This window comes from Miscanthus floridulus, chromosome 8, assembly GCF_019320115.1.
Source record: "Miscanthus floridulus cultivar M001 chromosome 8, ASM1932011v1, whole genome shotgun sequence".
NCBI lineage: Eukaryota > Viridiplantae > Streptophyta > Magnoliopsida > Poales > Poaceae > Miscanthus > Miscanthus floridulus.
Window position 1 is genome coordinate 94643077 of NC_089587.1, and position 71305 is coordinate 94714381.

The following is a 71305-nucleotide window of genomic DNA, read 5'->3' on the forward strand; positions in this document are numbered from 1 at the left end:
TAAGCTCTCGATCCTTGGGAACCACAAGACGGTCGTCAAACCACAACACATCCTGTTCATCCACTTTAAAGTGTTGAGACGGCTTTTCTTTTATTTTCTCTTTGATGTGGAATATCCCCTTGTCAGTTTTCTGGCCTTCTATTATCTTACTCTCCAAAGAGCAACTAATCTGAATACTATGTAACACAGCAGGATGCATTAGATCGAACCCATCTTCAAGTAATGGCTGCACATTCAAGTAATGTGACTTTCTGCTCAAAGCATCTGCCACTACATTGGCTTTACCAGGATGATATTGCACAATCAAGTTGTAATCCTTGATCAATTCCAACCATCTATGCTGTCTCATGTTTAGCTCTGGTTGGGTAAAGATATACTTAAGACTCTTGTGATCGGTGAAGATGTTGCACACATTACCAAGTAGATAATGTCTCCAAATTTTTAGGGCGTGCACAACTGCAGCAAGTTCCAGATCATGTGTTGGATAGTTGACCTCGTGCTTTCTCAATTGACGTGATGCATAAGCTATGACTCTCCTTTCTTGCATAAGAACACAACCCAATCCAGTCTTCGATGCATCGCAAAACACATCAAATGGTTTCTCAATATCTGGTTGTGCTAGAACAGGAGCAGTGGTCAACAGTTTCCGCAAAGTGTGGAAAGCTGCTTCACACTCTTCTGTCCATACAAACTTGTGATCCTTCTGAAGGAGGCTTGTCATCGATTTGGCGATCTTCGAGAAATCTGGTATAAAGCGACGGTAATAACCCGCTAGTCCTAAGAAACTTCTAATCTCAGGAACTGTGGTCGGTGCTTTCCAATTCATAACTTCTTGCACCTTACTTGGATCGACTGAAACTCCATTCTCTGACAGAATGTGACCAAGGAAAGGAACTTCCTTCAACCAGAATTCGCATTTGCTAAACTTAGCATACAATTGATGATCTCTAAGTCGGGTCAAGACAGTTCTCAGATGCTCTTCGTGGTCTTTCTCATTCTCAGAGTACACCAGAATGTCATCGATGAACACTACCACAAACTTATCCAATTCTGGCATGAAAACTGTATTCATCAAAAACATAAAGTATGCGGGAGCATTTGTCAAGCCAAAAGACATGACAAGATACTCATACAACCCGTATCTGGTGGAAAATGTAGTTTTTGGTATATCCTGTGGCCTAATCTTGATTTGATGATAACCGGATCTCAAATCTATTTTTGAGAACACCTTGGCCTTAGATAATTGGTCAAACAGAACATCAATATGAGGCAAGGGATATTTATTCTTGATGGTCACAGCATTGAGTGGCCTATAATCTACGCACATTCTCAACGTGCCCTCTTTCTTTTTCTTCACAAACAAAGCGGGACATCCCCACTCAGACTTGCTTGGCCGAATAAACCCCTTTTTTGACAAATCTTCTAATTGCTTCTTTAGCTCAGCTAACTCATCTAGAGGCATCCGATAGGGTCTCCTTGAAATCGGAGCCATCCCGGGGACTAACTCAATTCCAAACTCAATCTTCCTATCTGGCGGAAGACCAGGTAGCTCATCCGGGAATACGTCCGGGAATTCACACACTACCGGAATCTGATGAATAGGAATGACTGCCGTAGCACATGTAACACTTATAAGGTCTGTTCTTCGAGGCAATGGTACTTGGAAAGTACCCTCACCTAGTGGATCCTTAAGGGTAAGTACTCGACTTCCAGTATCTATGACTGCTCCCCAATCCTTCATCCAATTCATCCCTATAATGACATCCAAAACTAACCCAGGCATAACTATCAAGTTCACTCGGAACTTCCTGCTACCTAATTCAAGGGTTGCCCCTCGAACCATCCGGTTGGTCAAAACATCAGCCCCTGCTGAACTTATACGGTAACCATAACCCAATTCTGTGCATAGTTGTTCATGTTTCTGTGCAAATGCTTGACTCATAAAAGAATGCGATGATCTAGAATCAAATAGAACAACTACAGGGTTTTCATTGACAGTAAACTTACCAGCAGTGACGGGCTCTCCCTCTGGAATTTCATCCACTGTTGTACTGTGCACTCTAGCATTATAAGTCTGCTGCTTCTTCTTGGGCGGGTACGGACAAAACTTCGAGAAATGACCGGGTTGATCACAGTTATAGCAGGGTCCTCTTACTGTCCCGGCAGATCCCACAGCTCCCTTGGAACTGCCTTGCACCGCAGTTGCGGCTGCTCTGTTGGGCTGTACTGCCATCTTGTATGGCTTTTGAGGTCCATGAAAATTTTGGCTTCTTGGCTGAGGTGGCCTGAATCTAGCGCCAGGTGCTGATGGGCGATATGGAGGACGACCTCCCATAGGTGCTCTAGCTTGCGACGGCCCACCTTCAAAGGCTCTCTTGCGTGTCTTGGCTGCGGTACTGGCGTTGTTATTCTTCTCCTGCTTCAGACAGTCGCTGATGAAGTCGTTGAATCTGACACGGTTGTTGGTACCAACATGCTTCATCATTTTTGGATTGAGACCCCTCTTAAAACTGGCTATCCTTTTAGCATCTGTGTCAACCATGTCGGGAGCATAGCGACATAAGTTGTTGAAGGCATGCAGATATTGCGTCACGGTTTTGGTGCCCTGGTTCAATGCCAGAAACTCTCCCAACTTCATTTCGGTCAGCCCTGGTGGAATATAGACTCCACAGAAGGCCTCAGCAAACTCTCTCCAAGAAATCTGAGCATTTGGAGGAAAGGTGGTGCGATGGTGCTTCCACCACATTTCCGCCGGTCCTTGCAATTGAAGTGCAGCATATTCCGTTTTCAGCACCTCAGTCATCCTCAACACACGGAATTTATCTTCCATCGTGTTGATCCATTCCTCAGCATCAAGTGGCTCTGTTGCTTCCTTGAATACGGGTGGCCTGGTGTCCATGAAATCTTTGAAGCTGCTATATTGGTTTACTCCCATGCCACCGCCTTGATTGTTACCACGTTGAACGTTGTTGGCGATGGTGCGCAGAAAATCCTCCATGTTCTTCTAGGATTGTTCCGTGTTGCGCTGACTCCCGAGCAGCTGTGCGAGAAACATCTCGGGGGTAAACGGGGGAGGAGGTGGCAAATGTGGTTCATGGGGAGGTTCATTGTTGTTGCCATGGTTTCCACCACCACCACCACCACCGGTCCCCGTACCGTTAGCACCGGGCTCAGTGGCTTCATACGTGGTTCGGCGAGTGTTTGTCATCTGCATATTTCAGCAACAAGTAACGATTGAGTGAAGCTGTAATAATTGCGAGTGAAGGAAAACTTATGCCGTACTGAATTTACTGGAGAGAATAAATTCATACAATAAAACAGAGGCACAACAATCGCATTCCAATTAAAACAACAGCACTTAATCGAATTACTTAAACGGCAAACATCGCGTCCATACAATCACATTGCCAGCATACATACACTGGACTTTTTATGCGTTCAGATATCGCATTCGAGAATCAAGTTCCAACCACATACCAAGTCTCATACGTTCGAAACAACATACGATGGATTACATGCCAACAAAAGAAAGGTCATCGCGACAGGACCTAGATACTAGCGTAAAGCAACTAGCCTACTCCTCGGGGCCATCGTCGGGATCGGAGACGTCACCATCGCCTCCCGGTGAAACTACAGGCTCGTTCTGGTTGTCGTCGTCGATGTCCATGCCAACGGCGTTCGGTGGAGCATATGGGCCAACCCCATTGTAGAGCGCGTGAAACTCCTCGTGCAGGTTGCCGTTGTATTCCTCTAGCTCATCGACTCTCTGCAACAGAAGGTTTCTTGCGTTCCAGGCTTCATTCCTTTCCTAAACCAACTGTCCAATCATGCGGTCTGCATTGTTGTTGGCTTGAGTCAACATATGCACTCGCTGCATAACTCTATCACCTCTCTCAACCGCCTGATCTCGCTGTAAGTTCATATCAGCCAACTGCTCCTGCAAGCTAGCTATGGCTCGTGCCTGTCTCTTCTTCTGCTTCTTCCCTTTGAGCTTATCCTCACTACGCAAGCCAGTCAAAGTCCAGTAGGTACTCTCGAGACCCTCATATGCTCTAATGGCGGCGAACATAGCACTCATTGCCTGGTTGTCACTAGCCTGTCCTTCAGCTGGACCTCTGACTAATGCACTTCCTTGAGGCTGAACCCAAATGGCATCGCGAGGATCATCCCTAGGAAAAGTACCAGCTAGAGCTGCTGCAAGCTCACTAGGAAATCTGCTCATAATGTCCCTGATGACACGGAAGGCTGCTCCCTCTGCACCCTCAGCTGGAGTGCGACCCTCAAACTCCAAATGCCAACCATCCCAATCTGGAGCATCACCGAGAGCAGGAACCGTGATCTCCACCATTGCAAGTCCATCATCTGCTAACTGGCTCTCATTCCAAGAGTACACCGGCTCTTGACCCTCTGGGTACCCCACATCATGGAGCACTCTCCAAAGCAAGGTCGGCATGCCAAACTCGCTCAAGAAGGTGTCCATGGTGCGGTGCTCCCTCAGGGCCAACGGACGTCGAGGTGCTCTTCCTCCGGTGGACTTACGGGCGGTCTGCTTCGTGCGGGCCATCTGTAGCAAAAGTTCTTTTATTACTTCGGGGAAACATATTTTTGGTGATACATCTTTTATCAAAATGAGATAATCAATTTATAAGGGGAGGAATGCATGAGATGAATGAAATGCACAAGTAACATGATGTATGTACGTGCCGTACGTTCTCACAAACTTAGGAATAATAATTTCTAACGACTAATTCGGTGGCATACAACGATCTCTCAATACGTAGCTAATACGTTCTACACAATAACGTTGTTATGTACCTGCAGAAGATTCATTTCAGCCCAATTCCCAATGAATGCATAAAAGCAGTAAAGTTTTATCTACACGCTCTACACGAATCCCCAGATACGTGTACAACGGTAGTAACTACCCGAACCATCGTCCTATTGACGGCATCGCCTCCACAGACGGAAGACCCATACATAGGATACCTTTGTAAAACATGCGTAGAACATGTAATTACTCCGGCATCATATAAGCATTTACCCTAGATCGGCGGTGTATCCGATCATGCTCTCACAACTCACACTTACCGATGCGTAGAGGCAAACGATCCATTCATTACCACTCAAACAAGTGGCACTCATACAATAGCACGCCGTATGAGCGACGAAAAAGAAATATGATGCAAGAACCCCAAGTCAGTACTTAATTAAGCCACCTAAAGTCCTTAACTAGGCATAACGGATATGATCACTGGCACACTTTATAGTTTTAAAATCACGTTTTTCAAATGCCTTTTTGTTTTAAATACACTTGTGAACAGTAACACGCTAAACCATGCTCTGATGCCAGCTGTAACAGAACCGACCAATTATACAAAATTAAGTAAGAAAATCATCCACCAGAGCAGACGATTAAGCAAACTTAAGCCCGTATAACCCGGTAGTCCGTGAAATCACGAAGGATTTCAAACCAACTCGTGTCCCAGCCATGATCGTAATAAGTTTAGCGGTCACCATCACATATTACATAAAAGTTTGCATCACGGATACATCAGAGTTTCAACATAATTATTACAGAACCAGTTCGAATAAAAGTAGCAGAAGTCATTTGTTCAAACCACACACACACTCACGCGGAGTTTAAATATAGTGCTAGCGAATGATCATTTCCAACAAAAGCATCAGATGAGACGTAAGGAATGACCATGCCCATGGTCCTAAGCATCACCCATCGTAGGATATAGGCAGTTGATACAGTAGCCGTAGTACATCTGCCCATCTGCAACAAGTGGGAATAAAACCCTGAGTACGAGAAGGTACTCAGCCAGACTTACCCGACATAACCGAAAATAAATGACACCAAGGATTATGAAGGGCTTTATAGTAGGGTAGCTGACTCATTTGCAAAAAGAAGCATTTTAGCATTTCAAGAACCTTTCTAAAAGCATTATTGCCAAGTTAATTATTATTAACCTGTCAACTAGGTTTGCACCTATTCTAGAGTAAACATGTGATTAAGCAGATAATGATAACTAATGATCATTAAACAACTTCCATACTGTCATATTCACTATAACTATCCAAGTGTTCCATAACATTTACTACGATGAAGTAACTCAAGTCAAGTGCTCACTATCCAGGAGCGATGGCGATTCGAATCGATTCCTAACCAGCTGGTGATTTATTCCTTACACAAGCCTCACTCACCCGCTAAAGTGAGATATTGATCACCGAGTCAACTTTCTAGGAATCTCGAGTTTGCTAGGAACCACATGTATCCGGGGGCCGACCGACTACACTTTGGCCTTATCATCCTGCCCCCGTGTCCTACCACACCTGCTCCGGCACAGTGCGTTGCGGGCAATCTGCTCAGCCCGAAAAATCTCCCAGCTTCGCGGTCGGAAGGTACTTTATCCGGCCAGCTAAATGTAAGGCATGCGTTCAACATGACTCGAGGCCCAACAACGGTCGGTCCTTAATCGACACAGACGGAAACACTACAGTCCAAAACTCTGCAAGTCTCCGTCCGGTCTCAACTTCATTTAACACTTAGTTATACCATGACTTCATAGTCATCCAAGCAGATCCAGGTAACCACCTATAGCTCGTAGGTGACAGGAAATCACCTGACTTCTACCGGTCTAAGCCAGCTAAGCATTGACTCGACTACGGATACCAGGGTAACAAGGATATAGTATAACAAAGGTAAGTAAGGTATAATGCAGCAACGGTTGCAAACAACTCCTGAACGTAATGCATCAATTAAAGTAAAGCATTTAATTAAATCATTGCAAACCAGGAGAAAAATGCTCCGGGGCTTGCCTCTCTCGAAGGAGCTCGGACGGTGATCGGGGCACTCCGGAAGTTCCTCAACGTCCTCCTCGTCGGCTTCTGGCACTTCCTGCTGCCGCACCTCGAGCTGCTCCTCTGGCTCCTTGGGTATGATGACTGGGTTCTCGGTTTGCGATCCTGTATGATGCAATGCGTGTAAGTGATTATGCAAACGGTGCATCGAAGGAGATGAATGCAATGGATATGTTGAAATGCAAGGTAGTCAACATCATCTAAGAACTATACTACAAGCACATGTCATCTACTGCATTCTCTTCTACTACTAATATGTTAAGTTAACCTATCTTATGAAATGCTTCAAAGATACACCAAAGCTTTACTAATTTCTTAATCACACTTAAAGCAACACTTGCTTAAACCCTAATTAATAATAGGTTTGAATAGCAACCTATATTTCTGATGCTCCTAAAAATCTGAGAAAATTACAGTAGCATACTACTACCCTAAACAGACTAGCATAAAAATTTCATGGCATTTGGATAAGTAAACTATCCTACACAAAAATGACAAGCTATAGCATAAAAATGAGCATGAAATTACTTTGTACTATGAAAAGTGTCAAACAACAGAATTAATATTTTTCCTAGGTTCTTCATAGCCTATAATGACTGTACAAAAATTACCACATGCATGTTTTGTACAAAGTTTGCTCTCTAGCAAAAATAACAAAATTCAGCCATTAAAGGCACTTGAACTACACCTCCAAAGTTTTCCACAGCACATACATGAAACATATTTTTCCTAGGAAGTACATGACCTAAGAAGATTAACAAACTTGAAATTATATTTTTCTGCAGATTATGGATTTTTCTACATATTTTTCAAGTTATCAGCAATATCCATGATTAAATAAAATCCTACAGAAAAGTATCCCAAACATGACATGCAATAATTTTCCCAAGTAGATCTGGTGATAAGGAACCTAGAAAATTTTGTTTCAACAAATTTGGAACAAGTTTGACCATCCAAATATTTTTCAAACCATTTCAGATTTCAAATAATAAAGAATAATGAAAATCAATTCACTTAAGCGTTACTGGGCCGGCCCGAAGGGACCCGACGGCCCACGACACAGCGCAGCCCAAGCCTGGCTCCCCCTTCGGCTCAGTGACTGACGCGCGGGACCCCCGTGTCAATGACACAAAACAGGGGAGACGGCACACGTCGGCGCGGCGATGATCGAGCTCGCCGACGGTGATCTCCCCGGCGAAACCGATGGCACCAACGTGCCCTACGTGAAGAACCACGTCTATTGGTACTCTAACCATGCTCCCTACTGACCCCTAAGCACCCCAGCCATGGAGCTCGGCGGCTCGGCCATGGCGCACGGCGGTGCGCGGCCGCGTCCCGGCCAGACGGGGCCGGCGAGGACGGTGACACCATCACCCGAGTAACAGTGCGCGACGGAGAAGACAAAACGGGAGGTAGGGAAGGAAGAGAGGAGCTGTGACGTGCTAGCCACGGTGAGCTCCAACTCCAGCGAGTTGCGGTGGCGGCGGAAACTCAATTGGGCCACTACCTTGGGTTATCCGGCTCGACGGTGAGATGGAGTAGCTAGGGGAGGTGAAGACGGAGCTGAGCGCTAACTGGAGGTGGCGATTTCGCGGCGGTGAGCGTGCTGGGCGACGGCGCTTGCTCGGCGTCGATGGAGGAGCCGGCGCGCTGTTGCTGCGAGAGAGCGCTGCGGCGAAGGAAATGAAAATGGGCGGGCGAGTTGGTCAGGCAGGCGCGCGGGGTGCTCAAGACTCGGCCAGCAGCGTCAGGAAGCCCGTGGAGCGTGGCCAGCTCGAGCAGAAGGCCGGCGACGCGCGGCATCCACGCGGCGGTGATCTTCTGAACCGGTCGGGCACTGTAGCAGCGATTCAGAGAACGAAAGGCTGACTGACAGCGCCAAAAGACGAGACTCGATCTCCTAATCCGTTGAGTGTTAGCGAAAGAAATCAAAACGAAAGTTGTACACCTACATGCCAGCTACAAAACTCATTTAAAGATCACTGTCTAATTCGCAAAGGATAGAGAGAAAAATCATGCCAAAGTCGTGTTCAAGAAACTGAAAACTTGGAATTTATACTTAGAAATTTTTAAGTGTTGAAATCAACCAAAATTCTGACTTGTGGGACCATTTAGAGCATGTTGTGCACATTTTCATGACTTGGTCACAAAATACTTTTTGTTCCTCATATAATTTGCTACAACTTTGTTTTAGGTTGCTCAGACATGCAAACATGCTAAGTGGCACTTTTTGAACAGTCAAACCAAAAAGTCCTAGGGTCAAAACAAGTCAAACCATGATTTGAAATCTTAATCAGGCAAAATGATCAACATGAACATTGTTCCTAATGACTTTCTAAGCATAGCTAAGATGTTTAACAATATATTTAGCTATACCACACCTTGGTCATACAATAATCAAACACTAAAGGTACTGAAACGATGAAAAACACTTGAAATGGTACTCTTGTTTCAAAGTCATGTTTCCCATGTTTCAAGTGATATATGCTCATGAATATGAAATGCAAGTGCAATTAGGCAAGAATAACACCAGGGGTGTTACAACGCCCCAAAGGGTTTGTTTCTCCCAGGCCAGTCTCGCTCGAGCGCTCACGCACGGCGTGAAGTTACCTCCCGGCTTAGGGTGAAGCGCTCACCGACGCAAGGCGACCCTCTTCTTCTTGGACGCCGGGGCGAGGGCCTAACGCCCGTGGCTCTCCGCCAGGCCAGGCTCCACCTTGCAGAACCCGAGGCCCACGGCGGCGGCGGCGTCACCGACGCCGACGCCGTCCACCAGCGCCGGCCTCCTCCTCCGTCGTCGACCGCCGCGCGGCTCGCCCCGTGCCGCCACTGCGCGACACGGCAGGACGGCGACGCCGACGACGCGGTGGTGTCGCAGCCCGCGGAGGGCTGGGTGCTATGCCGCGTGTTCCGGAAGAAGAAGGGCTCCGCCGCCGCGAGGCCGGGTGACTAGAGCGCGGGCGCGGGCGGGCTGGGGTTCATCGACTTCTTCGCGCGCGTGGACGCGGCGGGGCGGCGGCGTGCATGCGAGGCAGGGTAGCGGCGCTCGCCGTGGCGGCCTACACTCGCCCACGGCGCGCACAAGAATGAGGAGCAGCTGCTCTGCTCTTCCTCTCTCTCACTCGCGCGCTCTCATTCTTCCTCTTTGCATCCCGTCGAACTTGCCTCTGCTCGTCCTGCTCGTGTTCCTCACCGCCGCCTAGCAAGTGCTCGATAGAATGCCAAAAAGAGAAACATGAGGGTAACTTCACCGTATCCAGATGCAAGGTCATCCTATCCCTCTGTACACCAAATCAAACACAAATCCAACCTAACTCACTAGGAACATGAAAATCAAACAAAAGGTGTTGCACGATAGCAGCCAGGCTTTGGCTGGCCACAGCCAGGCCAGCCGGCCGAGCCACCCAGGGGCTCCATATCAGACTGTCTCCAACGACATGACCCAAACGCAAAATGCGCCATGCATAGTATCTTGGGTACCCAAAACCACCCTCCAACGGAAGACCGAAACCAGATACCCATTCTGGGTACTCGGCGAGTCGGAAGGCAATTCTGCGTCTTCGAAGAGAGACGACGCAAACATGTAGTGGTGGGCCCGTAGGAGCCGTCGGGCCAGGGCGCGGCCGGCTCGGCGAGGCGAGGCGGGTCCGCGGCGGAGCGTGGCTGGCGGGGCGAGGCCGGCTCGAAGCGAGGAGCGCCCAGAGCGGCGCGGCGTGGCGAGGCGGATTCAGGGAGGAGTGGAGTGGAGGAGGCGGGCCGTCGCTTGGATCCGGGGGGCCACCGCCGCACGCCCCTGGATCTCGCCGGCCGCGGGTCAAGAGCTCGCCGGCGGGGCCTCTGCTCGGCGGGGAGGGAGGGAGAGGCTCGGCACTTGGCGGGGAAGGAGGCGGGCGGGCGGCGGCGCATGCAGGGAGGCGCGGGATCTGCGGGCGGCGGGATTTGGGGCTTGCTGCTCGGGGCCTCTGTTGGAGAAGTCAAGTTATGAGTATGTAATTTTTTTTACTGTGTGTTATCTAAACTATGAAATTGATCTCAGGTTTGGGTTCACGCTGTTATAGTTGGTCTCAAACAGACCCCAAGAAGCTCCGCGGCCTGCTCTCAAGGGACCTGCTTTCCAGCATGCTCGCACGCACTCGAGTCTTCATCGATCCCCAACTAACCGGCACCAAAACAGCAACGGAAATGAGTTGAGAGCCAGTGAAAGATAAATAAGGAGAGAGAGAGAGAGAGAGAGACAGTCAGTCTTCGTCATTGATTGACTTCAACTACTACTCTCAAGAAAGCAGGGCAAACCTTTGTGTCGTGGCCTTGTGGAGGAGAGAGAGAGAAGACTGGAGAAAGGGAGAGAGGGAGGGGGAGGGGAGCGGAGCAGCGGCGGCGGCCATGGCGAGGAAGAACGGATGGCAGCTCCCCGCGCACACGCTCCAGGTGCGGTCTCGATGGCTTTCCTCCCCGCTTCCGATCCTCGCGAATCATTCACGGTGCCACCACTCCTACTTGGAATTTTACCTGCGGATTAGTTTCGCGAACTCATCTGCGTAGTTTATCACGGTTTCATTCCGTACGTGCTACTGTGCACAGGAAGAGATATGTGCTTCAATAACGTGGAGTTATTACAAAACTAAATAATATTTGGTGCAATACCCGCGACGGTGGTCCTCCTGCTGACTCTTGTTTCCTTTCTTCACCCCTATACAAAAACCTGCTGTCTATCTCTAGGACTTGGTTTTCTCCTCAAAGTCTGAAACACCTGCAAACTCATTCAGTAAGCATGGCTTGATGATCATGTTGTTAGTTTGATGATTAAACCTGCTCTCTGATGGCCCAGGTCCTGTTTTACTTTACCCTGTTGACAGTGAATCTTTTTTATATATTCCACAAATACAAAACCGTGGTGCTCTAATGGATATTGATTGATTCCTAAAAGTTTATCCTGTTAATATAACTATTTCTCAATACTTACTTGGGTCAAACGAAAGAGTTCTCAATACTGCATTTGGGCTATAGTACCGTTGACAAAATTTCAGACTACTAATGAATTACCAATTTAGACTCCAAAGGCATTGTAATCAAGGTAGAAAGTTATAGGTATGCACCTTGTTTTTCAACATTACATATTAATATAATTATATTGTCAGCCAGCCATTTGCTTCAGATCATCATTCTCTGATAATAAAACACAGACTTATCCAAGCCATTCTGTTTTTTTCATTTTTGTGAACAGTGGAATAACAAATTTCTTAATGTCTCATGGAACAGATCATTGCGATTACGGTTTTCTTCCTTCTGGTGATTGCTTTTTATGCATTCTTCACACCATTTCTAGGGAAGCAAGTCCTACAATACGTTGTAATTGGTATCTACACTACTGTGGTAAGCCTGCCAAACTGCACCTGCATTGTATTTCTCTGTCATTATTTGAAGGAATTTATGTCTTCGTCATAATTTCTACTTGTGTGAACTCTGTCAGGTGTTTTCTGTCTTCATCCTTTATACCCGGTGCACTAGTATAAACCCTGCAGATCCTGGAATCATGTCAAAGTTCAACAGTGGCTTCATCAATGCACCTGGAAGTACTGCCAACATACAGGGCACGAATTTGCCAACAAAAGCTGATATTGGTGCTGGAACAACCTCCCCAACGGCAACATCTACTTGTAGGAACTCTCTAGATGGGCGTTCTAACACTGGTGGTTTAGCTGTCGGAGACACAAATCTGGATTTAAGGTCGCAGCTGCCAAGAAGTTCAAGGAGCTGCTTACTTGGAGGGCTTGTTTGTGCTTTGTTTGTGAAGGAGGATTGTAGGAAATTTGATGGTTCAGGGAATCAAGTTGATGGGGAAGACGTCTTGTTCTGCACGTTATGTGACGCCGAGGTATGTTCATATGTGGAACAGTTCAACATTGCAACCATGTAGTATATATATTTTTTTCATATCCTTAGTCAGCAGGTTCTATCTGTCTTAGCTGCCACACAACTTGGGTCAAAAGTGAAAACTTGTGTTGTCAACTCTTGCTGATTTAGAAAGATGGTTTTTCAGGTTCGCAAATTCAGTAAACATTGCAGAAGTTGTGACAAGTGTGTGGATGGATTTGATCATCACTGTCGGGTATTTCTTACATAGGAACTGTACTTGCCGTCAGTTTTTAAATTATCCATATCTTATGTTTGCATCTTCGGCAGTGGTTAAATAACTGTGTTGGACGGAAGAACTATTTCACGTTTCTTGCTCTGATGACTACTAGTCTCCTTTGGGTCTGTTAAGTGACCTTACACAATCCCCATTCTACATGCACCATGTTTTTTTAATTGAACTATCTGCTAAACTATTTATGATTTTCTGTATCACAGCTTGCTATTGAAATTGGAGTAGGCATCGCTGTTCTTGTTATATGCTTTGCCAACAAGAATTCAGAGAGAATTATTCAAGACAGGCTTGGGAATGGTTTGCCTCGGCCTGCCTTTGCTACCATTGTAGTAAGTTGTAGCAGAAATTGTCACTACTTTATAGCACAATTTTGATTTTACTACAAAATTATCACATGTGATGACTGGATTTCTAGAACTGTCTACTACTATAAAGATATGACAATGTCACACTGTTTCCTGTTTGCATGTCTTCATTAGAGCAAGGCTTTGTGATTAAGTGGATGAATATAATTTTTTTATGTGCAGGCCTTTTTTACTCTTCTTTCTCTAGTCGCTTGCATACCTTTAGGGGAACTTTTCTTCTTCCACATGATCTTAATCAGAAAGGTTTGTCTCACAGTTTTCACCAAGTACAATATGTATGATAAGGCATGTTGTTTTTACTATATTGCTTTAATTTGTTCTTCTTAGGGGATCACAACTTATGAATATGTCGTTGCAATGAGAGCTATGAGTGAAGCACCTCAAGAGGAAGAGGACGAGGAGGGGGTAAACATTGTTTATTCCCCAACAAATTCAGCTACCACTGCGTTCAGTGGTGCTAGTGCACTTAGTCTGCACTACAAGGATTCATGGTGCACACCTCCAAGGATTTTTGTTGATCAGGTAATCTGAATAGTTAGCAGCCCACTTTGAAACTTTGGGGCCTGCTACTATATCTTTGAAAGTTCAGTAACAAGCTGCAAAGTAGAAATGGTATGTACCACTATAGGGATTCTCTGTTAATGTTTCTGCACTTCCAACCTTGAAACAGGATGAAGTGATCCCACATTTGGAGCCAGGGATGGTACCTTCAACCATTGATCCTGATACTGCTGGACATGCTGAAAGAGCCAACAAAGCCAAGAAGCAAGTCAAAATCAGTGCCTGGAAGCTTGCAAAGCTGGACAGCAATGAGGCGATGAAGGCTGCTGCTAAAGCCCGGGCATCATCGTCTGTCCTCCGACCTATTGATACCCGTCGGGTTCCAGGTGCTAGCCCTAGCTCTAGTGGCCATGCCAGCATGAGTGCTGATTACAGCGCCAGTGGCACCAAGGAAAGGGGGGCTGGTATGAAGTTGTCTCTTCAGAGTTCCTCGTATCCTCAGAGCCTTGCAAGCCAGGACGACTATGAGTCGGGCACGCAGAGTGCTAGCAGCAGAAGCAGCCCGATCCGCATTCACAAACCCGCACCTCACACTCAGATCAACGTGCCACCTTGTGTGCCTCCAGCACCTCCAAGCCCTGCGCCGGCGGTACCGAGGCCGCCTGTTCCAACTACGCAGATATCCAAGCCAATGTTCCAGTCAGCAACGTCTTATGTCCGTGAGAACCGAAAAGCCTCGGTTGTTTGGGATCAAGAGTCTGGTCGGTACGTGTCGGTGGCACCCGCGCCCACAAGGCCAGTAGCTGGTAGTGGTCTTGATCAACCAGCAAGAGAACCACATTACTTGACAAACCCAGATAGCGAGCCAAGCAATCACAGGAGAACTCTCTCACCCATGAATGCTCCTTCCTCAGCATTGCCATCTGGACAACCGTCCGAGAGGTTGACATACACTGGGCAGTCGATATTCTTTGGTGGACCACTTCTAGGTGCTGCTGCTGCTGCTAACCCTCGGAGGAATGATGCCGCCGCAGGAGTGCCACCGGAGACAAGGAGGGATGGCACTGGGGAAGAGAGGAGACGAACTGCAGAGTCCTTCCCAGTGTTTGCTCCAGGTTCCTTTCAGAAGAACCCGCCGTTCAACAGGTGAGCTCATGGCAGTATGGCACACGTTTGCTGACCATCATGACCGCGACAATGGGATGATCATTACTCAACAAGGGGCCCTGAAGAGTCCAAGGGTGATTACCGTGATTTTATCGGTGATCGTCACTGGTTCCTCAAGCAGAAAAGGTGTCACAAGAACATTCTACAAGTCTGAGATGGGGACATCCCTACTGTTGAGCTTGAATCCGAGCTTGAGGGCTGAGCGTCTGAGTGACAAATGAACCGTGCAGGTGTCAACAAACCTGAAACAGGAAGCACAAGTACAAGGCGTGACTGATTGGGGTGTAAATTTTATGCTCGTTTCGTTAGAGTAACCTTTGCGTCCTCTTTGTAGTGCTTGATAGTTCTGCAAAATCGTTTCAAAAGGAGAAGATTGAGATTTGATAGAGCTTGAACTTGTTTCCGTTCATCCGAAAGGCATCTCATTCTGTGAAAACCCACAGCTCATGGCAGAAGAACGTTACATGTTTGTAGTCACAGTAATAGTGAAATTCATAATATCATACAGCCTGCACAAAGTTTTTCAATTGGCATTGAACATTTGAACCCCAGGCTTCGTGGTCCAAAATTTTCTACCGGGACTGGGCAGCAGTTTGAAAACCAGTATTTGGTTAGGGTGACTGAAGTTTCAAGACGCTTTACCACATCAATACATGTGAAAATCGATTGGTGTGATTCGAAGCGTTTTTACTGTATCTATCTAGTAAATCGTAATCATCTGAGAAGTGCTGTTCCAGAAATTCTCTCATTTGTCAAGATTAAATTTTGATAGATTATATATCACTCACCACTGGGGTATAATCCAACAACAAATGTCGGAGCTTGATCTACAATATCGTCTAATCAAACTATAAAAAAATAGAGGATCTACTGCACCTGTTTCAGTCAGATCATAACCCCGTACCGTTTATTTTCTAGGATCATTAGTAGACAATTTTACCTTGATAGTTAATTAGAGCTAGTGAAGTTGTTCATATTATGATTGGAGCTTAATTACGGACATCATGTTTCTTACCCTAAATTAATCTTCACACCATACAAATCACATGAACTGTTTTTATTCACCTCAAGTCTAGTTGACTTTTGTTTGACCGAATAGAGAGGCAGAGAGCATCAATCAGGGAGAGAAGCGAAGCGAAGGGAGAGCGAGAGGCAGAACAACAGCTACTTCTATAACGAAGGAAGGGCGGGGGCGGGGAGGCGTCAGGCAGGCAGTTAGCAGCCATGAGCGGCGGCGGGCTGGAGGTGGAGGTTCACGTGGTGGGCGGCGCCCGGAGCTGCTTCACCGCGCTCCCGCTCCACCTCATCCACGCCCTGGAGCGCACCTCCGCCACCGCGACCTCCCGCCCGTCCTCGCGCTCGAACTTCGCGGCCCCGCCGGCGCGCGCTGGTCCCTCGCCTGGTCCGGCGCCGCGTCCCGATCCCGCGCCATCGAGGTGAGTGGACTCAACCACACCCGCTGTACCTTTTGTCACTCGGAGTCCCTGTGTGCGGGAGTTTCCAGAATCATTCGTCAATCGATGCTGCTGTCGGAAATTGGGAATTAAGCTTGTGACTTGCTCGATACAGCGATGAGCCGATGTCGCGTGGAGTGAATTTGGTAGTGGAGTGTCGACAGGGTGACGCTGTGGTCTTCACAGTTTGACGTGAGAATTTGGCCTTGCACGGGATCAAAACCCTCAAGCTCTTTCATATTTCCTTGTCGGTTTTGTATTGTTTTCGATATCTCTGCATGTGGAACTGTGACGACCGACCCTCTCTTGCTTGTCCTCAGTTTGGTTACCTCAAACACTCCCTCCTGTGGGTGTACATTATGCAGCAAAAGCACACCAGATATTTGCAATATTTTTATATCAATGGTCTGTCTTGCAGGTTGCACAAGAGTTGGCAGAATGCATCTCGCTGCCTGACGGAACAACAGCACAGTTTAGCGTAGCTCGCTCTCTGGCCAAAGCTGACTCGGTCAGTATTGAACCCTACAGCGAGGATGACTGGGAGATACTGGAGAGCCGTGCTGATTTGGCTGAAGAAACAATCTTGAAGCAGGTGTTCTTTGCTTTCTCTTTTTTCCTTCAATATGTCTGTTATTCTTGCGTAGTGTAGTAATTCCATCCTGCTACCTTTTTAATTTTTTTGGTGCATAAATATATTTATTTATTTTTTGAAATCAGGTCGGCATCGTTTATGAGGGCATGAAATTCCCATTGTGGTTGGATGGACATAATATTGTGAAGTTCGTTGTCGTGTCATCTTTCCCTGAGAAGACGACGACGACGACGACAACAACAACAACAACAAAGCCTTTAAGTCCCAAACAAGTTGGGGTAGGCTAGAGTTGAAACCCATCAGAAGCAATCAAGGTTCAGGCACGTGAATAGCTGTCTTCCAAGCACTCCTATCTAAGGCTAAGTCTTTGGGTATATTCCATCCTTTCAAGTCTCCTTTTATTGCCTCTACCCAAGTCAACTTCGGTCTTCCTCTGCCTCTCTTCATGTTACTGTCCTGGCTTAGGATTCCGCTACGCACCGGTGCATCTGGAGGTCTCCGTTGCACATGTCCAAACCATCTCAACCGGTGTTGGACAAGCTTTTCTTCAATTGGCGCTACCCCTAATCTCTCACGTATATCATCATTCCGAACTCGATCCTTTCTTGTATGACCGTAAATCCAACGCAACATACGCATTTCCGCGACACTTAGCTGTTGAACATGTCGTCTTTTCGTAGGCCAACATTCTGCACCATACAACATAGCAGGTCTAATCGCCGTCCTATAAAATTTGCCTTTTAGCTTCTGTGGTACCCTTTTGTCGCATAGGACACCAGACGCTTGCCGCCACTTCATCCACCCTGCTTTGATTCTATGGCTAACATCTTCATCAATATCCCCGTCCCTCTGTAGCATTGATCCTAAATATCGAAAGGTATCCTTCCTAGGCACTACTTGACCTTCCAAACTAACATCTTCCTCCTCCCGAGTAGTAGTGCCGAAATCACATCTCATATACTCAGTTTTAGTTCTACTGAGTCTAAAACCTTTGGACTCCAAAGTCTCCCGCCATAACTCCAGTTTCTGGTTCACTCCTGTCCGGCTTTCATCAACTAGCACTACATCGTCCGCGAAAAGCATACACCAAGGGATGTCCCCTTGTATGTCCCTTGTGACCTCATCCATCACTAAAGCAAACAAATAAGGGCTCAAAGCTGACCCTTGATGTAGTCCTATCCTAATCGGGAAGTCATCCGTGTCTCCATCACTTGTTCGAACTCTAGTCACAACATTGTTGTACATGTCCTTAATGAGCCCGACGTACTTCGTTGGGACTTTATGTTTGTCCAAAGCCCACCACATAACATTCCTTGGTATTTTATCATAAGCCTTCTCCAAGTCAATAAAAACCATGTGTAGGTCCTTCTTCTTCTCCCTATACCGCTCCATAACTTGTCTTACTAAGAAAATGGCTTCCATGGTTGACCTTCCGGGCATGAAACCAAATTGGTTCATAGAGACCCGCGTTATTGCTCTCAAGCGATGCTCGATAACTCTTTCCCATAGCTTCATAGTATGGCTCATCAACTTAATTCCTCGGTAATTCGTACAACTTTGAATATCCCCTTTATTCTTGTAGATCGGTACCAATATACTTCTCCTCCACTCATCAGGCATCTTGTTCGATCGAAAAATATGGTTGAACAGCTTGGTTAGCCATACTATAGCTATGTCCCCGAGACATCTCCACACCTCGATTGGGATACCATCCGGTCACATCGCCTTACCTCCTTTCATCCTTTTCAACGCCTCTCTGACCTCAGATTCTTGGATTCTCCGCACAAAGCGCCTATTGGTGTCATCAAAAGAGTCATCCAACTGAAATGTTGTGTCCATATTCTCACCATTGAACAATTTGTCAAAATACTCTTGCCATCGATGTCGGATCTCATCCTCCTTCACCAAGAGGTGCTCCCTTTCATCCTTAATGCACTTAACTTGGTTGAAGTCCCGTGTCTTTCTCTCACGAACCCTAGCCATCCTATAAATGTCCTTCTCTCCTTCCTTCGTACTCAGATGTTGGTAAAGATCCTCGTACGCTGTACCCTTTGCCACACTTACAGCTCGTTTTGCAGTCTTCTTTGCCACCTTGTACTTCTCTATGTTGTCCACACTTCTGTCATGGTACAAGCGTCTATAGCATTCTTTCTTCTCTTTAATAGCCCTTTGGACTTCCTCGTTCCACCACCAAGTATCTTTAGCCTCGCGTCCCCTTCCCTTGGTTACTCCACACACCTCTGAGGCTACCTTCCGAATGTTGGTTGCCATCTTGTCCCACATGTTGTTTATGTCGTCTTCTTCCTTCCAAGAGCCCTCTTTGATAACCCTTTCCCTAAATACCTCTGACGTCTCCCCTTTCAGTTTCCACCACTTTGTTCTTTTAATCTTAGCTTGTTTATCCCTACGGGCCCGTACCTGAAAACGAAAATCTACCACCAAAAGCTTATGTTGAGAAACAACACTCTCCTGGTATCACCTTGCAATCCAAGCATGCTCGTTTGTCCTTTCTTCTTGCGAGGACAAAGTCAATCTGGCTACAGTGTTGTCCGCTACTGAAGGTCACTAGATGAGATTCTCTCTTTCTAAAGAAAGTGTTGGCTATCATCAGGTCAAAAGCTACCGCGAAGTCCAGAACTTCCTCCCCCTCCTGATTCCTACTACCATACCCAAAACCTCCATGAACTGCCTCGAAACTTGCGCTTGTAGTACCTACATGCCCATTAAGATCTCCTCCTATAAAAAGCTTCTCACTATTAGGTATAGCTCTAACCATGCCATCTAAGTCTTCCCAGAACTGTCTCTTAACACTCTCGTCGAGGCCTACTTGGGGGGCATACGCACTAATTACGTTCAAGACCATATCACCAACGACAAGCTTGACTAAGATAATCCTATCTCCTTGCCTTCTCACTCCCACCACACCATTCTTAAGGCTCTTATCAATCAAAACTCCTACTCCATTTCTATTTGCGACTGTCCCTGTGTACCAAAGCTTGAAACCTGTATTGTCCACCTCCTTCGCCTTCTGACCCTTCCATTTAGTCTCTTGAACGCATAATATATTTACACGCCTCCTAGTCGCGGTATCAACTAATTCTCTTAACTTACCAGTAAGTGACCCTACATTCCAACTACCTAAACGGATCCTAGTTGGTTCGACTAGCTTCCTTACCCTTCGCACCCGTCGACTCAGATGCGAAGACCCTTGCTCATTTTTCACTATACCCGGGCGCCGATGTAGCGCGCCACTAAGGAAGCGACGACCCGATCCTTGGTTACTTGACACCATGCCCAGATCACGACACGGCGCGTCACGGGGGTGACGACCCGGCCCTTGCCCATTTAACACCATACCCGGGTTCCGATATGGCGCGTCGCTAAGAGGGTTACGCCCCAACGATTTTCTTTCGGGTTTCATCTCCATTAAAGTGGCTAAGTTTTTACATTGGCTCGCCACGCCTAACACAACCCTCCTCCTTTACCAGGGCTTGGGACCTGCTATGCTGGGACACCAAAGGCGCCCAGTTGGTATATTTTTTTTCTGCATTATTGTGCTAACTTATACAACTTGTGTTACAACTATTAGTTTATGTTATTTTCAATATCCTTTTACATATAATACAGCTCAAAGGTGATATATTTGTTCATCTTTCTATATGAACATTAAGTTTGTGTGAATTCGTTTTGAAATTGGTTACTGACACTTGTTAAAAAGTAATTATGCTGTAATCATGGTAGAAAGCAACTGTTGTGTACCTCACCAAACACTATAACTCTTTACCTTCTGATTTAAGCTTCCAGAAGTCATTCCTGATTCACCTGTAAACAAATTTGTGCTATCCATATTCTTGTCCATTTTTCCCTTTACTTTGGAATTTGGCACTAGGTGATTATGGATCCCACAATATACAACAACAACAACATAGCCTTTCAGTCCCAAGAAAGTTAGGGTAGGCTAGAGTTGAAACCCACCAAGAGCCCCAAGTCACGGTTCAGGCACTTCAATAGCTGCTTTATGGATTCCACAATATCCTAAGACTAATTACCTATGGCACCTAACTTGGGGATACCCATCTACATCATAATTCATGCTGGGTGCCTAATGGAATTATGGTCTTTAAGGTTTATGTTAACTTCAGCCAAACATGTTATATGTAGTCTAACATATCTTACTAGTATGTAGCAGCTACATTTTCCAAACTTAGATATATATTTGAAAAATCCAGCTTAATTACATTTTTTTTGGCGACAAAATTGCATCCTATTCCTTCGAATAAAATGTTTCAGAATTTAAACTTTTTCTTCTTAATATAATGAAGCGCAGCTCTCCTGCGCTTTTGAGAAAAAAAAATGTTTCAGAATTTGAAGTATGGGTATCAATTTTGATACATTCACGAGTATATATTGTCTGATGAGTATTACTGTAACTAATGTACACCTTATGAAGAAATGCTAAAGATTTTCTTTAAAAAAACTGTGGCATTGTATTAGTTGTTCCAACGTCCCTTCTATATAATAGCATGTAATGTTATTAATTTCATAGTAGATAATCTGTTCAATAATGTTCCTTTTTTAACTTGTTAAGTTTATCTATTGCTAAGGATCCACTGTATTTTTCTTTCTTTCTTTTAGTTCAACTTGTACCAGGCACTGAAGTTGCTGTTGCACCCAAAAAAAGAAAAGAGAAGCCTTCTCAGGATCTGCAAAAGCAAAGTGCACTGAAAGAACAAGTCAAAACAAAGGCACTTCTGCGTATTCAAGCAGCTGATAGAAAGTATGCACATACATTCAAATATAAAGGTGTTGAGATAGGTGTGGTTGTCAGCTATGCTGTGCTAATTCATCCTGATACAGCTGCAAGTATTTCGGTTGGCAATCTCCAATTAGTCACTGTTTCACCTAAATCGTCAAAGAAAGGACTAGCTCTAAAAGGCAAAGAAGTTGGACCAAAAAAGGGAATTTCAGTAACTAAAGAAAGGGCCCATGAAGCCATTGTTTATATCTTACTTTCAGACTCTGTTGCAAAAGGGCATGTTATGCTTCCCTACTCTATTCGTCACTTCATAAGTGCTGATGTACATTCATGTGAGTACGCAGGTCTTTCTTCCCTTCACCTTGAAACAGCTAACTTATATAGTCTCTGAATTCTTATATAGACTTTGAATTTTGATTGAGGAGAAAGCATTTCCCAGCAACTTTTTTGTCAGTGTACTGTTGAATCTTGTCTGCTGTTTACTGTACAATACTAAAGTGTGTTTACTGATCCTAGGGGTATATATTAAGACATATTCAGCCAACATCAAGGAGGATGCACCTCTAGTGACAATATCTCCTTTACAGTTCAAGATGCGTGTGAAAGATGCCCATGATAGCAGTAAATTAGTCAGTCAGGAAGCGGACACTTCGAGGATAACCAGGATTCCTTCAGAAAATGGTGATTTCTTCCAGAAAGCTCGTTACAGTGAAAGCGAAAATCTTCAAGGTGCAGATATTGAGAGCATTTCTGAATCAGTGTCAAAGCAGATTTTTTTTATTAAGCATTGGCTTATTGGACACCTTAAAGAAATGAGCTTGCATGCTAGCCGTACCGAGATGAATTCAATAGTTTTGCCAACCAATACTTTACTCCATTTAGAAGCGACAGATAGAGAAGGTACCAAAGGAGTTGAATTTTTATACCTACTAACGCTTACTTCTGAAAATTCTAGTTTCAACAATTCACAACTTAATGTTGAGACTGCCTGGAGTGTTCCAACCGGCAATTCCGATGATCTTGAACTGCATTTCGGGAAGTTGGAGCTGGATGAGCCTGTATCTTTTGATTCCCTAGTGGACAGTGGCTCCAGTGATGGTTTCAAGCTGACCCGATCTTCTTTAGGCTGGATGGAGAATGCAATGTCAGATGTGACAAAAAGTAATAATTTTTAACCAGATAGGCAAATAATTCCTTTCTGCATCTGTTTGTTTTTCTGGATGGTGCCTTTCTTACTGTTGACTGACTTTATTTTCTGGATCCTTTCCTTTCTGAAGGGTTATCTGTGCTCTTATCTGCAACTAGCCTAAGGTTATTTAACAGAATAAAGTTCCCCTTTCCTGGACATGTTCTTGTCTATGGACCTCGAGTAAGTAACATCCAGTTTCTTTTGTGAAACTTGTGATTATGAGGTGTTCTCTGTTTTCACGTGGGATATCATAATTTATAATGTTAAATTATACTTGACTGTAGGGTTTTCGTTTTGTTATTTACAATTTTTTTTGGCTTTATTCCTGTTTCAGGGTTCTGGCAAAACTGCTTTGACCAGGGCTTCTGCAAAATATTTTGAAGACCATAAAGATATCTTGGCACACATGTAAAACACTTTTTACAATCTTTCTGCGCATTTCTTATTCTGAAAGGAAGAACATTGCAATTTAATGATATCATCTATTTTTTGAAGAACAGAATATACATAGATTGTTCCAAACTTGCACTTGGCAAGGCTAAGGAGACAATGCAAGAAATTGAAGACAGAATGTCCGAAGCACTGCTTCATTCACCTTCGATCATCATATTTGATGATCTGGACGGTGTAATTTCAGTCTCTTCAGATCCTCAAGTGTCTCAATCGTTCAGTTCTTCTGATTCTCTTGTGAGATATTTGTCTGACATTATGGATGAGTACAAGGTAAAGATATGTCATTACACTTTTCTTTATTCACATTGTTGAAATTTGTTAAGAATAAGTGTTGATTATGGTTGTTACAACTATTTTACCATGTTATCCTTTTCCCTGTGAGTAGTTATTTATTTATTTTTAATGGCATGACTGCTTTCTAGGATAAGATTCGAAATACATGCGGGTATGGACCTATCGCGTTTATGGCTTCAGTTCAATCACTTCAGAGTCTTCCTCAAGACTTAACCTCTTCTGGTTACTTCTTTTTCTAATTTTCTTTAAAGTGTGCTGGTTGAGTCAGTGACTTCAAGTATACTAATAAAAACACATTTTTACCCTGCAGGGAGATTTGATTTCCATATTGAGCTTCCTGCTCTTGCAGTCCCTGAGCGCAAAGCACTATTGCAACATCAAGTTGAGGAGCATGAGTTACTGTGTTCTGAGGAAGTTCTATCAGAGATAGCATCAAAATGTGAAGGTTATGATGCATATGACTTGGTAATTCTAACTCTTATCATACAATGGAATTTATAACCAACTTAATCATATTTTTTGTGATCATAATTATGGACCAATTCTTTCAACAAGCAAAAATAAGGAAAAAACGTGTTTCTTAGGTAGTTATGATTATGAACCAAAGTCACAAATATTCACAGTAGCAGACAAATATTCTTTTGCATGGATTGAGGTGAGAAAAAGGTATTCATCTTATATGTATGCTATTGTGTCGCAGGAAATTTTGGTTGATAGGGCTGTGCATGCTGCTGCTTATCGCTTTCTTCTGCCTTCTAATGCTTCTCACAAGTCTCTGAAACGAACTTTGCTGATGGAAGATTTCTCTAAAGCAATGCATGGCTTCCTTCCAGTCGCCATGCGTGATCTTAGGAAATATGCTCCTGATGATAAAGATGGTGGTTGGGAGGATGTTGGAGGGCTAAATGAAGCAGTAACTATCATTAAAGAGGTGCACATTTTCTTGCTTTCTTGTTTTAAGGGTGTTGGTTTCATCAACACTCTCATGGAAAAAAACTAAATATTTTTAGGCACCTTTTAAGGGTGTAGATGTTCCTACTTATATTTGTGTTCCTTCTTGTAGACTCTTGAACTGCCATCAAAATACCCAAATATCTTTACCAAGGCACCTGTGCGGTTGCGGTCAAACATTCTCTTGTATGGACCACCTGGATGTGGTAAAACTCACATTGTGAGAGCTGCAGCTGCTGCTTGTTCTTTGCGATTCATTTCAGTCAAGGGTCCAGAGCTATTGAATAAGTATATTGGTTCATCTGAGCAATCTGTAAGGAACTTTTCATTCCTTTGAGCATTACACAAACGTTTATGCCTTTTCCCTTTTTCTTATGCTAAAGATATTTGAAGATTTAGGATATTTCCTTGTATCTTTTTTACTCAACCCTGTTCTCCAGTTACGAGTACAGGTGTTGATCAGAATTACAGAAGACACCTAGATCATCTCGTTTGTAATGTTAGTAAACCAATTCCAGGTTCGCGACTTTTTTGCAAAGGCCGTTGTAGCAGCACCTTGCCTATTATTCTTTGATGAATTTGACTCCATTGCACCCCAACGAGGAACCCATAGTGCTGGAGTTTCTGATCGTGTAGTTAATCAGGTAAGCAACTGTCTCAAACTCTCCTTGCTGCTATAATGATAAATTGTCTTATCTTAATTGTTATTTCCAGAAAACAAAAGAACAATCTAAGTGTGCATTTTTCGTTTGTATGCAGTTCTTGACGGAACTGGATGGTGTGGAAACCTTGACTGGAGTATTTGTATTTGCAGCTACGAGGTTAGCTGTGCAAAGCATGACAACTGTTATAGTTTCTGCAGTCCTAGTCTCGAGCTCTTTTATTCTGTACTTTTACAGAGAGATGAAAATGCCGTGAAGATATTTTTTGGGCTAATCTTAGGGAAATTGTGACTAAGTAGCTTGTTTATTTAATTATTTTGTGTTGCGTCTTTTGATGGGATTGCTTATTGTTTTGCACAGCAAGCCACAGCTAATTGATGCTGCGCTCTTGCGGCCTGGAAGGTTTGATCGTCTAGTCTTTTGTGATTTCCCTCGATGGGATGAACGTTTAGAAATTCTGAAGGTGCATTCTAGGACGGTGAGCCTTCTTTCTGGAAAATGGTTGCTGTTGCTTCTGTGACGTTTTCCTGTGTTGACTGTCATGATTGAGAGATTTCACGTCATAATATCTAATTTCACCAAAATTTCCAGGCATTATGTGCTTTCTTTGTTATCTTGCATCTTTAGAACAGTGCTACCTTTTGTCTTGCCCACTTTTCAGCCTCTCTTGATTGGGATCTCATTTGTAATCTTGTTCAATTTTGTGAATGGTTTTAAGCTGAGAAGGTTAATACATTATGCATATTGTGAATCCGTATGAATTCACGAGACTACGAGAGTGTTATTGTCATTGTCATTAATGTTGTCAATGCTTGCTTCTTTTCTAATGTCTTCAGGTTTCGCTGGCAAGTGATGCCAGTCTCGAAGATGTTGCTTCTCTAACTGAAGGATTTACTGGTGCTGATCTGGCTGCTATTCTAACGGATGCTGGATTAGCAGCAGTTCATGAACTTTTGGACAACCAGGAGAACGGTGTCCCAGAAAGAGAACCATGCATCAGCAAAGAACTTCTCATGTCTGTTACTAGGAAGGCTAGACCTTCCACACCAGCAGACGAGAAGAAGCGGTATGATAGAGAGTTTGGTGAATTCGTGTCATCCAGGAAGTCTATTTCGACAAAGGTGCACCTCATTCTCATTTTTAAATCCTCAAAAGTCAAACCATGATGTTTTCGTTGAAAAGTTCCAGTATCTGGTTAGTATTTTTTGCTACATGATGAGATTCATCGAATAATTACTGGAAGAATTCGGTGCAGGCAAGAGAGTCCAAAGGCAAAAAGGTCACACTAGCTTGAGCCTTTCCTTGGGCAATATTGATGTGCTGCAAAAATTGGACAGTAAGGCAGCACTCTTTATGGTCTCCATCAGTTCTTAGAAATTTGAATTTGCTGAGCATTTCGATGAACTACTTTTCATTATACATCAGACACTAATCTGGTTATTTTTATCTGACCAGTGTCCCACATGAAGGCTGCCAACTGGTGTACTTATCAAGTCATGCCACGTGCACTCATTCGAAGAGAAGCAAAATGTACAAAGAAACCTTACAAAGGGTCACTTGTGTTAGTATACTTGGATGGGTCTGGGCCATTGGAGGGACCTGCAGGTGGTCGAAGGTGCTGCAATCAGGGTTTCATAGCACTTGTCACAAATTTTGTACGGTGGTGAATAGTAGAATAGAAATTCGAAGAGAAAACACGGTAATCCTCGGCTGTTCTGTAATTAATGTTATGATGAACGACCCGCTTCTTAACGTGCAGCAGTCGTCTTAGATCATAGATGTGCTCGCCTGCTCGGTGGGGGGCTCTAGCCAGGGGATAAGCTAGGGTTTGCAAGGAGAGGGTGTTGATTTGGTTACGTGGGCAATGAGTGATTTGTGGTGATACTGGTGCCACTTAGCTTGCTGAATAAGCACCATTTGGTTTGTACGGCTGGGCTGCGTGCCCCTGGAACCTTTGGCTACATACCGAGTAAGCATCATTTGTTTTTTTGGTGATACTGGAGCCACTTAGATCTGCTGAATATAGTTTATCATAGCACCAGTGGAATTGGCGGAATTTCCTTTTTCTGCCTGCTCATTTTTAAAAATAAATCATAACTTTTATATGAATGGGGATGAAGATAAAATTTATATGACAATTTTACAGAAAGAAGAGAACTATAACTTTGTAATTTATGACTTTTGTTTGAGGTCGTTTTAATACCTAAAAGATTGATACAATATTCAAATCTATATTTGTAGATCTAAACATTATATTTTATTTTGGTACCAAGATGGCCTTAAATGAAAATTATTATGTACTAAAAATTTATAGATTTCATCGTTAAATATAATTCTTACATAAATTTTATCTTCATGTCTAACTATGTAGAAAAGTTATTTTTTTGAAGATGTGCTATGTAAAGGTGTGAATAAATTGCATCGATTTATCTACTAACTCCGTTTCAAATTATAATTCGTTTGACTTTTTTGGCCCCAAGTTTGATCACTCGTCTTATTGAAAAATTTGTGTAAAATATCACTTCTTTTGTTGTGGCTTGCTTTATTAACAAAAGTTCTTCAATAATGACTTAAATTTGATTATGTTTGCACAAATTTTTTGAATAAGACGAGCGGTCAAACATGGGGTTAAAAAAGTCAAACGAATTATAATTTAGAACAGATGGAGTACTAACTAGTGCAAAATATTTTAGAAAACTCATAACTTTTTCATGTAACCTCATATAGGGATAATGTTTATACAAATACTGTACACACCCAAGAGATCTATAATATTTTAGTTTACAACTTTTTTTTGAAGTTGTATCTGTATTAGATTAATTGATATAATGTTTAGAGCTAGCAGAAAAGAAGATTCCGCCAATTCAACCGGCAGTAACCAATATTTCGTTGGCTCAACCAGTATGTCTTTCCCACTGCTTCAATCTTCGACAGTAGTATAGTTTTATAGTTTTTTACTTTTGAGTGTTTTATCAAAAAAATATTTTTGCAAAAAAAACGAAATTTATAAAATAAAAATAAAAATCCCGGCGCTTGACATTTTTTTGAGATCAATCCCGGCGCTTAACAGTAAACACGCACTGCGCTCTCTTCCCCGTTTGTAGATGGTGGGCCGACTGGGCAGTAGATTTGGAGCCAAACGAAAATACATGGGGCAATTATGTATTTGGCACTGGAACAAATCAGTCTTCTTTATTCAGCACTAAAAATTTTGAACTTTCTTATTTGACATCAAGTTAAAATTTTCTTCTGTAGATGGCTCTACCGTCCATTTCCGTCAGTTGACTACGTTAACCCTGCCATGTTTCTTTCAGAAGTACCAAAATACCCCTTCTCTTCTTTGACACTGCTTAGTTCCGTGCAGACCAAAATGCCCCCTCACCCGCCGTGCAGACCAAAATGCCCCCTCACCCGCCGCGGACGCGGACGCCGAGCCGGCCCCCGTTCCCGTCATCGTCTACTTCCACGGCGGTTCCCCGCGGCGTACGATGACGGCGTCGCAGCGCTTCGTGCGGCTGCGGAGCGTCTTGAGGGGTACGTACGCCCTGGCCGACGAGGACGCGGTCGGCGTCTCCCTGCGCCCGCTCGAATACTTCCCCTTCCTGAACGCGGTGTGGAAGGCACAGCATTGGCCCGTCGAGGGCGGCCACTCCCCCTTCCTCCTCCTGCAGTTTGCCGCCTACGGGCGGTATCTCGCGGTCTCGAACGTGCGGGCGGAGCTCCCCAGCTACGGCGTGCGGACCGTCCTGCGCGACTACGACTTGCCAAACCTTGAGCGCCCCTTCATGTGGAGGCCCTACAGGGTCAACGACGGCATCGGCCCCAACACCACCGCCTATTTGATGGGCTGGGGCACCTGCCTCTGCGGCGGCGGCTGGCCCGCCGGCGTCCTGTCCCGCCCAAACCCCGTCACGGCGGATAACGCATCAGGCGTGTTGACGTACTGGAGGGTCGAGACCATCCAATCAAGCCGGGTGCCACTGCCCCTCCCGCCTCGACCACCACCGCAGGTGAGTTCGCCATCAACTTCTCGGCTCCTCGGGTTCACCCCGTGAACGGATTTCTTGGAACACTAAAGCATGGATGGATGTTTCTTGTTCGTGTCGATTCTCACAACAACTGCATTTGGTGTGCTTTAGAAATCAGACATTCATCACATTAATCCTGTTTGCCTTCCCATTTCCTACCACTTATCCAGAAACTGTTGTTCTAGTTGAGGTCAGCGTTGGATCGGAGTTCTTTGTCATGATGTATATATACAAGAATGATTTGAGATATACGTTAAAGATCCCCTGGCGGAGCCAGACATAGTGTTAAATTCACAAAGAATTTGATCTCTGAACATTTTGTTCTTGGTCCATTCTGTATTCAGATTGATCGTTCATTTAGTTTTGCCACTAAACACAAGTGCTGAATTGCAATAGATTCTTGTGAGAAATTCTTAAAGAATCTCATCTCTGAACATTTCATTCAGGTGATCAATGTAAGCGACATGGTCTTGGCGGGGTATCCCGAACCCGCACGTCTGGAGCGGAGGATCCGGCATGTGCGGGCGACCGATGAAGGTCACATCCACCTCGACCTGGTGGACTGGCCTCATTTCTCCTACACCGGACGGTCCGTGCTGAAACTGAGGGATGAGCTCTGGCTCCGCCAGGGGATCTTTAACGTACCAGGAATCAGGCTGTGCGTGCGGGCCGGCTTGCATGCGGTTCCTATCCCACTGGTGACCGACCTGCCACATAACACTGATCCCATGGACATCATCGTGGTAGCAGCGTGGCGGCCTGCTCGCGTGCGCTCGCCGGCCATGGCGCGGCTGCCTTCTCGGCCATGGCAGTCGAGCGTGCAGGTGTCTCAGCTGCTAGGGAGCCTGCTGTTCCTGGTCGTCGGCAAGTCCGGGATATACGTACGGACGCTGCGGGAGCGGAGGACGCGAAGGAGCACGAGGGACCTGAGGAACTTGAGCTGCTCCGACAGCGGGAGCACTAGCGGGCCCAGGGTGGTGATGTTCGTCTTGAGCACGTCCCCGGCGACGGCCATGAGCTTGCGCGCCAGCGACACGCCGACGCGGCCTGTGCCGTCCTCGCGCTAGTACACGCAGCCGTAGCACTCGTCCGCGGCGCCTTTGTGGGTGCGCACCGTGTGCAGCAGCCAGTATTTGGCGCGCCCAGCGTCGGCGCGGCGGTTGGACAGCAGCGCGGCGGCGCCGCCCATGCGGAAGATGCAGCTGGACAGCAGCATGGAGCAGTTGTTGCTGAAGTACCAGTTGAGCGTGATGTTCTCGGTGCTCACCACGACGGCGTAGCACCTCGGGGTTCGCCTGCAGCATGTCCCTGGCGAGGTCCACGGCGATGAGCCCTGCGCTGCACCATACGAAAATACTTTGAACTTCCCTATTTGGCACCATACGAAAATACTTGAACTTCTCTATTTGGCACCATAGGTTTCTGCTGCAAACAAGGGTATTTATGTCTTTTTGTCAGTCACTTGACACCGTTACTGCCCTAAATGGACGGCAGTGCCATTTACGAAAGAAAATTTCAACTTGATGCCAGATAAGAAAGTTCAAATTTTCGAGTGCCAAATACGAAACACTGGTTTGTTTCGGTGCCAAATAAATAATTCTCTCAAAATACATTGCCCGCGAACAGCCTGAATTGGTGGGCCAGCATTGTCATAGGACCATCCGTCCAAGGAGGGAGTCAGGCAGAGAGGGTGACTGGGTGAGGGACGCAGGCGAGCCGAGCCGAGCCGACCGCGACCGGCGTGGAGAGAGAAAGAGGACCAGCAGCCAAAGGGAGGGAGACCCCCTACCGGGAGAGATCAGCCAGGAAGAGGAGGGCGACGATGGCGTCCGGCTGGGGCATCAACGGAAACAAAGGCCGCTGCTACGACTTCTGGCTGGAGTTCAGCGAGTGCATGAGCCGCTGCCGCCAGCCCTCCGACTGCGGCCTCCTCCGCGAGGACTACCTCGAGTGCCTCCACCACTCCAAGGAGGTGAGCTATCAACCCCCGTCTGCTCGCCCGCCCGCCCGTCGGCTTCCTCCATTTCATTCGATTCGTCGCCTCCGACTCCGAACCCTAGCCTCAGATCCCCACCAATCCCCCCTCGTCTTAGCCGTGTGTGTTCGGCTGCCTAGATCTGCCGCGCTCTTGGCTTCCCTTCTTTGCCATGCGTCATTTTTCGGTCTCCGGCCGCTGTTGTCATCGTCTCGGTCACTGGTAGTATGGAGGAATGGATGCGGTGTTTTCCCCCAATTTTTTTAGCGGAATTTGGTGATGAACTGATGATAATCCGTTTTGGAGGGTTTAGTTCATGCCCGTTGTAGCGACTATGGTACTGCATTTGTGATCCATGGAAGTAGTCAGGCCTTGGGATTGATCAGGACAAGTTTGGGTGATGGTTTTATGCTAGCCGCTCTTGTGTCATAGTCTCATTGATACAACAACAACAACAACAACAACAAAGACTTTTAGTCCCAAGCAAGTTGGGGGATAAAATTAAATAAATTGTATAAAAGTTCTGATAGGAAGACTCTGCATTACTATTTACTGTAGTTTCCACAAGTGACGTTGTCCTGGTTCAGGTATCTAAGTGGATTACTTAGAGTCCTTTCTCTATGTTCATGCACTGGTAATTATGGTCGTTTCAGCCTCTTGCTTCAGCTGATTGGATAGCTAGATAATTCCCAAACCTTCGGTTCGAGAATGTGACTAGGATATGAAAAGGTTCAGATGTAGAAATCACAAATCATATGTAGTCTCCCTCCGTTCCAAATTGTTAAGTCATTTTTTGCTTTTCAGAGTCTAGGCATAGCGTATGTATAGGTCCATAGCAAAATCTGGAAAAGCCAAAATGACTTACAATTTGGAACTGAGGGAATACTTATTTCTCAACACGTCCAATGGCATCCTGCTGTCATGTTACTTTTTTCCTGTTTTGGTTTCAAACGATAGACCCCTGAAGTCCTGATTTCACAGACCAAAAGAAGCCAGTGAAATATGTAACGCTTGTATGAACTCTATATTTCTTGTTTATATTGTGTTGGGTTTAAATAGTCATGAGGAGCTTTCCATCTTGTCATTGATATTAAATGAACCGATGGGAGAATATTGACTCAGGCTTTGTGATTCTTCTGCAGTTCCAGCGCAGGAACAGGATCTACAAGGAAGAGCAACGTCAGATCAGAGCTGCTGCTCGCAAGGCCAAGGAGGAAGCTGAAGGTGCCCCTGCTGTCGCAGCACACCATTAGTCTCCCTGTCTATTTTCTCTGTGTGGTGTTGTTTTCTGTTAACTCATCTTTGGTTCGGCTGTGATGCTAAGGGCAAGGCAATAATCTCCAGCTGTTGGACTACACAGATTTTTTTTGCCATGACTTCAACATCAAGACTTGAAGTAAATAGTCATGGTCATGAAGTTCCTTCTTGTTTTCGATACTGCACGTGAACAGGGATCTCCGATGTGTTGTGTCTTGACTTTCCTTGTAGTATTGGAAGAGTAGCATTTTGTGCTTCTGCTGGTTTCTGGTGGTTGTTTTGCACACCCAACCGATGACTTTTCTAGTGACCTCTTCTACCCAAAATAGCTTGAGATGTCATTTCATGGTTATCAAGAAATGTGCTGTGGTTTCGAAAGAATGATGTCATATAAAATAGAGTTAAATGCACTGTATGTCTATTAACTTTCAGTGGTGTGTCATCTAGGTCCATCAGTTTTTAAACTGTATTTTTGGGTTCATTAACTTTTGATGGTGTGCCATCCAGGTCCATCAACTTTTAAACTATATTTTTTGGTCCATTAACCTTTGGTGGTGTGTCATCCAGGTCCATCAACTTTCAAATTGTATTTTTAGGTCCTTAAACTTTTTAACTGGTTCATCATAGGTCCATACCTCTTCATTTAATGAATAGATCTGACATGGCACGTCAAATAAGCAGCCACTGTAGAGTAGGTGATGGGTCCATAGCTTCTCAAGAGTCATGGAGACTTGTCTAGCAATAATTCAAATATAGCAGCTAGTAATTCGTTAATATCATTTGGTCTTAAATTTGAGACTATTATTTGTAAGGATAAATATATTGTGGACATGGAGAAATTTACGACTGTTGTACTGTCATCAAAGATATTTTATAAATGTGTCTTATTATTACGTGGAAAAGAGGAGAAAATGAAGCCAATAAAATACATTAGTACTAATTCTAAAGAGGTGGAGATCATCAAAGGAATTTTCCCAACATCATTAGCATCTTTGTCGTAGTATTTTATTATTTCCATGTATTAGTTTCCTATCCAATTATGATACACGCTCTTTTATCTAGCATCTAGCTTTTAGTGCCTACGTGCACATGTGTACGTGAATTAAATTGTTGGCTAGTCTTTGACGTGCTATGCATGTTAGTCAAATCAGGGACTCAGGATCAATCGGTCCTAGTCGGGCTGGTGGAGTCCGAGTTTTATTTGGGCCAGGTGGCTTGTGTGCCTATACATGTGGCCTTCGGCCCTGTACTAGATAGATTAGACTAAATTTTATTGTAGAGTTTATTCTCCGTCGAGCCGTCGCTCAAGAAACCCAAGATGGTGATCCTATCAGGTTTTTCGTATTGAAGATTATCTTCGGATGGTGATCTCGTCCTGTACTCCACGGTGGCTGTTTTTTTTACGTGTCATGTTAGATCTATTCGCTAAACGAAGGGGTATGGACCTACGGTGAACCAGTTAAAAAGTTTATAGACCCAAAAATCTAATTTAAAAATTGATAAACCTGGATGACACACCATCAAAAGTTAATGGATAAAAAAATGCAGTTTGAAAGTTGATCTGAATGACACACCACCAAAAGTTAATGGACTAAAAAATACAGTTTCAAAGTTGATGAACCTAGATGACACACCACAAAAAATTAATAAACCTACAGTACACTTAACTCTATAAAATATCACACCTCTGCCATTTTTTACTCCGGAGTCCGGATAGCTGCCTTCCTAGCATTACCTATTTATTGAAATTATAGCAGTTTTTCAAATTCATTCAAACGGAGATACGGAGATGAGGCACGATCCATGCGTTGCAGCTGAGCCCTTCTAGTCCTAAATTCAGTGCTTAACCTAAAGCTAATCGTAAGGTTATCTTCACAAATTCAGTAACAATTTCAAGATGTTTAAGTATGTCACACCTGAACAGCTAAAGAAGCAAGGTTTATTCGACCCGTTGACAGTCTTACCCACAGTTAACATTAGGAAGGCAATGACACTTGAAAAAACTATATCATAACAATTGTATGGAAGGATCAGGAACCAGTCCACATGTCTATACTTTCATGTACAACATTTCCTTTCCAAGCAGGATGTGCATGGCTCTTATTCTAAAGCTAAGAGTTAAAGTCGAACACTGTACTATCAGAAAAAGAGTAACAAACTATTCCTCTCTTTCATGTTTCACTTTATTTTGCTTATATTATGAATGGCTTGCCAAACTATATACAGGGACTGATTTCAATCCCAGTGGTTCCTAACAAATTGCTAACTACTATCATAGAAGGCTGGAATTCCCTCACAGAAGCTTATAATACCATTGGAACAAGAAAAATCCTGTGATGCATATCAGGTATGCATCCTTGATTTGCTTTCCAGGCTATTCTGTTGATGCAGATTCGGAGGACCCAGACAGTGAAAAAAATATTGAATGAAGGAATTTGTGAATACTCGTCAAATATGCATCATTGAGTTGTTTCCCAGCATTCTTTTGCTATTGATGCAGACCTGGAGGTGCCAACTACTAAAAAAATCCATTGGCAACTGCCAAGCGTGTACTGACACAGCTGGTTCATGATCAACTACTCTGGTCCAAAATAGCAGTCCTGTATTGACAACCGGTCAAAAGCATCAAAATTTGCCTTCAAACCGACGAACTGACTTCCAAGCTGTGCGCACGGAGCATCTGGCCATCTGCACCCTTCTCTTGTGCGGAAGGGGCAGAGTGATTCGCAAAAATGGTCCCCCGGTGCATCCGAGACCAGGCTGTCTTCAATTGCAGAGATTGATACAGAGAAGTCGCCGTTTTCATCTTGCTGAGCTCTACCATCTGCGCCTCTTCGTAATGAACACGACAACACTTCAGTTCTGTCCTCGTCTTCGCTTGTCGAAAATTTAATTGTGCATCCTATAGATTCTATCACCTTCTTAATGGCAGCATTCTCCCTTTGGGCACTTTGAGCTGTGGCTAAAGCTGTACTACTAGCACGTTTCTCCCTTTGCAAGTTTTGTTTCATAGATTCCAATTTCAATTTGATATCTTTTGCCCTCCACTCAGCAATATCCTTTGCCTGTCGATTCCATGGTAAAAAGAAAAATTATAAGGCATATCTGATGCACATAGGCCATTTGAACTGAATGTTATAATAGTTCTCTCCTATATTAGTTAAGCTTCAACCAAGAATTTGTTTTGTCCTTCTGTCTTGTTTAATAGAAGTTTCCAAACAACTATCAAATTGAACAAATAATATGGCCTTGTGTACCACAATAAAATGGTCACGAAAAATTAAATAAAATGCAATGCTATAGATAATACCTTCATTGCATCTGCATATTTTTTATTCATAGCATGCCACTGGGATTCAAGATCACCACCTTGTGACTCAATGGGGCATGTCCACCTCAAATAAAACTGGGGCCAGAGTGTTGGGGCAAGTGCTGCAGCAGGGGGCAATAGTGCACCATTATGCTTTATTGGGTCATAGAATGGATTGTAGTGCTCATGGAAGTTGCCGTCAGAAGCTCTTAGATTAGCCAAATATGACCACATGCAACGACAGGAGTTTGTGACACCAGATTGCTCCCTTTCCCGTTCACTTCCATTTCAAACCAAAAATTAGCTATGAGAATATTATACAATAAATGTAAATCGAGCTGTACAGGTGAAAAAAGAATTAAAAGCTATTTTATTTTTTTCTCGAACGACACAGGAGAACTGCGTCTCATTTCATTAAGAAGTAAAACAAGCTACAAAGGAGAGGTAAAGAAACCAATCCACACCAGAGACCACATTCCTCTCCCACCTTTTGCAACATCAACTGGATACTTGGGCTACCTCCCTCAAAAACACAAGAACTTCTATGTTTCCAAAGCTCCCAAGCTATTTTATCATTACCAAGAGATATGCACGTAAGGAACAAACGAACATCATGCTCTGGATATTGCGAACACAACTGGTAACAGTTAAATCTTGTGGGTCACACAATTTTAGAATGAAAAATGATGTCTTCTAAACTAGGATATAACACTATTGTTTGCCAAAATAGGACAAGCAATACCAAGCTCAAGAGAGCCACAGTTTTACCATTCAAATATATGTGAAACAACCCCCACCCAAATAGGCATCCAATAAAAATATATTGTTTCATAAGCCATGAGCTTGTGGTGGTGAGGCCATAAGGACAAAACATGCTGCTTATCAGTTTTCCCTAATCAAGTAAAGAACACATATATAATCATGGCATGATGGGAAACACTGGCACCAGAAAAGTAATTTGAAACGTGAACTCATGTCTCCTTACAGAGGATTGTCATGATTCAATAATTTTGCTATTTCAATTCCAAAGCGGATGTCAGGAAGAAACATTAGCTCAAATCACAAAAAAGGGTACAAACAAATGTATACCTATTGCACAAGAAGTTCCCAAAGCGACATGATAGCACACAATCCATAAAATCAACTAGGAATTTCTGCAAAAATATAATCAGTTTAAAGATTATGAGTATTCATGGAGACTTGTAGCTGACCCTTCTAATTGTGGAGGAAAAGAAGACTTACAGATGAGAACTGAAATGCAGATGGGTACAGACGTAACAACTGTGAGATACAATCAAGCCACTGAAAAATGATACACCGTATTATAAGCCATATTAAAAGACTCATGTAATTAAGAAAACATGGATACATCCAAAACAACTAACAATGCATGAACATAGTGACAATTGAAAAGGAGTACATTTATTCATAAGCACAGAACTTTGCCACTGAAAGCCAGTATTGATGTTGTTTTCTCCATTGGTAATCTTGTAGAGGATTAGTGATTAACATGCTGCTCGGTACTTACTGATGTACACCTAATTTCTTAAAAAAAACTTCTTAGGGCATGGTTTGTTCTGCAACCCAAACCTAAAGGTTGAGAAGCCTTCAAACATGCCTAATATGAACAATCCATACAGCAGAAAAGCATGTCTTCCAGGCAATGAAGTAACACAAGGTCACAAGTTGTAATCATTGAATCAGAAGTTCAGAATGACAAATCAGCTATCAACACATCAGAAGATACTATTCATCAAGATACAAAGATAACAATTATTAGAGTACTGAAGCAGATAAGGAAAAAAGAAAACAGCATTGAACCTACCTGTAACAATATCGGTGAAGAGTTGTTTGATGTCTGGGATTGAACTGAAGAATTAGAGGATGGTCCTGATGACCCTAAAGTGTTCCTACTCGGAGAACTGCTTAAATTTCCGAGAGAAGGTTGCCTTAGTAGCTCATACTGTGACCCCCCATTCTCAGCTACTGTTGGAACTCCCATTCTCTCTGCAAATGGATGACCAAATGCTAACCAATCCTTTTCAACAAGAGCCTAACCAGTGGTGAAGTGTGTTATCAGCAATAAGAAAGGCAATAAGCTGATGGCATTACTGAAGCATAAAATTAAGAGCCAGTTATCAAGTATCAAGCACGACTCAACAAGAATATGTAAAACATTCCAAGGCAGACTCATACAGTATGGAATGCAAGCACATTGCACATCGACACAAGAAAGAAGGGAAATAAACTCCAGCACTATTTTTCCATTTCGGTGACACACATAGACAATTAAATAACCATATGTTGAGTGGAACACTCCAAACAAACTAAAAGTTACCATAGAATCACAAATGTGAGAATTAATTATTTTGCTACCATGAGTCTACTGCAAAGTGTGTACCTGGAATCCACTGAAAGTTCGATAATAGGGATCAAGCAATAAACAAGCAAGTGCAACCAACTGGGTTGTACGGTCCCATCCATCACTGCAGAAATAAAGTAGCAAAAATAAAGCATTCAGATACTACAAAGACAAAGCAACAAAGCTATAGAGATCACACAGGATCCTCAGATGACACCCAAAGGATTATTCATATCAAAAATACACCAAAAGGATTGTCAGTTAATTGCAGGCTACATTCTGGTAGGGGCCAATGTTTGGAACACTATAGGTTCTACTGAACTTATATTTGGCATTATGAATTACCAGGATCTTTGAAATGCCTAACTAATAAACTACATTGCTTACAGAATCTAGAGTGCAAAAACAATCAAATAAAGTAAGCCATAGGGTTTTGGTTACACAGATTACTCTATGAACGTTAGGAGAAGGATCTACACTGTTTCACAGCCTTGTGGGGGTAACCATGCCACGCAGAGCACAGCCGTGGGGATAATCAAGCCACACAGAGTAATAATCTTACCTACCCATTCACATAGTCGCATGCCAGGTCAACCCACATAAGGAACAAAAATTAACCATTGTAATCCCCATGTGCCACAGTAAATAGATTAATGAGAATTAGAGACTGAGGGATCATCAAGATAAAAACCTGCAATGCACAAGAACTGACGCTGCTTCTTCTGAAATTTGTGCAGCAATCCATGAAGCACCAACCAGAATATTCTGGATATGGTTTAGCCATTCCCCCAGTGTTGAAGAAAATGATGTCATGCTATTTAGATTGCCTCCACCCCAGGTTGATCCACGGTTCCTCTGCCAAAGAAAAATAATTAAAAACATCAGTCTTGCTTTTTTCAGCTTCGTATTTGACGAGCTTGAGGCAGATGTTACATAGATTCAGAATTATCCATTGGTATGGGCATGTAAAGAAAATGATACCACATTCCCAGACAAAATTCATGTATGCATTCTGGGAATTGATGCCAACCTCAAAACAGCGTAAATTCTATCAGCAATGCAAACCATCAACTTACCCGATCTCCAACAACAGATACAGCTGAAGGGCTTCCATTTGATGAAATTGAGCCATGAGCATCCACATAGTCCCTAAGGCGAGAAAGACTATCTCTCATTGTGTGGATGTTTTGTATTCCTAAAAAAAGAACCTGGTCCCAGAACCAGTGGATTAAAGATAGAAAATATGTTCTTTTCTTGATGGAAGAAGAGTGGGGAAATTACTATAATGCAAAGCAATGGCACCTATATACTAGACAACTATCACATGTAACATTACCTCAGATCTGGGGTAGTTAGAAGATGATTCTGAGCCCCCTCCCTTTGCCCCATTTGCTAAAGCATTTGCTCTTGGCCGGGCATCAATTATGTACAATTTCCTGGTTTACATCAGCAGCATTTGCACTATTTAAAATTTTTATTATGGATATATATCCAAAAAAAAGTCAAAAGGTGATTCAGAGAGGGCATCAAAGAATAATGGCCTAATAATTCACTGGCATCTGCTCTGGTCACTAAGCTGTTGATTCCCTTTTGTTAAAGACAAAATGTAGGAAAACGAATTGTGCCACGCCATCTGCTATTGAAATAAACCCTCAGCTTCAGTTAATCCGAAATATACACATGCCTTAGCTCAGTATGTACTGTCTGAGGTAATTCTAAATTTTAATACTTAGTGCCATAAAAGAAGGGCAAGACAAGAGAAAAAAGATGGCCGCGTTAGCTATTCTGAAACTGAAAGTTCATCCCCGTTATAAACTAATCTATAATATCTATAAATTGAAATTGAAAGAGTGAATAGAAGGGGAAGAACCGAAGAAGTATAGAAAAACTATAGGATGCAATATAGCATGAAATGCATACTACAAATACCTTGGAGATCCTTTCTCATCGGTGGTTCTGCTGCTAAGAGCACAGACAAGCTTCTCATCCGCATTGCTGCAGACAATGTCCTAACATTAGACCAACCAAATTTAAGAAGAGACAGCAGGTGTTCCAGGCAAATTAGGTAGATACAAACTTACTTTCTAAAGTTCATCATCAACCCCACCATCGGCTGAGATGACCTCGCTAGAACAGCTCCAGACCCTATGATGTAAAGAGGTTCAGGTTTTTTTCCCCCACAACTCCTTTGTAACCATTAAAACATGAATGATTTATCCCCAACAACAGTGAGTTGGTAATATTAAATGTAGGTTTAACATGCATGATTTATCCCCACAACAGTAAGTCAGTCATATTAAATGTAGGTTTGGTTGAGAACATAAAAGGACCCCTAAGGTTTTTTAAGAAAATCCATGTAACAAAACACAACTCAGATTTCCTAAATCAGCTTGAATAATATACTAATACTGATCATCCTTTTTTGACATAGGGACCCTGCAAAATCCTCCACTAATTCAAGCTAGGAACAAGTTGACCTAGTAGGATTTTCTAGTTCAAAGTAGCTACTTTCTATCTTTTTAAACCGAAAGAACCTGGATATGGATGATATTGTATGCACACAAGGGCACCACAGAATTACAGAATTGCTGGTGGAACTGACTGCATCAGTACAATTCCAAGCTGCAACATGAAACGCTAATAATAGTGGTGATGGCTGCATCTGCGGCTAGAAAGAAAGCAATACTATCCTTGGTCATGGATACATGCCATTCTAGAAATAAAGGCACTATGCAGCTAAACTTTTGAAAATTTATCTATCTATCTATCTATATCATTCCATTTTTTCCTACAAGGAACACGAATATAATATGAGTATATTTGCCTCAAGAAGTAATTCTATAATAGCATTGATATTGATGGGTTTCATAAATATATTATGATGAAAATGAATGGTCCAAGTAACATTTGGGGGCCATGTCAATGTCCAAAACAATGTGTTCTGACCAGAGGGAATAACTAAATATTGTTATTCAGACGGTATTTCTCAGTGACGCTGACTAACTCTGGCAACTGACACATGAACATGGAAACTCAGCCTTTTACCAGTCTATGGGAGTAGGGACATTAAGATAACATACAGAAAAGGATATGTTCACTAAAGAAAAAGAAACGAAAAACCTTGAGGATACATACCAGGGTCACACCATGAAATAACAGGCAAGCGCTTCCCTGATCGAAATGTGGAGGCTTGAAATAAATCTTCATCACTAATGATAGTAGACAAATGGTAATATCAACTACTCATAGTTGTGTTTAAGAGAATAAAACTACCACATGTTATTGTTAAGAGCATGAAAGTACCTTATGCTTCTTGGTACAATGAGTTCAGAGGGGTAAGTTGAACACAATGAATAACTAGAATTAACTCTAGTTAGCCTCCACCATTCGTTACACAAAGAAACTTCCTCGAATCCCTGTAGGGGTAAACTTCTCCTAAAAAGACGAAAGTATTCCCTCAAGAGACGCCGCTTTGGCTCAGAATCATTCTTAATGGCGGATGGATCACAAGAAAATGCATATAGATCCCACAAATTAGCAGGTTTAGTGTATCTCCTCAAAGCATCAAACACTTCATTTTTCTGAAAAGACAAGCATCACAAGTTAAATCTAAGATATTCAGCATGCATGGAAAAATAATATGCTAAAAGAACAGAATTGAAATAAGGTACCTGCTTTGTTTTGGGAACAAAAGCGAACACGATGATTCTCATGTCTTTGCCTGGACAAAAGTAGATAATAAAACACAAAGATCATTACATAATCCTTTAACAAATATTGTAAATAGTTAATGTGATCATTAGAAGAAAAATGTGGACCCACAAACAAACTAATTCTAGTTATCATAATGAAAATCAGTACACAAACTTTAACAGAAATTGTAAAATGGAATTGATATTGCAATTAGGAGAAAAACCTGTAGATCTGCCAACAACAATACAAGCAAAGTAATTGTGAATGACATACAAGAAAAACACTTCACAAGAAAGTTCAAGCTAACAAGTTCTCTTTACTTTTTTAATCCTAATCTTTGACAAAAAAAAAGGACGGATGGATGTAAATTACAACATAATCAACAAAATGAACCCCTGACATCAGTAGTATCATTTCGAGAGACATCTTTTCATTTTTCACAAAAATCTACTAAAGTTAATTATAAGGCAGGGTTGAAGTTGGGCATATATGCTCAAAGGTGACTCAGTACAGACTACAAACTTACCAATGACTTGAAGAAGTTCACGGGGGCGGTTCTTATCAGAGAGGTGGGGCAAGGGTTGGAGCTTCACATCCTGCAATGGAACTGATCTAGTCAATCATTTAAAGAACAGTTTGCAATCGTGGTAAGCACAAGTTACACAACTATATAGTCCTGGGCTAATAAGGCAAACATGGAAAGGGTAAAGAAGCCCAACATATGTTACTTTAGACTTACGTCATTTAGCTTCTCAATTGTCATCAGTGGAATAGTACCCAGCTCTATGACACATTTTTTTGCTTGGCTCTGAAAATGGTCACATGATTAAAACAACAATGAGGGGAAGAGGGAGGAATCCCTGACTGCATAATCAGTATTCAGTATGACCAGTTGAACATAGAAAATGCAAGATGTGATCTATCGCATATCCATGCAGAAAGCAAATCAAGTCATTTTTGGGATTCCTGGTCAATGGAAAAGAGTTGATGGAGAAAAACATTTTGCTAAAAATGATTCTTACATGGTAAAATCATATTGTATTGAATGTGCAGGAAACATCAAAATCACTTAAATTATCATATAATGGTCATAGTAGAAGAATAGCATGACTGCTTACCACAAAGAGAAGCCGGAAATTTGTAACTGAAAGTGTACCAGCCTCACGGTTGTTTAGTAGAACAACTCCATGGCCCTAAGAAAGGATAGAGATAAAATTCAAGATGGGCATGCGCAAATAAAAAAAGTGAAACAAATCACCATAAGACCAGGTTTATGTTAGGAAAAATGCCGTATCTTACAAACTTGAGGCGTGGAAACAAGTCACTTTGTTTTCTTAAGTAAAAAAAGGTAACTTGGGTAACCCCAAACAGGGTATGACATGGCAAATCATCATGAATACGCAGTTATAGTGAGGTGAGCTGTTTGTCATTCTGAAACCCTAAACAGAAATTAAAATGTTCTATATATGCACTTGACATAGTCAAACTACATTTGACATTCAGATGTTCAATATTCCGGATGCTAAACAGTAAGCAGAAGTAGCAAGCATGTTGCACCTGATATCACGGCCAAAGAGTATCCGAAGAGCTTTTGAACACGCCGTTAATACTTATTTCCAGTATGTACCAGAAAGAGGCTCTCATAATGGTCTATCGAGTAAAAAATCGTACATTCACAAAAACCTTACTTAAATTGTTTTTGGCATATTTGCTGATATGAAGCATTTGTTTGTCAGTCTGTTGACAACCGGGCTAGTTGTTTTCAGTTTCATCCTGGGCAACGACATCCTCAGCTATACTTGCACCTTACTGGTAACATTGGAGGAGCCATTGATGATATATGAAACTTCTCACTTTCAAAATTCAAATCTGATTCAGGTATGCCATTGGTCTGTTAACTCCAAGAGAACCCTCACACTAGCCCCATTGAGGCTGCGTACAAGAAATCCATTGGACGCCTTGAATATGCTTTATTATTTATTTTTCTAAACTGCGACATAGTAGATTTCATCTTATATAGATCCACCGTTCCATAATAACATCTGCTAGTACGTGATAATATGATAGCATCTACACTTGTGAAGGATACATGAAAGGCATACAGATCAATAGTTGCAGAAACTAAGAGGTTCAATTTTGTTGCAATCAGACTAATTTGGCAATGGCAGGCGATTCCCAGCAATGGCCAATGTGCATCATCAGTTAACCCAAGGGTAAGACAACCCACACGATTGCCCTTACACAGCAGCCATCAAAGCATGAAAAGCTTGTGGGAATCGGGGATTAGGTGGGGTCAAAAATTGAGGTTACCTGCGCGAGCACCTCCTCGTCCTCGAGCAGGAAGTCGTCCATGCTCTCCTTGACGGCCTGACCCGACCTCCGCGGCCTCGGATCCTTGAAAGCGAGAGAGACGGTAGCACGCATCAGTACGGAAATCGCAAACACGAGCCAGCAGCTAACCCTAGCGGGGAGCTCCAGCACGGGCCCAGCCCACGCGTGCTGGGCTGCGGGGAGGGGGAGGGCCTGGTGCGCGCTCGTGGCGGTGGCCCCGTGCGACCGTGCCCCTAGTCTCGTGCCTACCACCCACCTAGCGAACCGAATTCCGAGCCCTCCCCCAGCCACACGAGCTGGACGCGTAGAGAGGCGCACGGACACGCGCGCGCAAGGGCCGGGAGGACAAGCGGCGGGGGTTGCGCGCGCGCGCGCGAGCGAGCGAGCGAGCGGAGGCAGCGGCAGCCGCGGGGGAGGGGAGGGGAGGCGGGCGTACCTCGATTTGGTTCCAGTCGATGGCGTCCCAGCTGCCGGAGCCATCCATCTCCGGCGAGCCGCGGCGGTGGCAGCGTGGGGGGGTCCGTGCGCTTGTGCGTGTGCTTCCCACGGCGTCGCGTGGTCGCGGCGAGAGGGAGAGCGAGAGCCGAGAGCGGTGGGGGAAGATTAAAAGAAGGAAAGAAATGTGTTCGCTTGCCTTGTTCTGGTCTGTCCGTGTCCGTTGTTCGTCGGGTTGGCTTGGCTTGGCTTGCTGCGGAGGCGACCTGACCGTGCCCGACGCGCCCAGGGCCTGGCTGGTTGTCGGGGTAGCGTGACGGGGTCGGGAGTTTGGTTCCAAACATCTTGATCTAGTGCGTTGCTACAAGTTTTCGGTTTCCTCGTCCGTTTCCGTACGCACGACAACTTCTGTTTTGACTCGGCGCTGAGCGCTCGTTCGAATTCAAAACTCTGTTTGTTTGTTGGAGTCTGATCAATCGTCGTCGCGTGACACGAATTTACTGCTCCCTCCGTTCGCGTGACACGAATTTACTGCTCCCTCCGTTGAATTCAAAACTATGTTTGTTTGTTGGTGTCTGCTCCCTCTCTATTATTCTCATTTCTTAAGAGGTCAAATATGTTTTTAACTTTGATCAAATATGTATAAGAAAATATTACTATTTATGGTACATAATTAGTATCGTTAGATAAATCATTGAGTGTATTTTTATAATGAACTTCTTGAGATATATAAATAGTGCTAATATTTTCTACAAACCATCCATTGAATAAAATATTGCCTTCATTAGATAAATCGTGAATTGTACTTATTGCCTCCCCGTCCATGCCATCCATTGAATAAAAATTTACATAGTTAAAGGAGGCACTACACTGAACACGACCTATAAATCGTACCATAGAAATCTAGTATGATACATTCAAAGAATTGACGATGGACGGTTTTAAATTTACTACAGAAGCCGCATAATTTACTACCATTCTCATTATTGTTTCCCACTAGGGATGAACAAGAATTTTACCCAAAAGCAATAAAATTACAAAAGTTTAACGATCCAAGTGTGATACTCCATCGAGTTAACAACCTGCTAGATTGAACTTAACACGCAGGGTTCAGTCGATAGGCAACCAAGCACTACCAAAACCCAACAAAGACAGCACAAATGACGATCAAGTTTAACACTACTTGCTGTCAAAGTATCAAGGATAACTTTATTACAAGCCCAGATCGGCTATTATAGCGCACAAACTAGAACCAAACTACTCGCCTTCAAGACACCCTCAAAGTAAGCTTCTACTTAGATGATGGCGAGTCTGTTGTTTCCATCTCCCTTCCGACCTTGCCGATGGAAATGCAGGGCCACTGACTTCATGATCTCTCCGCTGTGCTCCACCTTGGAAGAGACCACATACTTCTAGAGTCTTGCCCAATATGTTAACAAGTAGCAAATTAAACATATGATCTTTATGGGGGATTTTACTCCCTTTCCATCAAAACAGATCGAGTTCCTTGTCATCCATATGGCCCAACAAAATGCAACCAAACCAACACCATACACATGTTTGCCATTTGGTAGGCACCACTTGATCCATGGCAAAAAATGTATGAAAGAAGCGGGTCTGGCAGCCACTCCAAAAGAGAAAGCAAGAATGCTCCACACATATAGTTACTTACAAGAGGGCATTCAAATTACTTCTGGCTAGGTTATCTACCCTTTCTTTAGAAAGCATAAAAAATCTTAATTTTCGAAGGTAATCTTGTACACAAAAAATTATTGTATCAACTAACATTATTGACTAGGACATGATATAAAGACTTTATTGTGAAGATACCATTTTCATTCGCGGGACAAGTTATTTAGTCACTACCAACTTGTAAGGCTGCATTCGCAATGCATGCAAGCAGACTATGTCGGTCCTGTATTTTATTTTCACCCAAAACTCGTATAAAAATACATTTAGCAGGTTTTGTCATAAGGACATCGGCATTGTAGCATGTTTCTTGTGAACAGTTTTGTACAATTTGGGTATTGTGAACATAGTAAGTATCAATCTAACCAAATATCTCTCCACAATCTAATTTTCGAGCCATCTTTCAAATTAAATTTTGCAGTATAAATTGGTCTTTCACTCCGATGGAACCCATCTACAATCACTTGGGACGATGTACCTCACTTTGTTGAGGATTTGGTTCTGCTGAGTCCGATGAGTAATGAAGTTTGTGTTTCAAAAAAAAATCTCCGCCTTTTTACCTACATCATACATCGTCTTGTTTTTTTATATATTTATTTCTCAATCATTTTTTGTCGAACTCCGTCTCCATTACTAAGGTTGAAAGAGCACTTAGACAAGAGATATTTGTGTTGTAAATCCAGATTTTTTATAGCTAATCTAAACCTCTTGATCCAGTTGGCAAGCGATAGTCTAACTTGCCTATATTTTACTTCAAAAAAAAAGAACGTCGTCATCAGGGGGGCTAGAATGCTGGGTTAGCACGAAGATTGGGTACGCTGCATTTTCTACGGATCGGAATACATCTCGATTGTTTACCTTAAGCTGTTGACTTCTGACAAATCAACTTCTTGTTTTGCCACAAACTTAAAGTACTGTACTCTTTTTCCAAAACTTAAATAATCGAGATGCACTCTTGCATGCGACATACGAGCCAGGTGTCTTCTATTGATGACAAATAGAAAGGCATGCAGTACTATATTTTTGGATATCCGAAGATGCACTGCAGTAGGACAATAAAATAATGTCATAAATAAAGAGTATTTATATATGAAAAGAGCTGATAGAGAAAAAAAAATGCAAACGACCACGATGGGACTCGAACCCACAATCTCCCGCTCCGGAGGCGAGCGCCTTATCCATTAGGCCACGCGGTCTGACATGTAAGGCAGTGGGTAAACTGTTTTGTTATATTATATTTTCATTGCTAATGTCTTTGTCATAATGAGATGAATTGATGATGTCCTAATTACTAAACCAGCTGGAGCACAGTTCTGTTAATCGACCTTCATTCTCCGTTCGAAAGGGCTAGGTACAGTTAAAGGCCCATACCAATTAGGCTGTCAACTAGTCCGCTGATCCACAACGAGGCCTGTTAGAAAAAGGGGAGAAAACGGAAGGAAAAAGTTCATATTATCTCTGTCGACACAGAATTTCGTCGTGTGCCGAGGATACACATAGCAAGTTGGAAGGGTCCGTTCGATGGAGCAGATCCGCCTAGCTTCAGTGTAGGGGTGGTCGATCCTGCGCAATCCCCTGAAGCGTGCCAGTCAATTTGACCCTACAATTGACAAGAAGAGAAAGTTCATCAGTAGTTAAGGGCGGAACTTGCCGGTGCTGCCGACAGTCCCGAATGTACGACTGTGAGAGCTGATATGAAAGGAAATCGGCTAAATAGCCGATTCCAGTATATTCATGAGAATAAGTCAGTTAGAGCTCATGGGGTCGTATGAGGAGAATCGGTTATCATTCAGGATAAACATCATTTAAACGAATATTAATCAATGGCAATAAGATATCAATGATGATCGGTCCATACTGAGCCAATGATTACGAGTAACCGAACTCCTTTTTATATAAAGAAACAATCCAACATCACTTAATCATTTAATAAAGATAAATCTAATGAACATGTTAGATCTCATCTATCGCTATGACTAGTGGGGCATGAGGCAGAATCATGCAGGCCATAGAAACAACAATAGACTCGACGACCCTAACTCATTACTAATATCAGTGGGGCATAAGGCAGAATCATGCAGGCCGTAATACAATAACAAGATCATGGGGCTAACACATCTTTCAACTTATCTCTACTTCAACAATCTCGTGATGTGAACTGTTCGTGGAAGCATTCGATATCGGCTAAACAGCCGATTCAGGCATAGCGCACAGTTAAGGTCATGTCTTCTCAGGAACGGGTCTATCAACCAACAATTCCCACTCCACGGTGCCAACAGTGGGGTGAGAGGCAGAATCCCACAGGCCATGATGACGGGCCATGAAACGGTTCTTGCTAACCGATAGATCTACTCAAGATCAAACATGCATTAACCGCACGCTATGCACGATTAAGATTGACGCAAAACAACCGATAAAAACATAACTCATCGCTTAAGATGTAGATTATATCAGTTTTAGATCAGCAAACGATGAGTTAAACAAGATATAAGGTCGATCCAGATCAATCTCAATTAGGCATAGTGATATTATTGTAATTAGATAAACAATAAAAGCAATAAGCAATATCGGTAACTTAATGAATCTACCAAAGACTGTCACTCTAAGATAGAGCCGATAACTTGACCTTGATCAAATTCAAACAGTGGGGTGTGAGGCAGAATCACACAGGCCATACTTGAATTAGACAAGAGTCGATAACTAGCTTATACCAGAGCCACAGTGGGGGTCGACCGGATCGATGCAGCCATACGAACAGAGGTATAAACCATGACGGTACTTACAACAAGCAGTGGAGGTCGACCGGATCGATGCAGCCGTACTTACCGAAGAACTCGCCGAGATCTACTCTACTCCTACTCCTAAGGGGTGGCCGGAGCCGAAAAAAGTAATTGACTTGTATTTGATTGATTGGTTGATTTTTACAATAGCCGGGGTTTGATATTTATACCCGGAGCCTAAACATGAATCATACTCGAGCATGATTTGTTACAACCTTTGGCATAAAATGAAAACATTCCTAATTTAAGATAACTTGAACTCTAATATTTCCCTTTTTGTAGAGTCCAACACGTTTTCGTCCTGGCGTCGAGCGTAGCCTCTGTCGTTGTTATCTGCTGGCGCTGTCCGAAGAAAGCTGATTCCTAGATTTTGCATCTGAATCAATTGTTTCTGATCCGCCCGCAACTGATCCCTTGATGATACGATCCTGGAAGCTTCTGGGTCCTTGTGACTCTCCTTCCAAATTTTGGTGTAAACAACCTCCCTCAACTTTCGCAAAAGTCTATTTTTCCTCCCTAAACTTCAAAATCGGGCAAATCATCTCCCTCAACTTTTAAAACTATTCATCTTACATCCCTGACCCGGTTATAAGCGGTTTTGAATGCGGTTTTGTTTTTTTCTTTTTTATTTGTTTCATTTAAATCTTTGAAAAATCATAGTAATATTGGTTTTCGTTTTAGTCATATTCATCAGATTAGGATGTATTGCATAGGAATAGAATAGGTGTTTGGGATTTACATGAGAGGCAGAGAGAAGGGGAGTGAGATGTAGCAAACCATCGAAAGCCGTAGTGGTCGAAGCTCCGGCCGAGGTCTCGTTGACGGACACCATCTGCGCGTCGGCAGCGACATTCGGTGGAGAGAGAGGAGTCGGTGCTGTGGTGTCCTCGACGGTGGCGTGTGCGTCGGGGTGGCGTTGCCGGCGTCGGTGGTGCTTCCCGTCGCTGGCAGCGCCCCTTCTCAAGATCAGGTTTAGGGTTAGGATGTCGGTGGGGTGACTGGCGGCGCGGTGAACCTCGTACCGCGAGCCCCGGTGAAAGCTCTAGTTTGGTTTTGGTGAATTGATGAAACCCTAAGTGCTAACCTAGTTTATCAAGTGATCATGACATAGGTAGCACACTTCAAGTAGAAGAAGCTAATGAAGATCATAGCATGACAATGGTGATGGCATGGCGATGATCAAGGGCTTAAACTTGAAATGAAGAAAGAGAAAAACAAAAAGCTCAAGGCAAAGGTATAAACCATAGGAGCTATTTTGTTTTGGTGATCAAGACACTTAGAGAGTGTGATCACATTTAGGTTTGATAGCCATACTATTAAGAGGGGTGAAACTCGTATCGGAATGCGGTTATCAAAGTGCCACTAGATGCTCTAACTCATTGCATATGCATTTAAGATCTAGTGGAGTGCTAACACCCTTGATAATATTTGTGAAAATATGCTAACACATGTGCACAAGGTGTATGCAGGGTTGAGATGGGTTTGGGTCCCTCTCGGATTCGGTGCTTTCGGGAAAATGAAATACCTATTTTCTATTGCGCCGGATGCAAATTCTTAGTGGTTGGCACATTGGAGCAAGGGTGAAGAAGTTAGAGGAGAAAGGGATTCGGTCTCACTGTTTAACAGTGATCGGACGCTGAGTCCAAAACAACCGGACGCTGAAGTAGTGCGTCCGGTCAGGCTGTCGGTCGGCACAGTGCTTAGGGTTAAGCACCGGACGTTGGGCTGCGTCCGGTCGAGTTGACCGGACGCGTCCGGTCATGCTCGGGAGCTTACTGTAAACGACCGGACGCAGGGGCTTCAGCGTCCGGTCAGTTCGAAGAAGCAGCGTCCGGTCGAGGCTGATGACCATTGAGTCTGGACACATGGCTGACATTGAGTGACCGGACACTGAGGGCCAGCGTCCGGTCAGAACGCGTTTTGCCCAGTGAAGGGGTATAATGGCTCTATTTTATTGAGGCTCTATTTATAGCCCCATGGCTGGCTCAAGCTCACACTCTTGGCCATTTCTATTGACATAGCATACTTGTGAGCTTAGCCAAAGCCCTCCCACTCATCTAGATCATTGATTCATCATCATAGTGAGATTGGGAGTGAATCCAAGTGCATTGCTTGAGTGATTGCATCTAGAGGCACTTGGTGATTGTGTTTCGCTGCGGATTTCTCTTGTTACTCTTGGTGGTTGCCGCCACCTAGACGGCTTGGAGCAGCGAGGATCGTTGAGCGGAGATGGTGATTGGCTCCGGCTCCGATCGTGGTGATTGTGAGGGGTTCTTGACCTTTCCCCGGCGCAGCGCCAAAAGGTACTCTAGTAAATTGCTTGTGGCTTGTGTGATCCTCATCTTGTGTTGGTTGTGCGGCACCCTATTGAGGGTTTGGCAAGTGATGCCAATCAGCGCGTGAATCTCCAAGTGAGTGAATCGCCACAACGAGGACTAGCTTGCCGGCAAGCAAGTGAACCTCGGTAAAAATCATTGTGTTCATCATTTGATTCCGAGGTGATTGGTCTACATTGGTATTCATCATTGTGATCGATTGGTTCCTACCACTACACGGCGGTATAACTCTCTTGCTCACTCTTACATTACCGCAAACTAGTTATCAAGCTCTTTAGTGTAGTTAGTTGTGAGAGCTTATTTGTTTGATTAGTGTTGCCCTTTAGTTAGTCTTTGAGAGCACACTAATTTAGCTAAGTGTCATAGCTATTGTGTGGATATACACTATTCGAAATAGAATTGTGGTAGGTGGCTTGCATTTTAGTAGGCTAGCGCAACACTCGCTTCGCCGCATAATTGTCTAACATATTTTGTTAAGTGTTGTTGTAGAATTTTATTAGGCTATTCACCCCCCCTCTAGCCATTAGGACCTTTCACCCGGCCCCAACATTTCCTTTATAGCGCTGTGCGACGGGGGCCCACCAACCATGTAGGGTTGGGCGCCCCCGATCAGGGCGCGAGAACAAGGCCCAAAAGGCCATTGGGCCTAACTGGTGGGAGATCAAACCTAATATTCTCCCTCTTGATCTCTCATCTATTCTTCGTTCTTTAATTTTGTACTCAAAACTTTCAATTCATATTTTTCTTGTTTCCATCATATTTCATCATAGATTGGTGCATAGAACTATCCCATCATCACAGCAATTAGTGCCGCTAGACTAACAGCCATAATACACTTCTCTATTTTGAAATGTAAACTTTCTTTGGGCCCTTCGTATGTTCAGGAATCATAGGCTTTCCCTTAAACCCATGCCGGCTACGTATTCTCTGAACACGTTGGGTGGTAAGCCCTTTGTGAGCGGATCCGCGAGCATTTTCTCTATACTTATATGCTCAAGATTTATTATATGTTCCCAAACTTTATCTTTCACAACATAGTACTTTATGTCAATGTGTTTGGCAGCACCACTTGACCTATTGTTGTGAGCGTACTGTACCGCTGGATTATTATCACAATACAATCTCAGTGGTTCATTTATATCATCAATCACTTTCAATCCGGGTATGAATTTCTTCAGCCAATTCACCTGCCCCGTTGCCTCATAGCATGCTACAAACTCGGCATACATTGTTGAGGATGTAGTTACGGTTTGTTTGGAGCTTTTCTACGATATAGCCCCTCCTGCGAGAGTAAATACATATCCTGACGTGGATTTTCTTTCATCTCCCGCATAATCAGAATCTGAATACCCCTCTATCTGCAGGGAGTCAGATCTTCTATACGTAAGCATGAGGCCTTTCATACCCTACAAATAACGCAGGACTTTCTTCACTAATTTCCAATGTTCAATTCCTAGATTCTTTTGATATCTGTCAAGTAACCCGGTAACAAAAGCTAAGTCAGGGCGTGTACACACTTGAGCATATTGTAAACTTCCAACAGCTGAAGCATACGGTACCGCTTTCATTCGGTCAATTTCATATTGGTTCTTGGGACACTGATGTTCCCCAAATCTATCGCCCTTGACTATAGGAGCAGGTGAAGGACTGCACGCATGCATACTAAATTTCTTCAGGACCTTTTCTATGTATGTCTTTTGCGATAATCCTAGAACCCCTTTTCTCCTGTCTCGGTGAATCTCTATTCCCAAAACAAACGAGGCCTCACCGAGATCTTTCATATCAAAGTTTGAGGACAAGAATTTCTTCGTTTCCATTAGTAGATTGATATCACTACTAGCAAGCAAGATATCATCCACATACAAAATTAGGAATATGTACTTTCCATTCTTGAACTTTGCATAAACGCAATTGTCCTCAACATTTTCTTCAAACCCAAAACCTTTTATCGTTCTATCAAACTTCAAATACCACTGTCTTGAAGCTTGCTTCAATCCGTAGATTGATTTCTTCAGGCGGCATCCCATATTTTCCTTTCCTTTTATGACAAAACCTTTCGGTTGTGCCATATAAACATTTTCTTCCAAATCTCCGTTTAGGAAAGCCGTCTTTATATCCATTTGATGTAACTCCAAATCATAGTGGGCTACAAGTGCCATTATAATTCTGAAGGAATCTTTACATAAGACTGGAGAAAACGTCTCATTATAATCAATCCCTTCTCTTTGCGTGAAGCCTTTCGCCACAAGTCGCGCTTTAAATCTTTCTATATTCCCTTGGGAGTCATATTTTATTTTGTAGACCCATTTACAGCCTACTGTTTTGGCTCCTTTAGGAATATTTTCTAAGTCCCAAACTTTATTGGTACTCATTGATTTCAATTCATCTTCCATGGCCTTAAGCCACTTTGATGAGTGGTCGCTTCTCATGGCTTCTTCAAATGAGGTGGGATCATCCCCCATCTGACATTCTTCTATTTCATAAACTTCATAGTCATCAGTAATAGCTGATCTTCTTATTCTTTGAGACCTTCTAGGTGCCTCCGGCACTTGTTCCACATTTGGCTGTTGTTGTTCTTCCTCATGTGCAACATTTGGTTCTATAGGTTCCTCAAGGATAGGTTCCTCAAGGACAGGTTCCTTATGTTCATTCATTGTCGCCATGGGAGAACTTGCAACAGGTGTTGGCACTACAGTGTCCTGCACTATCGGTGCAACAGCAGCAGGTAGCGTGAAGAATGGTTCTTCAACCATCGGAGTGGGTACATGTACCCGCTTCTCCTGTAGGCTTATTTCTCATGCTACCATGCTCCCCCTGATCATGTTATCCTCCAAGAACACAACGTGTCTTGTTTCTACAATCTTCGTATGTCTGTTAGGACAATAGAAGCGATATCCTTTCGATCTTTCTGGATAGCCAATAAAATGGCAACTGACTGTCTTGGAGTCTAACTTTCCTATGTTTGGGTTAAACACTTTTGCCTTAGCTGGACAGCCCCACACACGCAAATGGTTAAGTGAGGGTTCCCTTTCTGTCCATAATTCATACGGTGTTTTAGACACTGATTTACTTGGTACTCGATTAAGTATGTGAATGGCGGTTTTCAGTGCCTCCATCCATAAACTAATCGGTAATGTAGAGTAACTCATCATGCTTCTTACCATATCCATTAAGGTACGGTTACGTCTTTCAGCCACTCCATTATGTTGAGGCTCCCCCGGTGTGGAGTACTGAGCAACTATGCTATTTTCCTGTAGGAACCTTGCGAATGGTCTAGGAATTTGGCCATATGGGGTATGTCGCCCATAGTACTCTCTACCTCGGTCTGATCGTACTATCTTCATTTTCTTATTGTGCTGATTTTCAACTTCAGCTTTAAATATTTTGAATTTATCCAATGCTTCCGATCTTTCTTTAATTAGATAAATATTGCCATAACGAGAGTAGTCGTCTGTGAATGTTATAAACGAGTCATAACCATCCACACTTTTCACAGGAAAAGGACCACATATATCTGTATGGATTATTTCTAAAATTCCTGTGCTTCGTTTGGCATCTTTCTTAATTTTCTTGACATACTTTCCTTTGATGCAATCAATACATTGTTCTAAATCTGAAAATTCTAAGTGCGGGAGAATTGATTCCTTAACCAATCGTTCCATTCTCCCCCTCGAAATATGGCCCAAACGACAATGCCATAATTTCAAAGAGATAGTATCAATTCTCTTCCGTTTCTTAGTTACATCCGCAGATGGGGAATCATTCACATTCTCATCACATACATTGTTCGCATTCTCAGCAAGAGATAATAAATAAAGCTTGTCTTGTCGGAAGGCAAGACCAACACATTTATTATTAACAAGTATCTTACACTTGCCATCACCAAAATGGCAATCAATTCCATCATCATCAAGTTTCGAAACACTTATCAAATTTCTACGCAAAGAGGGAACATAAAGTACTTCTTTAAGTCTAAGTACAAAACCATTATTCAATTCTAAAGAAAAAACTCCAATGGCTTCAACATTGGCTTGCACTCCATTTGCAACTTTAATCGTTCTTTCTCCTCTTTGCAAGGTTCTCGTCCCACTTAACCCATGTAAGGAATTTGCAACATGAGTAGTTGCTCCTGAATCAACCCACCAAGTGGATTTATCATAACATAAATACAAGGATTCATCTACAAATGTAATAAATTCATCACCTTTCTTTAGCAGAGATTTCAGGAAGTCTGAACAATCCCTCTTGTAGTGTCCCTTCTTGAAGCAGTGCTTGCACTGATCTTTTTCAGCTCCACCATACTGTTGATTCTCAGAATCCTAGGGTTTCTTTCCCTGTGAACTAGAGGAAGAGGTCTTATCCCACTTAGGTTTCCCTTGTGGTTTAGAATTCTTGCCATTAAAGTTATTTCTTTTGTTATCCTTCACAAAATGAGCAGATTCACCTTGTGAGGACTTTATCCTCTCCTCTTCTTGAGCACACATTGAGATGAGTCTTTCTATGCCCCATCTTTCAGGCTGCATATTATAGTTCACAATGAAGGTGTCATATTCTTTTGGCAAAGAAGCAAAAATCAAATGAATCAGGAAATCCTCCTCCTTCAAATTCATTTCTTTTAGCTTAGATGTCGTAGTGTTCATCTTCAAGATGTGCTCTCTTATGCTACCACCAGTGAATTTCTCATTCACAAGCTTCTTAATCAGTGAACTTGCTGTGGTCTTGGTAGACCCAGTAAACTGACTCTTGATTTTCTCAAGATATTCTTTGGCAGTAGCACATTCAGGGATTGAGCCCCTTATCTGTTCTTCTATGGTGGCTTTGGCTACCAACAGACACTTGCGGTTGGAGAGAGTCCATTGCCTATGTTCAAGGTCATATTTCATTCTTATTTCAGCATGATCACGCTTTTGAGCAGCAAAATCAGTGTCAGATTTATTGTCACCTCTCACCGGGTCCTCTGGCCCAGTAGGACACGGTGAGGTGATGGCAAAATCGACCTCTCCCAACGCAAGTTCCAATTCATACTTCTCCCGCCACATACGGTGATTGGTTCCATTGAGTGTCGGGATGTTGGCAATGTTCACAATGCATTTGCCTCCTGAAATCACACCAGAGTAAATAAGAAACATTTATACATAAAATTTCATGCTTTAACTCAACGTTGGTCAAATTAAAACTTATAATTCATCCATGCAAACATTTTACATCACCGTTGGGCAGAAGTAAAATTAATGCACAATTTCTCATGGATCAAAAATTATAATATTGTTATTAACAACGTTGGTCAGAAAATAACAATATCATAATCGCATCAAAATTATTAGAAATTCATTTCTCTTAAAATTAAATTATCCCGTTGGTTCAAATTTAATCAAAGAGAACAATAATTATCATGCACAACGGAAACATTAATAATCTTTTCATATTATTATTTTCCAGAAGCACTAAAAAATTCACTGTTTTCTGAGCAAAATATCGTTGGATAAAATTTGCACAGAAAATTGTATCAAAATCATTCAAATTCATCAAAATATGCATTAAAATTGCTCCTGGAAAATAATAAGAAAATTATCTTCTTCTTTCATTTCAGCCCAGCGCGGCCCAAGACGCGTTGAAAGCCGGCTCGGCCCAGCTGTCCTCGCGCGCACATGCCGCACCCAGGCCACGACCTGGGCCTGGGCCGGCAAAGCGCCGCGCACGCTCACGCCCGCCTGGGCCGGCGACGGCCCGAGGATCCGTGGCCGTTGGTTTCGATCGGACGGTCGCGCGCTGTCTTCGGCCGGATCAAAACCATCGCCGCTCCGGTGCTGTGGAAACCCTAGCGCATTCGCGCCTGCTCTCTCTCTCTTCTTCTTCTTCTTCGCCGTACTCTCTCTTCTCTCTTCAGCGCAGCGTAGCCGAGAGCGAGTGCGACGAGCGAGCGGGCCTTTGCGCCGTCGTCGGCCCCCTTGCCGGCGCGCGTGCTCCCCAACGGGTGAGCACGCCGCCGTCGAGCGGCCTGGCCGCGGCGCTTCCTTGGCCGAGCCCGGTGAGCCAGCGCCCCCGGCTCGGCTTCTTCTCCCGCGCCGGCGAAGGTTGATCCAATGCACCCTAACCCTAGCCCCACTTTTCCCTTTCTGATTTGAGTTGTTCTTTTCGGGTTTATCCGAATGGGAAACTAGGGTTAGGGTTCGTTTTTGCCGATTCGGTTTTCTTTGCTTTCGATTTCTTTCTTTTCGTTCATCCGAATGGAAAACTGGGATTAGGGTTTCGACCCTTCTTTCTTTCTTCTTCCCCTTCTTCCCTCTTTCGGATTTGGGTCTAGGGTTCTCGGAATCCGACCCTCCCATTTTCCCTTCTCTGATTTGATTTGGGGAATTAGGGTTAGGTCTTAGGGTTCGGCTTTCTATTTTCTTTCCCGATCCAGTACCATTGTTGGTTTTCGTTTTAGTCATATTCATCAGATCGAGATGTATTGCATAGGAATAGAATATGTGTTCGGGATTTACATGAGAGGCAGAGAGAAGGGGAGTGAGATGTAGCAAACCATCGAAAGCCATAGTGGTCGAAGCTCCGGCCGGGGTCTTGTTGACGGACGCCATCTGCGCGTCGGCAGCGACGTTCGGTGGAGAGGGAGGAGTCGGTGTTGTGGCGTCCTCGGCGGCGGCGTGTGCGTCGGGGTGGCGTTGCCGGCGTCGGTGGTGCTTCCCGTCGCTGGCAGCGCCCCTTCTCAAGATCGGGTTTAGGGTTAGGATGTCGGTGGGGTGACTGGCGGCGCGGTGAACCTCGTACCGCGAGCCCCGACCCCCACCTTTCCTTTATAGCGCTGTGCGACGGGGGCCCACCAACTATGTAGAGTTGGGCGCCCCCGATCAGGGCGCGAGAACAAGGCCCAAAAGGCCGTTGGGCCTAACTGGTGGGAGATCAAACCTAACAAGTAAATCATACAAAAATCATAAAATAAAAAATCTAATTTTGTTGGACTCCACATGAGTAGATCTACACAATAAACATATAATATGGTATGCTGTGACTTTAGATTTTATGCTTTTCTATAATTAATTGGAATAATTTATAGCTGAAGTTTCTATGGTCCAATTGTGATGAGATTTATACAGTGGGCTAATTATTGTATGATTGAACTGTAGTAAAAAATTTATACTCATTGGATCATGTATAGCTTAGTTATAGATTTATTTATATTGCGAAAGTAGAAGAGGTAATGTTGACTTTTTTTTACTGTATCACCTTGTTTTTCCGGTCCACTGCACACATTGCCGAATTGAGGCCCACCAGGCCACCAGGCCTTCACAGAATCACAGCAGAAAGCACGGCGGACTCCGGCTCCTAAGTTTCAGGTCTATTTCTCTTTTTTTTAGCATGGGTCTAGTTCCTTCGAAAAAAAAACTCGATCCGCGGGAGAGTGATGTCCCACCAGTTTTTCATTAAGAAGAAGATCTTCTCACGCAGATCGAGAAAATTCAATCCGCGGGAGAGTGACGTTCCCACCGGTTTTTCATTAAAAAGATCTTCTCACGCAGATCGCAAGAGAGTGACGTCCCCACCGTTTTTTCATTAAGAAGATCTTCTCACGGAGATCGCATCCCCATGGCGTGGGACAGACAAGAGGATTTTTTATCCTCAGGCCTGAAATTCGCCCCCGAGGGGATCGAACTCAGAACCTGAGGGGTTCGGTAGGAAGTGTCGACCAACCGGTCAAGTTCCATTGGCTCTAGTACATTTGAAGAAATAGCTTCTCTAGTAAAGATGTGAATGGAAGATGTATAATAATTTCTTCTATATTTTCTAGAGTGAATGGAAGATGTATAATTTCTAGGATATTCTGCATCACATTTGTAGAGAAGTGTTAGCGCAGAAAGTGTTATGGAACCAAATAAAAATGTCCCAAGCAAAAGGAAAAAAGATTCCAGTGTTCTAATTTTAAACTAGAGAACGTTGTTGTTTTCTCAAAAAATTTAAACATATGCATGTGTCATCATATTTTACTGCATTAGTTGCAAATAACATCACAATCAAAACGGATTTAAATCTGGGTGCATATTTTTGGGGAAAAAATTGATTTGAAAGTTTGAGAACGCATGCCATGTGAAACAAGGAACGAAGCCCTTCGAAGCCCAATATTTCCGGCTCCTTGCTCCCAGTTCATTTTTCCGGACGGCTTCTCCTTGCTCTTTTTTTTACCGGGAAAGGTTGAGCTGTATACTAGAGATGAACAGGGTTTTATAGCCTCAACCTCAAAGGAAGCTGTTTAAATTTGTTCACTAGTTTTGGTGCGGCTCGTGGCATACCCGGAGCAGATGCAGAGCCCAGCCAAAGGCGCTCTTGATTGGAATCCTGGTTCATGTTCATGTGCCTTGTCTCTGCCAGAGCGTCCCCAGAGATTTGTGGTGCAGTACTCTGGTGTTTGCTAGGTCCCCTTCCCAAGAGGTGCATATGCTGGATCCTGTATGTGCCGCATTGCATGCATCGTCCGAGCTTAATTGCCTTGTGTGGCTTGTTGTTGCATGGCGATGCCGATCACCCCCATTTTGTGTTTAGTGAGGTTGTAGATCGCTTAACATGACGAAACACTAGCTATCAATATATAATATCGCAATAAGGCCACGAGATATCACAGTATCTTGTGGACCTGTACTGAACGATAGGCATAGGCAGGCAGCGATGAGCAACACCAACACATGCATATATCTTGCCTGCAGAGAACAGAGATGTGTTGTGCTCCTGCTTTCACGGCTCAAGGGTTCAGGATTGCGTCGTGGATCACCGGTCGCGTCACGGGACAGTATAACAGGAAGAACAGAACAGTTTACGTGGCTCCATCTCCATGGGCGCCATGCCACGTACGTATCCCCGACAGAAAGCTACGGCTCAGCTGTTGCTGTTGCTGTTGCTGTCTCCGATGGTTGTCACCGTAGGGGGTGCGAGACCTATTTTGGGTTATAGTAAATGTATAATCTAAATATGAGTATCTTTATTTCTAGAGACTTATTTATAGAAATGATTTTTTTGTGGATCCTGTCATTGAAGAAGATCAAAAATAGATACATAACCCTTTAGCGATATCAAACGTGAAATAGATCTTATATTTTGATTAATGTTGTTGAGACAGCCTTACAGCTCGCAAAATCTGAAGCCGCTAGCGTTTTTTTTTTCTGCTAGCCCTGCAACTACCACTGTCTGCTGTGGACGATGATGGGACTCGGAAAGCGCAGCACCTTTTTGCACTGTCCTCCGGCGGGTTCACAGGACGACGGACCTGCTGCAGTTTCCCCCTTCCATCCTGCCTGATTTCACTGTGGGGAAAAGCGAAACACCGAAAGCTAGGCTAGCCTATGTGGCGGGGCGCCGTGTTCGGTGAAGCAAAAGCGAGAACACCATCCGGAGCCTGGAAGAACCAAGCACCGAGTGACAGCGATGCAGATGCAGGTGCTCACGCGATCGAGCCATCGAGCTGATGGAGGCTTCCGGGCATCAACTTGGGCGGGCATTGTATTGCAATTGCTTGAGGAATTCATCTTGCGGAGTAATGTAATCGATCACCCGCCCATTATGTTATTTAGCACGCTGCACGCACCTTTGATTTGATTTGACTTGATTTTGAGATCTGATTTGATGCACGCATTTCTCCCTTGTTTTGTTGAGGCGGTAGAAAAACATACACGGAGTACAGTAGGTGTTTCAGTGGACGAAGTACGTATGTAACGAATCGTAACGAAACAAATATTTTTTGTTCTCTTGTATATATAGGAGTACGTTGCAAACAAATGGATGGAACGTATAACTACGGGCTGATAGACATATAGGATCATTAGGAGTATAGATCTAGCCGGTAGAATGGTTCTATTCGAAATAAAAGACGTAGCGCATCCTAAAACATGTAGAACTAAAGAGACAGAGAGGGAAGAGAGAGATGTGACATATCACCGGTCATCGGAGGGTTGGTCGACGGTGGCGCAGCGTCGTAGTCGAACGCCGTGCAGTGGAGGCGCGGTCCAATGGCGATGCAGAGGCGACGGCGGGGTCGGTGGCAGCTTCCGTCGCTAGCAGCACCGTCTCTTGATCGGTTAGCGTTTCTCTGTGGATAGGTTACGGCGGCTCAGGTCAACCTCGTTATTAGAACCATGGCCCTCACCTTCCTTTATGGTGCTGTGCGACGGGGGGCCACCAACCATGGAGTGGTTGGACGCCCCCGATCAAAGCGTTGATCCAAGGGTCCAATTGGCCGTTGGGCCAATTGGTGGAGATCAAACTAACATCCTCCCCCTTGATCTCACCTTATTTCTTAAACTTAACTTACTTACTTTATCTTTGTTCCCATTTCATCACAGATCAGTGCATAGAGCATGTCTCATCGTCATGGTCTGTTGCCATTAGATTAAACAACTACAACGCACCTCTCTATTTTGAAACAGATACTCAACTAGGCCCTGATTATCTAGAAATCATAGGCTTTTCCATAAACCCATGTCGACTGTGTGTTCTCTGAACGCACTGGGTGGTTAGCCTTTGGTAAGCGGATCCGCAAGCACTTACTCAGTACTTACGTGCTCAATGCTTTCAAAATAATTCTGGATTTTCTCCTTTACAACATATACCTTAGTGTCAATGTGTTTGGCAGCACACTTGACTTGTTGTCTTAGGAGTTAACTTACTTTAAATGGTTATTGCTGTTGTCTATCATTATTAAATCCGGGTACAAATTCTCTTAATCTCCTTTTGCCTGTTCTTTAAGCCTCATGACAAGCTATACTATGGTATACATCACTGATGACACCATAACTGTTTCTTTGGAGCTTTTTCACAATAATACTCCAACTGCAAGTGTTAGCAACTGCTGTGGATTTCACTACACATCTTGCCAAGACTTAACTTTTGTACCCTCAACAATTTAAGAGTTCTTATTCTTTCTTATTCAGCATGAGGCCTATAATACCTTGCAAAAATGCAAGACATTCTCAACTCAATTCCAGTGATCTATATCTGAACTGGACTTCTGCCAAAATATCCCAAATATATAAACTACGCCAGGGTAAGTTCTTACTTGTACTTGTACACACATCAAGCTTCCAACAGCTGAAGCATATGGAATCATATTCTTTTGATCGATCTCATATCGGTTCCTAGAACACTTAAAGTTCTCAAAACTATTACCCTTGACTATAGGAGTAGGCGTAGGTTTACTCGCATGCATACTTTATTTCTCTAGAATCTTTTCTAAGTATGCCTTTGCGATAGTCCTAATATCCCATTTTCTTCTATCTCGGTGAATTTCGATTTTTCGAATCAATGACGCTTCACCAAGATCATTCACATTGAAACTTGAGGACAAAACTTCTTCTTCTCCAATGACAGATTAACATCACTACTAATGAGTAGAACGTCATCTATTCACAGGATGTGGAAAGTGAACTTTCTATTCTTGAGCTTCACATAAACGTTATTGTGCTTCTCAATTTTCTTAAAACCCAAACTTTCTCATGGTTTCATCAACTTCAAATACTACTGTCTAGAGACTTATTTTTAACCCATAAATGGATTTCCACAGGCGGCATCCCATATGTTCTTTTCTTCCATGACAAAACCTTTTGGGTTGTGTCATGTAATCGTTTCCATATAAATCCCCGTTGAGGAATGCCGTCTTTACATCCATCTGATGTAATTCTAAATCATAATGTGCCATTAAACACCATTATAATTCTAAAAGAATCCTTACATAAGACTGGAGAGAAAACTCTTATTGTAACCAATTCATTCTCTTTGCTTAAAGCATATTACTTACAAGTCGTGCTTTATATCTTTCTACATTTCCTTTGGAGTCACAGTTTGTCTTGTAGACCCAATAACAGCCTATTGTTTTGGCTCTATTAGGAATTGCTTCTAAGTCCCAAACATCATTGGTACTCATCGAATCCATTTCAACTTTCATAGCTTCTTGCCATTTAAACGAGTAAACGCTTCTCATGGCTTCTTCAAATGAGGTGGGATCACCCTCCATTTGAATTTCTTTACTAACATAGACTTCATAGTCATTAGAAAAACTGACTAACTAATTCTTTGAGACCTTCTGGGGCCTCAGCTACTGACACTTTCATATGGGGCTGTTGTTGCTCTTCATTGCCAAGAGGCAACCACAAGATCCTTGTTTATACTATTTATCTTCTTCGAAGAGCCAACAACAGGTGTTGTATTAGTCATACAACATCAATCGATATTAAGAAACTTGTTGCTCCTGAGTCACTAGGGTGGGCACGCAGTCCCTCTTCTCTTCAAGTCTTAGGTCTCTACATACCACGCTCCCCCTTATCTTCCCATCTTTTCTAAAGATAGTATATCTTCAAATTTCTTATTTTGGGTTTAATCCGTTAAAACCTCATATGACGCTTTAAGCACTACCTTAATATCTTTGAGACTGACTACGTTATTTTCCTGTCGAAACTTTTAAAAGGTCCAGGAATTTAGCTATTTCTCTGCTTAGGGGTATCAACGTTGTAACAGTTGTACTCCTCCAATGGTCGCATTCATATTAATTAATATTTATCTTACTCTTAATGAAGAGTATCTTCTTAATTGATCTTTATATTTTTCTCCCCCCTCAAAATATGGCATGAACTTTACTGCCATAATTTCGATAACTATACAGAAAGCCTGTAAACGAGGAGACACTTATAGCTTATTTCATTCACATGATTGTGTCATGCAAACAAAGTTATTTCTTGATCCGTTTAGGAGTACACTTTCCTTAATTCACTTTAAGAACTCAACGAGGTCTTTCATTAGCGATACTTTTGCAAGTCATACTTGCATCTTTTCTTATCTTTTGGTTAGTATTGACCATGACTATACATTTCTATTGTGTCAAGGTCAATACTAGGATAGCATAAGAGCTACCCAAACTTCTCTCGCTATGCGGGATATAAAACATGTGAATCATCACAAAACTTTTCCCGCCATGCTGGATGGACTAGCATAATTACTATGCAAAAACTTCTCCCCATGTGGGATACATCTATACGAAAACTTAGTCATGACGACTAAAACATTCACTTATACTTCATTTCCAATTAAATCTTTCCGTTGGTTCCAATTTAATCAGAAAATTAGTAAACTAATAAAAACTATCCTGAACTGGCTTGACTCAAGCCTTTTTATTGACATACCCCAGCATTGCAGCTTGTTGGCATGCAGTCGAGTGATATCGTTGAATTAAAACATACAAGGTACTTCTGCATCAATTATACATCACCGTTGGACAGAAAATAGAATTAATGCATAAAACTCATAAATCAACTTGAAATTCATATAACTGCTCTTCATAATTAAATTCTCCTGTTGGTTCGAATTTAATTAGAAGATAATTAACTTCATTGCAGCGAAAACTAAATGAAATACATTCTTTTAGCCCAGGAGCATTTCTTGGTCCTTATCTACTGAAAGCTCTAGTTTGATTTTGGTTAATTTATGAAACCCTAAATGCTAACCTAGTTTATCCAAGTGATTATGAGATAGGTAGCACTACTCCAAGTGATGAAGCAATGGCAAAGATTATGACAATGGCGATGGCATGGTGATGATCAAATGCTTAAACTTAGAAAAGAAGAAAGAGAAAAACAAAAGGCTCAAGGCAAAGGTAAAATTGTAGGAGCCATTTTGTTTCGATGATCAAGACACTTAGCGAGTGTGATCACATTTAGGATCGATAGCCGTACTATTAAGAGGAGTGGAACTCGTATCGAAATCCGATTATCAAAGTGCCACTAGATGCTCTAACTCATTGCATATGCATTTAGGATCTAGTGGAGTGCTAACACCCTTGAAAATGTTTGTGAAAATAAGCTAACACATGTGTACAAAGTGATACACTTGGTGGTTAGCACATTTGAGCAAGGGTAGGAAACTCCACCGGCGGAGTGTCCGCCCGTAGAGTGCGGACAGACCGACGGTGCCACCGGTGCCCTAGACAGAAAAGACAAGGGGTTCACAGAGTGACCGGACGCTGGTGGTGTAGTGACCGGACGCTGGGTTCAGAGTCCGGTCAGCAGTAGCAGTGAGCACGCGTCTCGGTCTTGTGACCAGACGGTGTGTCCGGTCAATGCTGACGTACGCTGACATGTGGTGCACAGTGGAGACATTGAGTGACCGGACGCTGGGTGAGTCCGGTTGAGCATGACCGGACACGTCCGGTCGTGAAATCTCACGTTTGGAACCTTACTGGAAACGACCAAACGCTGAGGTCCAACGTCCGGTCACTTTCTAACTGACGCATCTGGTCATCACTTGACCGTTGAAATCGGGCGATCGGCGTTTGAAGCCGATGACACGTGGCGCACATCGCACGACCGGACGCTGAGGTCCAGCGTCCGGTCAATATGACCGGAGCGTCCGGTTGGCCCGTGTTCAGTGCAGTGAGGAGCCCAATGACTCTATTTTGTGGGAGCTTCTATTTAAGCCCCATGGCCGGCTCAAGCTCACTCTCTTGCACATTTTCATTGACATAGCAATCTTGTGAGCTTAGCCAAAGCCCTCCCACTCATCTTCATCATTGATCCATCATCTTTGTGAGATTGAAAGAGAATCCAAGTGCATTGCTTGAGTGATTGCATCTAGAGGCACTTGGTATTCGTGTTGCGCTGCGGATTTCGCTTGTTACTCTTGGTGGTTGCCACCATCTAGACGGCTTGGTACAGCGGTGGAGGATCGGCACGAGTTGGTGATTGTTTGTGGTCACCTTCGGTGATTGTGAGGGGAGTTGTACCTTCCCCAGCGGAGTACCGAAAGGTAACTCTAGTAAATTGCTCATGTCATTGAGTTACCTCACTTATGGGTAGGTTCTTGCGGTGTCCAATCGTGTGGACGAGGTTTGTGCAACACCTCTTAGCCGCCGAACCACCAAGTGTTGGTCGACACAACGGGGACTAGCGTGTTGGCAAGCACGTGAACCTCGGGAGAAAAATCGGTTGTCTCTTGCCATTTGATATTCTCCCGGTGATTGGTTTCATACTCATCTTGTGATTGGTTCATTCCTCTACATTGTGGTATAACCATCCTACTCACTCATTTATATTCTTGTAAACTAGTTGTAGCAAGCTCTTTAGTGTAATTAGATTTGAGAGCTTGCTTTGCTTTTTAAGTTTGCTTAGTGGAGCTCTTTAGAGTAGAAAGATTGAGAGCTCTTAGTGAGTAGTATCATAGCAAGTTGTGTGTCTAGCTATCATTGCAACTAGAATTGTTGGATAGGTGGCTTGCATCCCTTATAGAGCTAGAGCAAGTTTGTATTTCGCTATTTGTCATACTAATCAAATTGCTCTAGTTCATTTGTAGATTTTTAAATAGGCTATTCACCCCCCTCTCTAGCCATATTAGGACCTTTCATCTACTCTCTAGAAAATTCACCACGTTGGTGTAAAATTTACTAGAGATTTAGACTTCAAACTTAAATTCGTTATAATATTGTCATCATCAACGTTGGTTAAAAAATGACAACACCATAATCTTACATAAACAAAAATGGACTACTCCTCTAATTAAATTTTTCCGTTGGTTCCAATTTAATTAGAGGATCAACAAAATTATAATTTTCTAAATAGAACTGCTCTTCAAATTAAATTCTCCCATTTGTTCGAATTTAATTGGAATATAATAAACGTCAAACTTTGCAGCGGAAACATGAGAAATTCTTTATCTACTTTTCAGAAGCATTTTACTTTACTCATCTACTCTCTGAAAAAATTATCCCGTTGGTTCAAATTTTGATAGAGATTTAAAACTTAACAAAATTCATCAAAATTTGCTTCTAAAAATTATCAAAATTGCTTCTGAAAATAAATAAAAACTAAAAACATTAGTTACTATTCATTTGGCCCGGCCTATGGAAAAACAGCAGGTGGCCCAGCTTCATAGCACAGCAACGTGCGACCCAGTCTAGCGAAATCGGCCCGGTCCTGGTCTGCTGACGCGCGCGCTGTGCCTCCCAGGCTGCAACCTAGGCCTGGGCCTGGAAAGTCGAACACCCGCATGCTCCTGCCTGGGCCGGACCCTGGTCCGATTAGCGCTGGCCATTCATTTGATATCGACGGTCGTTCGCACGTCTCGGGTGATCAAAAGCGCGCTGCGACCGGTGCCCCCGAAACCCTAATTCCATTTCGCATTCTTCCTATCTCTCTCTTCGCCGCGCTCCTTCCTCAGCGCAGGGAGAGACTATGGCGCCGTTGCCGGCCCCCTCGTCGGCGCGCGCTCCCCACGCGGGCGAGCGCGCCGCCGTCGAGCGTACTAGCGGCGGTGCCCTGATCCCCACAGTGAGGAGCTCCCGAAACCCCAAAACCCTAGATCTGACCAGCCTCTTCTCCACCTTCTCTCTCTCAGCCCCGCGACGACACCAAGTGAGGTGAGCGATGATGGCGCCGGCACTAGCCCCCTTGCCGGCGCACGCGCTCTCCAGCGGGTGAGAGCATCGTCGTTGAGCGGCCTGGCCGTGGCGCCCTTGGCCAGAGCACGCGCCCCGCGCGGCTCGACCCTTCTTCTCGCGCGCCCACAAGGCGGCAGCGCGGTACAGTGGTGAAGTATGCCGTTTCCCCTTCCCCGTTTCTCCGTTGATTGGATTTTTCTTCCTTTTCTTCTCGGATCTATCCGATTTCTTCCTTTTCTTCTCGTATCTATCCGATTTAGGGTTGGGGATGGGGTTAGGATCAAGATTAGGGTTAGGGTTTCCTTAACTATTCATCTTCCCCGAGCGGTTTCTTCACAGGGTAGGGCTCGGTTCGAGTTCTCTTGAAACCGGGACCCGTTCTTACTGCTTTCCTTCATCGATTAGGGTTAGGGTTCGGTGACCCTCTTCTCTTCTCAGATCCGAACCTAGACAGAGGGTTCCGATAGGCTAGATCTACACCTAACCTTTCTCTGATACCATTGATAGACATATAGGATCATTAGGAGCATAGATCTAACCGGTAGAATGGTTCTATTCGGGATAAAAGACGTAGCGCATCCTAAAACATGTAGAACTAGAGAGACAGAGAGGGAAGGGAGAGAGGTGAGATGTCACCGGTCATCGGAGGGTTGGTCGACGGTGGCGTGGCGTCGTAGTCGAACGCCGTGCAGTGGAGGCGCGGTCCAGTGGCGATGCAGAGGCGACAGTGTGGTCGGTGGCGGCTTTCCGTCGCTGGCAGCACCGTCTCTTGATCGGTTAGCGTTTCTCTGTGGGTAGGTTACAACGGCTCAAGTCAACCTCGTTATTAGAGCCCTGACCCCCACCTCCCTTTATGGTGCTGTGCGACGGGAGGCCATCAACCATGGAGTGGTTGGACGCCCCGTGTCAGGACGTTGATCTAAGGGCCCAATTAATTATTGGACCAATTGGTGGAGATCAAACTAAGACGGGCATCAATGCTGCAATATATTGTACTACGTTCTTATGAGAACAGATAACTCGTGTTTTTATCATCAGAGAACTCGTGTGTTTAGGTATGCTGCTACCGTCAACTGAAATAAAACTGCTGAAATTCGATGAATTATTATCAGGCGCGACATAGCTAGCCCTGATTAATGCGGTCCATTTCAGTCATGCGTAAAGCCTGGCGCTACTAGTTAAACGATGGATCGTCCTCTTCCTCTCCTCCTGGTCGCCATCTATCATCTATCCTGATCCCACCACCCGCTCTAAGCAGTGGAGTTTTTTTTTATTAATTAGCTAGCGAAGTAAAAATAATCAGATAGGGAAGGCCAACACGCTTGCTGTTGCTTGTTGACAAGATGCCGGACGACGCGTCATCAGTCGCAACCGGCTGACGACGGAAGACCAGCAGGGCCTGTGCCGCGCGCCCTGGCATGGCATCACCGCGCTCCGTTGCTGCCTTGCTGGTGTTGCGGTGCGGCAAGCAATCTACGCATGACAGTTTCCTTGTTCCGCTGCTGCAATCCTGGCCGGGGGGTTGAGCCCTTGATGACCATCCATCTACAGTTTGTTCGGTTGGCTGTAGCTTGTCGTAAACGATAAATTTTCAGCCGGAACAATATTTTTCTCTCGCACAAACCAGTCAGCCGTACTTCTTCACGAACCAGCAACGACACGAACCAGCCAATCGAACAGGCTGCTATACATCTATCTGCGGCAATGCCCCATGAAGACCAATAATTTTAACTCGGAGATGAGAATGAGATGGCCAGAGCACTGCCTGCCTGAAATAGTGAAATGGCTGTTGAGCACTGCAATTATTGGCTCATGATAGACATAGACGACGACGGTCGACGGTGGTGGTTCGGCGCGGCAGAAACAATCTGATCGATGGTGCGGCCCACAAACGAACCGCCGATCGAACCCGGTTTTGTACATGGCCGTGGCGTGAACGCATCGCTAATCCCCTCTGAGAACATTTCATCGGCCATGCGTTTAATCTCCCGCCGTCCAATGTTGGCACCGCACCCAATCAGCATCAAGGCCTTGTTTAGTTCCCTTCAAAGTTCCAAGTTTTTTCACTCTCTCTCCATCACATCAATTTTTAGACGCTTGCATGGAGCATTAAATGTAGGTAAAAAAAATAACTAATTGCACAGTTTAGTTGGAAATCACGAGATGAATCTTTTGAGCTTAGTTGGTCCACGATTGGACAATATTTACCAAATAAGACGAAAGTGCTACTATTCATCGGGTTGAAATTTTCTTCAATCTAAACAAGGCCCAACTGCTGTATCATCTGTATTTGCCAACACACTACTGATGGGGTAATACGTATGTGTACGGTGTGCCCATGGATGGACGGCAATTAACTGCAGTTGCAGTCCCTTACGGTTGGTTGCCTGCATTCCAGGTACGGTTGTGTACTCTCATGTGTTGTTCGTCGTAATAAATTAATAATTAATAACCAAGCTGTTGCCCGCAAGCAACGTCATCCTCTTCCTTGCGTTGATCCTTCGTTCCATGCAGCAAAGCATCTCCATCGCTACTATATAAGGACCTCCTCATCCCCATGGCTACCACACCTCATCACAAACACAAAGACAGCCAGCCAGCCAGCCATCGATCATAGCATCAGATCAGCAGCTTAGCTTAGTACTGTTCCATCCATTCGAGCTAGAGAAGCTAGCTAGCTAGCAGTGTACGTTGTGAGCCAGGCACGCAGATGGCGAGAGCGGTGGCGCTGGCGGCCGTCCTGATGCTGGCGGCGGCGCTGCTGGCCGCGGCGCCGGCGCCGGCGGCCGCGGTCGAGTTCGGGGCGGAGGACCTGGCGTCGGAGGAGGCGCTGTGGGCACTGTACGAGCGCTGGCGGGGCCGCCACGCGGTGGCGCGGGACCTGGGCGACAAGGCGCGCCGCTTCAACGTGTTCAAGGAGAACGTGCGCCTCATCCACGAGTTCAACCAGCGGGACGAGCCGTACAAGCTCCGCCTCAACCGCTTCGGCGACATGACCTCCGACGAGTTCCGCCGCCACTACGCGGGGTCCAGGGTCGCGCACCACCGCATGTTCCGCGGCGACAGGCAGGGCGGTGCGTCGTCGTTCATGTACGCCGGCGCGCGTGACCTGCCCACCTCCGTCGACTGGAGGCAGAAGGGCGCCGTCACCGACGTCAAGGACCAGGGCCAGTGCGGTACGTACGTGTTTAGATGTCGTTGTCAACAAAGCTAGCAATCGTAATGCATGCCAACGCCAACGCCAATGCAATCGCAGGTAGCTGCTGGGCGTTCTCGACGATCACCGCTGTGGAGGGGATCAACGCGATCAA

At 43.8% G+C, this 71305-nt stretch overlaps 4 protein-coding genes, 1 non-coding gene and 1 pseudogene across 6 annotated transcripts in view; 4 read left to right on the forward strand and 2 right to left on the reverse strand.

Annotated features, from left to right (window-relative positions):
• The first annotated feature begins 10969 nt into the window (after positions 1 to 10969).
• Positions 10970 to 15583, forward strand: LOC136477014 (probable protein S-acyltransferase 20). The gene is made up of 9 exons (XM_066475019.1): positions 10970 to 11292; positions 12124 to 12237; positions 12335 to 12739; positions 12905 to 12973; positions 13048 to 13119; positions 13216 to 13341; positions 13540 to 13620; positions 13705 to 13899; positions 14048 to 15583. The coding sequence occupies exons 1-9, from the start codon at positions 11248 to 11250 to the stop codon at positions 15026 to 15028; spliced, it is 2088 nt and encodes a 695-aa protein (XP_066331116.1). The 5' UTR covers positions 10970 to 11247; the 3' UTR covers positions 15029 to 15583.
• A 589-nt stretch (positions 15584 to 16172) lies between these two features.
• On the forward strand, positions 16173 to 27444 carry LOC136477016 (peroxisomal ATPase PEX1-like; annotated as a pseudogene).
• A 3678-nt stretch (positions 27445 to 31122) lies between these two features.
• Positions 31123 to 33087, forward strand: LOC136472977 (NADH dehydrogenase [ubiquinone] iron-sulfur protein 5-B-like). The gene is made up of 2 exons (XM_066470679.1): positions 31123 to 31396; positions 32542 to 33087. The coding sequence occupies exons 1-2, from the start codon at positions 31247 to 31249 to the stop codon at positions 32650 to 32652; spliced, it is 261 nt and encodes an 86-aa protein (XP_066326776.1). The 5' UTR covers positions 31123 to 31246; the 3' UTR covers positions 32653 to 33087.
• A 1563-nt stretch (positions 33088 to 34650) lies between these two features.
• On the reverse strand, positions 34651 to 44982 carry LOC136477017 (phosphatidylinositol-3-phosphatase myotubularin-1-like). 2 transcript variants are annotated; one of them, XM_066475022.1, is made up of 19 exons: positions 44789 to 44982; positions 44332 to 44415; positions 43140 to 43214; positions 42761 to 42829; positions 42548 to 42617; positions 42000 to 42049; positions 41632 to 41909; positions 41464 to 41537; positions 40410 to 40473; positions 40258 to 40323; positions 39665 to 39764; positions 39405 to 39536; positions 39020 to 39183; positions 38368 to 38452; positions 37792 to 38019; positions 37209 to 37268; positions 37056 to 37120; positions 35967 to 36246; positions 34651 to 35721 (listed from the first exon to the last, which is right to left on the reverse strand). In XM_066475022.1, the coding sequence occupies exons 1-19, from the start codon at positions 44834 to 44836 to the stop codon at positions 35233 to 35235; spliced, it is 2481 nt and encodes an 826-aa protein (XP_066331119.1). In that variant the 5' UTR covers positions 44837 to 44982; the 3' UTR covers positions 34651 to 35232. The 2 variants fall into 2 exon arrangements, with proteins under 2 accessions (XP_066331119.1, XP_066331120.1); XM_066475023.1 differs by lacking the exons at positions 34651 to 35721; positions 35967 to 36246; positions 37056 to 37120; positions 37209 to 37268 and adding an exon at positions 37337 to 37691 and having other exon boundaries at positions 44789 to 44975.
• A 2617-nt stretch (positions 44983 to 47599) lies between these two features.
• TRNAR-CCG (transfer RNA arginine (anticodon CCG)) lies at positions 47600 to 47672 on the reverse strand. Its single transcript has one exon. It is a non-coding gene; the product is annotated as a tRNA-Arg (tRNA).
• A 22895-nt stretch (positions 47673 to 70567) lies between these two features.
• Positions 70568 to 71305, forward strand: part of LOC136472978 (KDEL-tailed cysteine endopeptidase CEP1-like) — a 1610-nt gene continuing 872 nt past the window's right edge. Inside the window, exons 1-2 of the mRNA XM_066470681.1 lie at positions 70568 to 71170; positions 71251 to 71305. The exon at positions 71251 to 71305 is cut by the window's right edge and continues 872 nt beyond it. Coding sequence (XP_066326778.1) covers positions 70705 to 71170; positions 71251 to 71305 — 521 coding nt within the window. The 5' untranslated portion in view covers positions 70568 to 70704. The remainder of the gene's footprint in view (positions 71171 to 71250) is intronic.

Excerpts from the sequence above, each read along its gene's own strand:
- LOC136477014 (XM_066475019.1), top strand. The coding sequence starts at position 11,248 with ATGGCGAGGAAGAACGGATGGCAGCTCCCCGCGCACACGCTCCAG. Across the intron at positions 12,740-12,904 it reads GCACGTTATGTGACGCCGAG|GTTCGCAAATTCAGTAAACA; the intron begins GTATGTTCATAT and ends ATGGTTTTTCAG. Across the intron at positions 13,621-13,704 it reads ACATGATCTTAATCAGAAAG|GGGATCACAACTTATGAATA; the intron begins GTTTGTCTCACA and ends TGTTCTTCTTAG.
- LOC136472977 (XM_066470679.1), top strand. The coding sequence starts at position 31,247 with ATGGCGTCCGGCTGGGGCATCAACGGAAACAAAGGCCGCTGCTACGAC. Across the intron at positions 31,397-32,541 it reads GCCTCCACCACTCCAAGGAG|TTCCAGCGCAGGAACAGGAT; the intron begins GTGAGCTATCAA and ends ATTCTTCTGCAG.
- LOC136477017 (XM_066475022.1), bottom strand. The coding sequence starts at position 44,836 with ATGGATGGCTCCGGCAGCTGGGACGCCATCGACTGGAACCAAATCGAG. Across the intron at positions 41,910-41,999 it reads TTGTTCCCAAAACAAAGCAG|AAAAATGAAGTGTTTGATGC; the intron begins GTACCTTATTTC and ends TTGTCTTTTCAG. Across the intron at positions 39,537-39,664 it reads CTAACTACCCCAGATCTGAG|GTTCTTTTTTTAGGAATACA; the intron begins GTAATGTTACAT and ends TTCTGGGACCAG.